This window comes from Chenopodium album, chromosome 19 (genome assembly GCF_948465745.1).
Source record: "Chenopodium album chromosome 19, dcCheAlbu1.1, whole genome shotgun sequence".
Classification (NCBI taxonomy): domain Eukaryota; kingdom Viridiplantae; phylum Streptophyta; class Magnoliopsida; order Caryophyllales; family Amaranthaceae; genus Chenopodium; species Chenopodium album.
The window spans coordinates 31,181,360-31,253,448 of NC_137852.1; the positions used below are offsets into that span (position 1 = coordinate 31,181,360).

The 72,089-nt window shown below is 36.9% G+C and overlaps 2 protein-coding genes and 1 non-coding gene across 3 annotated transcripts; 1 reads left to right on the forward strand and 2 right to left on the reverse strand.

The window, feature by feature from the left end:
• The first annotated feature begins 9,899 nt into the window (after positions 1-9,899).
• Positions 9,900-10,535, forward strand: LOC145594242 (uncharacterized). Its single transcript, XM_081650576.1, has one exon. The coding sequence runs from the start codon at positions 9,900-9,902 to the stop codon at positions 10,533-10,535; it is 636 nt and encodes a 211-aa protein (XP_081506702.1).
• Positions 10,536-15,027: 4,492 nt separating this feature from the next.
• Positions 15,028-28,505, reverse strand: LOC145593568 (uncharacterized). The gene is made up of 9 exons (XM_081649835.1): positions 28,287-28,505; positions 27,649-28,142; positions 25,501-25,582; positions 24,728-25,003; positions 20,681-20,757; positions 18,678-18,709; positions 16,544-16,611; positions 16,001-16,223; positions 15,028-15,509 (listed from the first exon to the last, which is right to left on the reverse strand). The coding sequence occupies exons 1-8, from the start codon at positions 28,314-28,316 to the stop codon at positions 16,011-16,013; spliced, it is 1,272 nt and encodes a 423-aa protein (XP_081505961.1). The 5' UTR covers positions 28,317-28,505; the 3' UTR covers positions 15,028-15,509; positions 16,001-16,010.
• Positions 28,506-37,655: 9,150 nt separating this feature from the next.
• On the reverse strand, positions 37,656-37,761 carry LOC145596381 (small nucleolar RNA R71). Its single transcript, XR_014103221.1, has one exon. It is a non-coding gene; the product is annotated as a small nucleolar RNA R71 (small nucleolar RNA).
• Between the last annotated feature and the right edge of the window lie 34,328 nt (positions 37,762-72,089).

Here is a 72,089-nt window from a genome sequence, read left to right on the forward strand (position 1 = left end):
ATACAAAGAAAACACGTTAAGGTTAACAGAATAATCACAAGAAAATAGGAAGACGACTGGAATTGTAGAAGAGTTAGGACTCTGGGGAATTAAAAAAAATCTACAATCCTGTATTATATGAGTTGACATGGATTAGAAGACTAAAAGAAGTAGAATATTGGCTAAGACAAGCGTGACACGAAAAGTCACAAAGAAAAATTTTTAAAAAAAAATGTTATACGCTAAAAAGACACCTAAACTGGATAGGTTGTAGTATTTCGGTTATAACTTTTGATTTATGACTCTGAATGGGACAAAACCAACGCCAAATGAAAGAAAAAACTCGGGGCTACAGATCCATATATTGCACGGCACATAACTCTTTATAGAACTTTAGGTATAACCAAAACAAGTTGACGCTTGTGCAGGATACGGGAATAGAAATCCGGGTTGACTCGAAAATTAAAAAAAATAAAAAAAAGGAGGGTTAGATAAGCAAAAAAAAAGAATTAAAAAAATATGCACACATAATCACATTGTCACGAATAATGCAATGAAGTTCGCAACCTAAAGTCAAGTTCTATGTTCCACTATGGTCAAGCTTATTTGGATGTCAAAGGGTACCATGGTTAAGAGTTTGGACACGTTAGCAAGGAAGCCTCCCTTGAGGGTGTATGCCAATGAGCGGCTCCACGAGTTCGTGATGAAATCGAACTTGACTCTATTGTTTGGGTGGATTTAAAAACTCGGATGAACCCTTATTGTCATGAACATTTTCGGGTTGATATAGCTTAAATCCCCCGAGCTAGCCACATGCGTAGAACACGTACTATTGTGGCAAATTAGGTAAGCTAAAATGCATATGCATATGTGACAATGACTATTAAATCTTAGGAATACAATTCAAGAATCTTTCAAGTCGCATCCACTCATCTCAATTAAATACCGATCACTCAAATCGATAAATAACCAAAAATCCTCCCCGGTGGAGTCGCCAAATTGTAGGTGTTGTTCGAAGCGCGCCTACGTTAAAGCATGTGGTGAATATGCTTGGCACACATGATACTAGCAACAAAAATAATAATAATAATAATAATAAGAGTAATAAGAGTAATTAAGTAAATTAATTGCTCACGTTGCGCGCTTCTTGAAATTGCAAATAACTTAAATAAAAGTAGAGTTGAATATTGATTTAAGCACTCTAAAAATTAAATACTCAACTTGACCAATAATGGCGGTGAAAGGATGTTCATCATTTGGTTTGGTTTTGGGGAGACATTTTTAGGTGTATACAGTCGTGCCACAGCATTATTGTCGTGGTAAAGTATATTTGTCTTGGCAAGGTAGTTAATTCTATCATTTCCGAAAGTCAAAACGCATTAACAGATAAAATTGAATCAAAAGAATTGACGTGTCATGGTAGGAATTGTCGTGGCACGGCATTTTTGTGTTCTGGAAACTTCCTTAAAATTCGTTTTTATTATGTTTTAAACAAAATATGGGATAACCACACGCCGTTTTAGCTATCTCAAACTGAATTTTTGGTTTTGGGTTTTATTATTTCTTAATTTGGCTTAATTAATTAATAAATAAAATGGATTAAAATTGGTTTGGGCTAAAATGAGGTTTGAACAAAGCTTGACTAAATACTTTGACTAAAAATCAGGACCGATTTATAAACTATGTTTAACTAAAAAAGAATTTTAAGCACTTCCGATATTAAATACTTGACCCGGCCAATAATGACGGTTAAAGGTTGTTCATCATTGGATTTGGTTTTGGGGAGTCATTTTTAGATGTCTATAATTATCACATTGCTCCCTATTATTCTCTTTTATATCCTCCATCAAACTCTTCACGATTTTCACATTTTCAGCGTAAATGTTGTTGATTAAGTGTCTGGTAGGAGGCTGGCCTTCGACTCTTTCCAAAACCGATTCATCTTGATTTTGTGTATAAGGCTCGCTCGAATGGTTCGCAAGAATGTGCCATGTGTTATGTTGGCAGTTGAATTTCTAGATCGAGTTGATCCACTAAAATAGTTTCAGGATTGCGTTTAGGTGAATCAACATCTTCCTAAGTGTTTTCTTCTTAACACTTAGGAGTCATGGGAAACAACTTCCAAATTAACAACGTTAAATGGACTCAGTTTAGTGTTCTCGCACTATGGTCGCCAAAAACATGTTGAGGTAAAGATTGTTTTTTACCAACAAGTTAAATACACTATCTTGTTCCAGAGTATTAGGGAGCTGCCCCTCAAGTTACCGATTTCAAATATTGATAACCTTGCTAACGTTAAAACAAAACAATAAGGAAGCTTTCTCATAAAAAGTAAAACAATTTAGATTGCTCAAAGAAAAAAATAGAAAAAAAATAAAAAAAAATTTAATTTTTATTAATTAAAGGATAGGGTCAGATGTACAATTTTAGAAGTTGAAGGAAAGATTTCCTCCATGATCATACACTTGGAAAAAACAAACGTTCTTCAATTCATGCTACATGATAAATCACACTACGAAAGCTAAGAAGAAGGCTTAAAATAAATGAAATGTTTGTTATTAAATGATTTGATGATTTCTTCTTTCGATCCTTGCACCTTTATTTATATTAACAAAATGGAGAGATTAAGGCTGACTCCAACAACTATTGTAGGGTTATACTTCTTGGCGCCAACACATCTTTGAAAATTATAATCAATCCATTAGCCTCATAATCTAGCCTATATGTTATTAGGTCTTTGGGCAACATTGTTCTTATGTTCGATCAGATTACCCCAAAGACCTTTTACTAACTTTAGAAACCTCTTTACTCGGTCAAAGTCAAGAAAGTAAAAAAAAAAAAAAAAAAAAAAAAAAAAATCAAATCTAATTTTTGGGTGTAACAGACCTCTAACTCTAATAATCTCCCCTCCTAAAAAAACCATCATCGATTGAGGGCAAGATCAACGCACACATCAATGTAGTTAAAGTCATATTTTTTGTTGGGTGGAGGCTAAACGCCTAATTTTTCCAAAACTCTAGGGCGAAACATTTATAATTTTCAAAAGTCCCTATAAGATTCGAAAATTCTTAGCGTCTCCACACTAAGAATTTTCCAGTTTTTTTGCGCTTTTTGTTAACATCATAACTTTTGATCCCGACTCAGATTAAAACAAATTCTTCCTCCGTTTTTTTTTTAGTTGACACCCTTGGGTTTGGCACACAATTTAAGGCAAGGAGAGAGAGTGTAAAAAGAGAGGAGTATTGCATGTCTTTTTAAGCTAATTGAATAAGTGAGTGGGGTTCCTTTTTAAGCTAATTGGAAAAGTCAGTGGGTTCCCTTTGTCATATTTTCTAGCGGTGATACTACTTTTTGAGAAAGGAGCTAAATTTTTTTAGTTTCCCTCCAAACTTTTTCATGAAAATTTAAATTTTCACATTTACTTTACAACTTTTTAATTCAAAATTGAGGGGATATTTTTAACTACTATAAAAGCAGTACAATAACATTAAATTTCCACCCCAAAAACTACTCCAAAAAAAATTACACAAACCCTTTGCAATTAATCACTACTTCACAGCAGCCCCGGCCCTGAGGGTAGGCGGGGAGTGCCGTGGCCTAGGGCCCATGCCAGTGGGGGGCCCAAAAAAATATATTACTCCAGTTTTCTTAAAATTTAAAAAAAAAAAAAAAAAAAAAAAAAAAAGAATTAAAAAAAAAAAGGAAAACTCTAATGCATGACAAATTGACAACACCCTGTAATTCTTTGCCATTAATTCTTTATACGCTTCGCTTCACTATAAAATTGTTGCAATTCCTGTTTTCCAATTCTCTGAGCATTAAATACAAGTAAAAAACTTCATTTCCCACCAAGCAAATTAATGGGTTCTTGCCTTTCACTCTTATAATTCCCCAAATATTTTGATATTCTAAATGAAATTATGAAAATGTTATAAGCACGTAACATATCCTTAAAATTATTACTCATTAGTTTCAATTATATTCGTGATTCTCGTATGTAGTACAGTACAGAGTATATTTTAATTATCTTACTATGAATGAAAATAACAAAATCATTGATTTAATCATCTCATCGAGTTTTTTTGCGTGTATGTGTGTCCACTAATTGTGTTTATTCTCTTTCACATTCAGGTAAAGTTTCTCTCTCCTTTCTCTGTTCTTATCCATGGATAAATATTGGGATTACTGATTAAATTTAGATACTCTAGTTTTAACTTTTAAATCAACAAACTTTATGATCAAGTCTTCAACTTTATTTTAAATCTTTGTAATTGAAGAATATTTGGGTTGTTGATACTCTTAAAATATACTACGTAGTATAGCAGTAGATCATACTATAAAGTTACAATGAAACATTGTTCTTATTTACTCTGTAGTACACGCACATGGAGTATGCAGTATATTGTATATTTTGTACTCCATACTAGATACAAAGTATATGTTATATTATTTTAGAATGTTTTTTTTTTCCTAAGGGCCCTTGATTATGATTTTTCCTAGGGCCCATAAAATGTCAGGAACGGTCCTGCTTCACAGGCACACACATGCACACATTCATGTCCAATCTTCGTGAAGATGTTGATACTACAAATGTCATAGGGGTTTCAATTGAATAACTGCAAGAACTTGAAGCTGCTACAAACTAGCCAGAAGGGGATGCTGATGCACATGAGTCCCAGAGTGATGATGATGATTGATGAGGTATGGTTTTGTAGTGAAGCTAAAACTAATAGTGATGATGATAATAATCTGAATACAAATGAAACAGAGTTGCATGTTAATGAAGGTAATCCCAACTTGGCTAATAAAAAACCAGAAATGGCCAACAAAAAAAGAACTCATTTAGCACAGAGACTTTTGGCATTATCTACTAATTGGGATATAAAAAGAGGTGGACTTAAGCAATGCCAAAATGAGTTCAATCTAAGTAGATCAACTGTATGTAGAATGTGGAGAGTTGGTAAAGAACAAGGAAAAAATGGTATTGACCTGATTAATGTTCAACATAAAAAAAAACTGGTAGAGTAGGTAAAAAACAAAGAGACTTTGATACTGAAATTTTAATTGCAATCAGCTAAAAACAAAGAACTACCCTTAGAAGCTTTGTTGTAGCATTAGAATGTTGTGTTTCCACTGTCTATAAGCTACTCAAAAAGGGGATAATCAGGTCACATACCAACTCTATTAGGCCTACTGTTTCAGCTGCACACAAAATACAGAGACTGTAATGGATATTGGGTCTCACTCTTCCTAGATCAGTCACTCAGCAATCAACATTTCATGCACGCGGATCAGTGGAAGGAGAAGTAGTATGCTCATCGCTGTCCCCTTTAATTGGGGTTTTAGGTGACTCAGAATTCATTAGATTGTTGATATACTCTGAATCAAGGTTCGAAACAGAATAAGGTAGGATCGAAATATTTTGGTACCAGGTTTCATTCTCCCAAGGTTCAGTCTCAGGCAGAAATTCAGCTAGTGAAGAAGCTGCAATTATCTTCTTCTGCTCCTTTGTAAGAGTATACTCCTTTACCTTCTTTGAAACAATAATCGCTTTCCCCTTTTCCATTACAGGGAAAATTTGATTTTTTTTAGTTTAATTTTGAAAGGAGAAAAAATTTGAGTTAGATTACCTCAAATTAAGGATAGATAATTAAAGAGAGTAAGAATTGCATATAGATTTGTGGGTTTTCATAGATATTTGAGGAGAGAGAAAGTGGTATGTTGGATTTAATGATTTTTATGATGACACAACCTTACTTACTTACATACTAATAAAGGCTTGATTGTTTGAGTGTGTGATCAGTGCAAAGACTAGGAGAATTAAGTGTCGAGCAAAGATACCTTGAGGAACAGGAAGGCCATAAACAAAGTTATCCAAAAAGAAGAGTTCCTTCACAGGAACTGGCGCTTCAGAAATGAAGACTTGAGAAGAGAAGGTTCCCTCAGGGAACGAAAGCTTCAGAGAAGAAGCATCACCAGAGAAGAGAAGTTCCTTCCAAGGAACAGAAGCCTCGGAGTAGAAGCTTCATCATAGAAACATGAAGACTAAATATTTTACATATTTTAGGATTTATGTAAGTATAAGATATTAAACGGCACTCGAAAAATCTGTGTGGAATTGGTCTAAGAAGATAAAATTGTGCATGCTAGTTTTTAGGAAAACGGTTGCTTTCTAAAACGTTTATCTTTAGAAAGGGATTTTATTTCTTTCTTAATTTCGAAAATATCTTGTGCAAAAAGATTTTATTTTATTTTCTTATTTTCGAAAATATCTTCTGAAAAAATAAAATCTTCCATGTTTTCCAAAACTTGCGGCCTACTCTCCCACGTTCTTCATCAAGTCGTGGTTCTGCAAAATTGAGGAGTTCATGGTTCCTTAAATTAAGGGACATGATCTTCTTAGTGGGCATGAGTAGTGGCGTAATGGGTTTGCAGCACAATGAAGTTTTTCCAAGGCGTTTTGTGATCTATAAATAGCTCTTGATTTCTGTTGGAAAAACTCGTCCTTGCTCACATAAGTTTTCAAGCTTTTAATTGAGTCAAGCGTCCAATTCCACATAAGTTGATTAGAGTGTTCTTAATGTTCTTATACTAGAGTTTGTTTTTCTTTCGAGTTGTAATTGGGGAATGGGGAAGTTCGAGTGAACATTTGTGTATGAGAAAGAGAAGAGAGAGAGAGAGAGAGAAGAGAAAGAGAAGAGAAAGAGAAGAGAAAGAGAAGAGAGAACAGAGAAGTGAGAAGAGAGAAAGAGAAGAGAAGAGTAACAAGTTGGGTGACTTGTTCCTCAGGGTCTCAAGTTCGTAGAAGAACTTGAGTTTGAGTCTTTAGCTTGTAATAGGATTATTTGCCCTATTCTAGTGAAGATTCTTTCCTAAAATCCCAAGTGGTCGTGGTTTTTCTCCTTGTTAGGGCCAAGGAGTTTTCCACGTATAATCTCTCTTGCATTCTTTAGTTCCTTCAGTTAATCTCTCAGTTCCTTTAGCTAACTTAATTTTAATTCTGCAAAAAGTTTGGCTAAACTTTCATACTACAATTCAACCCCCCCCCCCTTCTTGTAGTATTCATTGAAACAACATGGTAGAATTTTCTAAATGAACTTGAAGAACACAATTAAGAACTCTGGTAGGAGTTCCCTCAAACAAAAAAAAAGCTCTGGGAGGAAGACGTGGGTAAGTGGGTTTATTGCCTACAATCAAAGTGGAGTAGTTAGGTAGGTGGGGTGTCATAAAAGAGTAGGGAGTGATTAGTTATAATCAACAATTATATGTTTAGTAGGACCATTAGATAATGCTTTCTCTCTCTAGGAAAACTCTCTTTAAGAAATTCTCTAAGTAGTTAAAAAAATAAAAAATAATAATAATAATAATAATAATAATAATAATATTACACTTTCATTGTAAATCACTAGGGATTCTTTTCACACCCCGAGGTGTGGAGGCCTTGGGAGTTTGCTTTGATTAGGGTAATATTTTTCTAGTATTTCTAGTATTTATCCATACTACTACTTCCTTGATAAAAGTGAGTAATACTGTGCCTGCTAATGATATAGTGAATATATCAACAGTAGAGCCACCTTCTAATGATCATATGGATGTTTGTCAACCTATGGTTTCCAAAGTGGACGACTCACAACCTAAAATTCCTTCACCGGAAATTTCCTTTAGGGAAGCGGTAGCAGTTTCAACTCAATGGTTTAGTGAAGCCAGAAATATTGCTATTACATCTCTTGATTGGGATGACAAGGCAGAAGTGTTACCAGCATCTCCTTTAGTTGTGGGTTTCACACCTACAACATTAGCAAGATTAAGAGAGCCTTGGAAACTAACCCTAATGGGTAAATGTCTTGGTCTCACTATTCGACCTAGTTTTATGGCTTCTCGTGCACGAATTATGTGGAAGGTTTGTGGTACGCTTGAAACTATAGATGTTGGGAACAATGTCTATCTCTTTCGATTTTCAACTTTGGATGATTATGAAAGAGCTCTGTATGGGGGTCCTTGGTTTATACTAGATCACTATTTAGTATTATCCAAGTGAAAGCCAAATTTCAGATCTTCTTCTACCAATTTTGACATCATGTCAGTTTGGATTAGATTTCCGGAATTGCCTGTTGAGTACTATGATAAGGAAGCTTTGTTTGAGATTGCGAAGCGCATTGGCACCCCTATAAGAGTGGATTATGCTATGGATAAGTTATCAAGGGCCAGATATGCACGGGTTTGCATTGAGATTAGCATGTCCAATTCCCTAATCCCTAAGGTTTGGGTAGGAGGTGGATGGCAGCATGTCCAATACGAAAACATACATTCCCTATGCTTTACGTGTGGTAAAATTAGGCATCAATCCAAGGAATGTTCCCAGGTGTTGCATGGGAATTCTACTGTTGTTATGCAAGAAGATGGGGACCCACACAAGAATTTGGCACCGAATTTGGAACCCACCTCTTCTTTGAAAACTCAACCCTCAGCTTCATATTGGGTTGCTAGTACAAGTAAGGCCAAAGTAGGGGCCCACTCTGATTATTCCTATGAGAATACATATGGGTAAGGCCCATGAACTTTGGTAAGTGGATCAAAGAAACAAAAAGGCAAATCACAACCCATTGCTAAAAATAGCAATAGCAATCCAACTGGGAAAAATAAAAGACAAGGGAACAAAGTTCAAGTACAGAAGCAAATATTACCCAGCAATAAGTTAGCTCTAGGCTCGAGGCATTTATGGCATTTACTTGCTGAAAGCACCACAGAAGATGAAGAGACTCAAGTTGCTATTACTGGTAAATTAATGCCACCTAACTCCTTTCCTTGTCATGAAGACAGTACAAATGCTTCTTCTACTACTCCAAGTAAAGTTTGTGCTACTGATACACTTGAGCTAAGCAATACTTCTCAACATTTGGACACTGTGTCAGAGAACAATATTGATAAAGATCTTCACATTCAAGCTTTGCCAAATTTGCACTCTACCAATTCTCAAGTTTTTCCAAAAAAAAATATTTCTCCCATAGCATTAAATACTACTGCTTCTGATATTACTCTTCCTAGCCTTCTCTCATCTTCTGCAAATACCACTGTTCATTCATCTTCTTGTTTAGCTCTTTCTCAAGAAAATGGAAAAAGAAAAAGTGATCATCCCCTCCACCATGACCCTAACTCAACCACCAACATCATCCACCAACCCATCCATCCCTGTTTGGAGTCCTGTACCGACAAGGAAACGCCCCATTCCATCTCTACCAACTGTGTTGACCCCACCTCCATGCAGCTCAAACACGACCCCCAGCTTCCTCAACCTGAATTTTCCACCACCACAAACATCACCTCCACCATCAGTGGTTTACCAAATCCAGAATTCGGCCTTTACGAGGGAATGGACATACAAACCTCAATCACCTCCCCCATCAACACTACCTCTATTTCCCCTAGTCCCTCGCCCAATTTGCACAACATCTCAAATTCCCCCATCCCAATCTCTTCAGACAACATTAGCTATGATAGCTCTAGATGCTCTCAGAAGGAAGGAGGAGATAATGCCCCCCCATGCAAGGATGAGTCTATCTCTCAGCTGGCCGTCTCACGAGAGATTACTCTAATTCAGACGCATGCACGAAAAACAACCAATCATTCCCTTGCAATGCGCAACAGAAGGTCAAGACATGGCTCTTCAAGGTCTCCCTATGGCGATTTATCAGACACTAGGGGAAGTGTTAGGGATTCAAATGCAATTGTTCTGCTAGGAGGAGAACTACAGGATGCTTCCGGCTCTCAGGACTTACATATCACCGATCAAGGTGGAGGATGTGCACGGACTGGGACATTGGCAGCACTGGAGGGATTGGGAGGAATTCTTTCTACCAATCAATCATCATCCAGGTGACATTCCCAGGTTATCTCCTCAGAGACCTCTTCCTAACTTAAAAATGAAGTTGATAGTTTGGAATGTTAGAGGTGTTAATAATGATGATTTTATATCACATGCATGGGATTTAGTTAGGATGCATAGACCTGATATTCTGATTTTGCTTGAAACTAAGTGTGATGCTGGGAAAGCCTCTGATCTCATGAAGCAGTTAGGGTTTCCTGAAAAAAGGGTAATTCCTACTAGAGGATTGAAGGGTGGAATTTGCCTATTTTTCAAAGCAACTGTTGATCTGATCTTGTATGATAATGACCATCAAAAATTCCATTCTCTTTTCAAATTTCATGATCATACATCAAAGGTGCTTATTACTAGTATGCATGCCCCTAGTGTGGCTAGGGAGAGGCATGCTTTTTGGAATGAGCTACAAAGCAATATTCCTCCACCAGCCACTCCTTGGTTGGTTGTTGGAGATATGAATGAAGTTACTTCCCAAGGGGAGAAACAAGGGGGTAGGCCTTTCAGAACTACTCAGTATAAGGATTACACAAATTTCACAAATGAAGCTGGTTTGCTGGATCTTCATACAATTGGTAATCCATACACTTGGGAGAATGCAAGGCATGGAAGAGCCCTTATCAGAGAGAAGCTGGATAGAGCAATTGTGAATGCTGCCTTTATGAAAGTTTTTCCTTAGGTATCTGTTACTAATCTTGTTAAAACATATTCTGATCATTGCCCTATTCTGATTAGTCTATGCTCTCAAAGAAATAAAGGCCCTTTTCCTTTTAGGTGTAAAGAGGTTTGGCTTCAACATAAAGATTTTAAGGACTTTTTCACCTCAAATTGGACTTCTAATGACCAGAATTTTCCCTTTTTAGAAGGCAGATCCAATTTCCTTAAAAATGCCCCCATTTGGAATGAAAACATTTTTGGGAATTTGAATAAAAAGAAAAAGATTTTGTTGGCCAGAATTAATGGCATTCAACTTGCTTTATCAAAAAATTACTCTTCCTTTTTAGTCAACCTTGAGAAGTCTCTTCTTTTTTATTTAAATGGGATTTATAAAATGGAAAGAGTAATTTGGGCTCAGAAAGCAGGTATTAATTGGAGAAATTTTGGTGATTTTAATACCACATCCTTGCTAAAGTTAAGAAGAGTATAGGCAAAATTGTAGCTTTGACTAATTCTTCAGGTGATTTAATAGATGATCAAGTGCTTTAAAAGGAACTAGCTAGGAGTCATTTTATTTCTTTGTTTACTAGCTCCTTGACTAGCCAAGCTGCTCTCCCCTATATCTCTATCACTTCCTTGAATCTTTCAGATAAAGAGCTCCTTTCTGCTCCTCCTTCTTTGGATGAAATCAAATCTAATCTTTTTAAGATGGACCCCATTAAAAGCCCTGGTCCAGATGGTATTTAGCCCCTTTTCTATCAACATTTCTGGAGTGAGTTAGAATTTTCAATACATGAGTTTGTAGTCTCCATCTTTAGAGAGTCAGCCATTCCAGCAGATTTGAATCATTCCTATATTTCCCTCATCCCCAAAAAAGATCACCCCTGCACTATGAATGATTTTAGATCAATAGGTCTTTGCAATACCATCTATAAATTGGTCACTAAAATCATCTCCTCAAGACTGAAATCTATTTTGCATAGAGTGATTAGTCCTTTTCAATCTAGTTTCATTGAAAATATATGTATGGAGGATAACATCATCCTTATTAAGCATATTGCTCATATCTTCCATAAGAGTAAAAAGAATAAAAATATCATGGCTTTGAAACTAGATCTCGCTAAGGCTTATGATTGTCTTGAGTGGTCTTTCATTGCAGATACTCTTACATGCTTTCATCAAACTGATTATGCATTGTGTGTCTTCCACTAATATTTCTGTGTTATGGAATGGGGAGATTACAAAGAGTTTTAAACCCTCAAGAGGAATTAGGCAGGGAGATCCTCTCTCTTCCTATCTTTTTGTTTTATGTATGGAAAGACTTTCTTTACTCATTGAGGATAGGGTTAGAAGTGGTGAGTGGAAGCCCCTAAAAATCACAATGAAGTATAGTCTTTCCCATCTGTTCTATACTGATGATGTTTTCCTTTTTGGAACTGCTAATACTCAAAATCTATCTACCATGCTTTCCACTTTAGAGGATTTTGGTGCCTTCTCTGGTTTAAAAGTCAATGACTTGAAATCTAGCATTATCTTTCCAGCAAAAATGGATTACAATGTTAGACACCATCTTACTTCTATAAGTAATTTCAGATCTAGCTCTTCCTTTGGGAAATATCTAGGCATAAACATTAGCCCAAATAAACTGAAAAAAAAGAGATTATTGGGAGTTATTGTCTAAGTCTTTAGATAGGATAAGAGGGTGGCAAGCTAAGCTTTTGAATATGGCAGGAAGATGTACTCTTATCAAATCAGTTTTAAACTCCTATCCAGTTCATGCTATGCAAACCAGTCTGCTCCCTATTTCTATTCTCTTAGACCTAGAGAAGCAATGTAAAAGGTTTCTTTGGAATAGGACAAAAGCTGTTAGATACACCCCCAGAACCAAATGGGGAAATGTTACCATTCCTACAGCCTTGGGAGGGTTAGGTCTTAGATCTTTGAGGGATTGGAATTTGTCCTTTATGACAAAATTGGGTTGGATCTTTTTAACACAGCCAGACAAACTTTGGGTTAAGGTTTTGAAAGATAAGTATGTAAGAAGAAGCAATTTACATGATTGTATTCCCAACTCTTCTCAGTCTACCATTTGGAGGGATATTCTTAAGGGGAGGGGTCTTCTTTTTAAAGGTCTCATAATTAGAATATGTAATGGTGAGGATACATCTTTATGGTATCACCATTGGGTTGGTGAAGCTCCTCTTTATCAGCTAATTGAGTCGGATGTTCCACAGTCAAAATGTCACTGGAGAGTCTCCAATATCATTAGAAATGGAAAGTGGTACATTGATGATATCAAATATCTACTTCCTGCTGATTTAATCCCACTCATCTTAAGCACTCCTCTATCTATGATTGACCCTGATTCCTCTCCAGATCACATTAGGTGGAAATTCCATTCATCAGGGGTGTTTACAGTCAAGTCTGCTTATTTCACTTCCACTAACACACTCAAAATCCCTCTTTCTTTCAATTTCAATTGGAAATCTTTTTGGAAAATCAGAGTGCCATATAAATATAAAATGTTTATGTGGAATTGTGTTCTTTCAATCATCCCCACTGCTTCTCTTTTATCTTCTAGAATCCCAGGTTTTGATGCAATCTGTTTTAGATGTGAATGCTATGCTGAAACCTTTATTCATCTATTTAGAGATTGCACTTCTTCCATTATTCTATGGAAGATGATTCTTATGAAATTAAAACCCCCACCAGGCTTCAATTGTCATATTTCTATGAATAGTAATTGGGCAAATTGGATTGCTTACAATTTCAAACAAAGTCCAAAATGGAAATGCATTTTCATCATGGGCATGTGGCAAATCTGGAAGCTTCGAAATGGAGTCATTTTCAATGCAGAGATCTATAATTATAATTCTGTTTTTAACAGATTTATTATAGATTATCAGATTAACTCTTTTGTCTTACAAGGAGTTTGGAAAGGTAAAGAAAAGGTAGGAGATGCAGCAGGCCCTTCTGTGCCTACGATTGCTAGTTGGAAGCCACCTAAGCCAGGTTTTTTGAAGCTGAATACAGATGGTGCCTGGATTTCTACTGAGTTAGGTGGAGGAGGTGGTGTTTTCAGAACAGTAATAGGAGAATGGCATTTTGGATACTCCAGCAAGTATAATGCTCCAAATGCACTTGGTGCAGAACTTTATGCTTTGAGTTAGGGACTGAACTATGCTAGAGCTATGCCACTTCAATTTCTTGAGGTTGAATCTGATGCAGAAAGACTCAGAACCCTTCTTAATAGGGAGGGTGATCATATGAACAATGAGCTAGCTGCTGTTATTATTGATGTTGCTTGTCTTTTGAACAACAGGAAAATGACTGTCATTTTCAACACTATTCCAAGGGAGCTTAACTGTGTTGCTCATTATCTAGTAAAATATGCAATGCATATGAGCCTTGGATATATTGATCACTTTGTCCAGTTAGTGCAGCAGCAGCTTTTGATGCAGATCTCAAGGCTATTTCTCCAGCTACTTAGTGATATTAAGCTATGGTTGTATGTCTCTTGTGAAGTTTTAAAAAACAATGTTTGTATTAAGTTAGTATGGGCTAGTATAAAGACTTTGTTTAAAGACTGCATTTTGCATATGCGCAGTTCTTTAAATATAGGATGTAATGTTTTAATAGGGTAACCCCCAAGTAATGCATGCTACTGTTTTCATAAAAAAAAAAAAAAAAAAAAAAAAAAAAAAAAAAAAAAAACAATTACTTCCTCCGTTTTCTTTTACTTGCAACACTTCCCTAAAAAGGAAATGTCACAATACTTGCAACACACTATAAAAGGAAAGTTACTTTAGGAAAAAACTATACTATTTCCCTTATTCAAAGCACATGGCCACTAAATTACACTCTTAACAACCACTCATCCCATTTTAAAGTGTATTATATCATGTGAACCCCACATTTCTTAAATACCGTGAAAAAGTGTGTTGTTTCTAAAAGAAAACGGAGGAAGTATATGTTTAAACTAGGATGTTTAGGACATAATATGTTTTTTTATTAAGGGTAAAATAGGAAGTTCACCCTAAAAACTTACCCAAAAAGGAAGTGTGTCAACTAAATATAACCTTCCAAAAAAAAAAAAATAGGTGCCAACTTAAAAAAACGGAGAAAGTATTATATTGTTAGAAAGCTCTGAAAGTCTACAATCCAATCCAATTAGAATTTGATCAATATTTTTTTTTTAGATCTTAAGATATGACTAACATATACCAAGTTTGGTTCAAAACCAACACCCTCGCACAATATCGATGATATCTCAAGATATAAAAATGATATTGAGTTGATTCCAATTGGGTAGAAAAGTAGACTTTCATAGCTTCTTAATGATATATTATTTGTCATAACCCGAGTTTGGGATCAAATTTCATGAAAAAAAAAATAATAAATAAAAAAAAAATAGAAACAAAAAAACTTAAGGGGAAATGATAACCCATTATCTCAGTTCACCTCATTATCTACTTATCAGGTTCAATTATCTCAACAAGAAAGAGCAGGACGAATTACGGCCAATGATAACCCATATACATACGTCTTTTAAGTCATGAATCGGATACAGCATAACATAACGATAGGCTTACAACTCTGGGAGTCCAACGAGACCAAAAGTTAACGGGGTATAAAAGTCCAGCATTACCAACAGTACAACTGAAATCAAAAGAAACAACAAAGGATAGTTCATAGATAAGCAAGTTAAAGATTGCCGAGATTCCTGTGAAGGGCCTTCTAGGTGCTTGCTGGTAGTTTAGTTTACTTAGCACACCTACTTGATAATCCTCTTGACAATCCGAAGTAGAGGCGCATGAACTCTTGCTAATGTGAAAACACTACGCAATGATGACATCTGTGTGGTTTTAGACATCTGATTTTCCACTGACTTGACGATGTCAAGGTTAACAGCTAGCTGATTAGGAGATGGATGTGTTGGAGGAACTGACATTTGTAGCGAAAATTGAAACCCAGTACCAAATGCAGGCTTCTGCACCTAAAAAGATATTGCAACCCCAACAGATTAGTGTACAATACATAAACCTCCCATTTGAGGTGAAGTTATTTTCACCAACCAGTGAATAAGTGATGGGAAGAACATCAGACCACTAAAACAAAATTGAATTTCAAAAACATATTTACTAGAAGTTAAATTAATTAGTCCTTTAAAGGTTAGCAACATTGTGAGGTAAGCCATAAGCAGCAAGTGTTAAATTCAAAGAAAAGAGGAAAATCAACTAAATTCCCAAATACATAACCCAGGATGATAAGGAGTGATTTATTTTTAAAAAAAAAAAAAAAAAAAAAAAAAAAAAAAAAAAAAAAAAAAAAAACACCATGCTATTTGATGAGCCAATTTGGAATCTTTACCAACAGTACAACTAAAATCAAAAGAAACAACAAAGGAAAGTTATAGTAAGCAAGTCAACTAAGATGGCCGAGATTCCTATGAAAGGCCTTCTAGGTGCTTGCTGGTAACTTAGTTACCTTCCCACACCTACTTGATAATCCTCTTGACAATCCGAAGTAGAGGCGCATGAGCTCTTGCTAATGTGAAAACATTACGCGATGATGACTTCATCGGTGTGGTATTAGATTTCTGATTGACGATGTCATGGTAGATAGCTAGCCGATTAGGAGATGGATGTGTTGGAGGAACTGACATTTGTAGCGAAAATTGAAACCCAGTACCAAATGCAGGCTTCTGCACCTAAAAAGATATTGCAACCCCAACAGATTAGTGTAAAGTACATAAACATCCCAATTGAGGTGAAGTTATTTTCACCGACCTTCGAGTGATGGGAAGAACATCATCAGACCACTAAAACAAAATTGAATTTCAAAAACTTATTTACTAGAAGTTAAATTAATAAGTCCTTTAAAGGTTAGCCAAAAGCAGCAAGTGTGAAATTCAAAGAAAAAGGAAAATCAACTAAATTCCCAAATGCATAACCCAGGATGATAGGGGAGTGATTAAAAAAACAAACAAAAAAACCCATGCTATATAATGAACCAATTAGGAATCTTTACCCCAACATAAGAGTGTGAAGTTGATCCAGAAAGCATTTGCTTCTTAGAAAATATCTTCCTTGACAACACTGACAAAACAAAAGCTATTGCATTAGATGACATGTCAGTAACAACTACAGAAATACATTTGTTCATTTATTTATAAATCAATACTATTAGTGTAAAACAGGAAAGTTTAAAAGAAATCTAGAGTGCCACGTCATCCTTTTTGTTTTTGTTTTTGTTTTTTTTTTTTTTTTTTTGCTTTTCCTTTTTAATTTTCATTTTTTTTAATATGGCCTTCAAATTTCAGTGAAGCGTCTTTTCAAAAATATTATCCAAGTAAAACGTTCAATTATCCTTTCCCTTTTGGCTGTTACGGAGTATTTCTTTTCCTCTGTTATCTTCATTTGTTTCTTAAATGCGGAATGCTCAGTTTATAATTCCCATCTCCTATTAAGCCTAAATTCCCTAATCATTTTCGCATTTGCTCTACATATAAGGTTATAAATTTCACTCTTCTTTTTTTTAAATTCTTAAATGCGAAATTGTACTGTTTTTTTTTTTTTTTCAAGTAGTGGGTTTTTTTTATTATTTATTTATTTTAGGAACAGTTATCTTGCATAGCATAGATTATGGGGAGGTGTTCAATCACCAGAGACCAAATACTGAGTTTTTCTTAAAAAATTAGGGTTATCATGATATGTTTCGTCAAATTTCTAGCAATATTTCTACCAGTTTCAATTTTTTGTTTCAGATCTGAATTCGGGTTGCAGTTTGATTTCACTTATATAATTTGTGACAAAATCATCGCTTCACAATCTTGCTAGCCATGCCGTCTTTTCTTTAGCTTAGTCTTCTTTTGGGTCGAGGCTTTGCCGGTAATGGAAAAACCAGTTGTTCTTGACTAAAACCACACGTAAGTGTTAAATTTGTAATAAATTTCACTGACCGGATGTTTTTATTTAAAGTCTATAAATTTTTTTGGTCGTTTTTAAATTTTTAATTGGGTTTCTTACTTTTGAAGTGCTGAAGGTATTAAAACTGTGTTAGATTCTTACTTATAGGATTTTAAGGTTAAAGTTAGTCTTTTTTCCCCTTCTTTTCACAATTCAATTTCTCTTCCCCGTTGAAAAAATAGTTCTTTATCACAAATTGTTCTCATAAATTGATTGATTCCTCATTTTTTCAATCCTCTTTCATTCTCCTCGACATGATCTCTCTGATTTTTTAAAGGTTAGTTGTTATTTTCCGTATCTTTAATTTCTCAAATGTTAAGTAAATTTTAAATTCTAAATTTTGTCTAAATTTTAAAGTTTTAATGTTGATGGCGAATCGAATTTTCAATTTCTATGTTTATCTATACTAATTTTGTCATTTTTAAGTTGATGGTTCTTTTTTTGGTATTTGATATTTTGTAAATTTTATTCATTGGAACTAATTATTTCTCTTAATCTTCAATCAAATTTCCTCATGCAAGCGTTGATGTACTATTTCCAGATTGCCGATTATATTAGTAAAAGTTAGTAAGACTATAAATTCACAACCAATTTTTTAAAAAGTAAGGGTAATTTTATGATCTCACAAATATTAGTATTTTCGAGATTTTATTATTCTTTAATTTTGAGTGTTTTGTTTGGTGATGGGTTATGAATCTTATTATCTTTTAGTAAATAGGTTCTTCAAATCTAGAATACATTTGGGTGACATAGAATTTTGCTTTATAGTTTGATATTATTTTGTTTTGTTTTGGTTTTTTTTTTTGGATATTAAAGATTAAATGTTGTGGGCACTTGAATTTCCACGTATAAATACTACGAGTAATTGAATAATAATTCATGTGGATTATTTGTTTTCATTATTATGCTATACTTTAGGTCCTGCAATCCATACCTCTTAAAGGGTAAAATTTTAGTATTCTGATTCATCCATACCTCTCAATACTTTCTATACCAATTAAGGAGTAAACTGATAATGCCATATTTTGTGTGTTTCATAGTTGAGTAATAGGAGCAGGTTGATTGGGCTTTAGATTTTTAAATTAAAAAAATTACAATATAATAAACAGATCGCACGGGTTTAAGACTAGTTTTGTTTCATATCTCAACTTTTAATAAGTTGTTTGCAAAAAAGGTAGTGGACAAAGGGCACGTACCTTCAGACTCAGACGTGAGCTTGAGAAGCAAACTTGATCATTCCACAATGGAGCATCATATTCACACACAAAGTGCACAAATTACCCACTAAGTCAGATTGGCTCATCAAATTAAATTTAAACTACAGCAATATAAGCACGCAAAATCTAAATGATCAGGAATAGAAGATTTAATTGTAGTATTGCTCCCCATATACAGCTTATGTCCTAATTATATATATTTTGGATCAAAAGAGTGACTAAAATACTTTTGTTCTTGACAATTAGCATTATACGCGATTATAAAGAAATTGGGTCAAATTGAGGTAAATTGACATAAATTCAATCATTTAAGGCACAATTTAGTTAAAAAGGAATATTGTACATGTAGGGTAAAAAAATAGGCAAAAAGTAAAAGAGACATGAGAGAGAAAGTAATAATGAGTATTGAAAACCCATTAAAATATTATAAAAGGTACATTTACACATGAAAAGTGGAGGGCAATTGAGTATTTAAATTGTAAGCAATGGTAATTTTGTCTAAAATCAATGACTTAAAAAGGAAAGATCCTAATGTAATGAATTAATAGGAACACCATAAATAGAAACATAAAAAACAAATAGGAACAGAGAGAGTACCTTTTATTACCCAGGGTTGAACAGGACAACTACCATGTAAATAAGCAATATTTACAAGGGTAAGTTTCCCTCAAATTCAAATTCCTTTGTAGTAAGGCTAATGCAACTAAGTTTATCGAATAAAACAATTTTCATTTCGATGAGTAGTTGTTAGTCAAATGTGTGGAATGTAATATGGCAAAGAGAAACACACATGTCCAAAATTCAGAACCCCGTCCTAAAAGCAGTAAAGGGGTCATTAGGATCGAGTTTGGTTTGAGTTATGGCTCACATGAGTAATATTAGAGTTTTACAATTATGTATAAACTCCATAATATATCAAATAAGCTACATACTCCCTCTTATTTATTTACCCATTTATCTTAAACAATTAAGGGAAAATCGTTGGTTTGGACATGTAAGACAGAGACCCCAAGGGTGCACCGGTGCAAAGAGCGGAAGAGTAGGACCATGAAGGGATTAAACGAGGGAGAGGGAGACCAAAAATAACTTGGTTGGAAGGGGTTATGAAGGATATGAAGTGCATGGATTTACATGAGGATGAAGCTTTGGATCGTAAGGGATGGAGGAGAAAAATTTATGTTGATGACTATACGGAATAATCATTTTTGGTTCATGTTAGCCGACCCCACTTTTGGGATTAAGGCTTTGATTGATTGATTGACCTTAAACTACTACACCCACTGTCCCCCCCCCCCTTTTTTTTTTTGCACAATTGAGGTAGAGTTACTTTTATAAAATTTTTGTTTTAAGTAAAGTTGATAAGACAAAAGTGTTGGGAAAAATTGACTTTATGTGAGAGTAAAGTTTTGTTCCCAATAGGAAAGTAGAAACATTTAAAAAAAATACAGAAACATTAGTTAGTTGGTCATAATTGGTCAAAATAAAATACGAGAATATTAGTTAACTCATCAAATCAATTTTGAAAACATCGAGTTTGGGTTAGATATTTCAGAAAATTTAGTTTGGGTTACACAAACTGTTTTGATATTCACTACCATTATTCGACACCATTCAGTTCGCCTCATAGCTTCGGTGAGTTAAATCAGAGGATATCACCATGCTAGTCTGCTAGACAGTTGGATAAGACCCAACTGCCTTCGAGCCAGAACTTATCTTATCAGCTCTTGAGCTTAATTGCAATAGATAGGCAACTCCCATACCAGCTTTCAAGCAAGAGAGGGAGAAACGGGATATTGACAAAAGGGGGGCAAAATTTTCAAGCATTTTTGTATGATATGCCATGTTTCCGATTATGACTTTCACTAAAATAAAGGTTTTACTAGCTAAAACAACCAAACTATTTAAGGCAACCAAATAATAGCGAGGAATATATCAAAGACCATCAAAACTCAAAAACAATAATAATCAGAATCTCTCTTTACCAGTCTGTAATGTCACTGCTCACATCACAAGGTCCAGCATACGTAACATCATGTGGCGCCTCATGCTTCAACATACTCTGCAGAACAGGCATAAATGAAAAATATATAAAAATTTAGGTTGAGAATCCATTTGTATAAATAAAATATATATAACAGTTTCTACTAGACATAATTTCAAAATATAAATTTAAAGACATGTCAAGTACACATCTCTTTTTTAAAAGGAAAATCAAATACAGTACATATCACACAACTCAATTGCACGCACTACAAGAAAAAAGATCAAAGAGGGCGACATAAATGGATCAAGGAGGACGAGTTGTTTTTTGCCTTGTTAGTTTAAATCAAGGAGGGCGAAATTATAATCGCCCCTTTATTACAGAGAAAGAGGGCGACTTTTACTTTTGTCTTTCTATTTCAAAGCAAAGAGGGTGAATGAAATTTTCGCCCTCTATTTTAATAGCAAAGAGGGCGAATTCCAGTTTTGCCCTCCTTGGTCAATAGCAAAGAGGTCGAATTCCATTTTCGCCCTCGTTAGTCAATAAACATTGTAATAAAATAAAACAAAGGTAAAACAATTAAACGTTTTCCCTATAACAAATAAATAAATAAATAAATAAAAATCAACGTGCTCTCTTCTTATTCACCAGCAAAAATGTATGAACCCTAATTTTTTTCCCTACTCGAATTGCTACTCTAATTCTTCACTCTGACTCTCACAAATTGCTACTCTAATTCTTCGCTCCAAATAGACGTTCAGATTTCACACATTGTTGCTCCAAATCATTGCTCGAAGTCGGTCAAATCGCAAGTCGTTCAGGTATTAATTTTGTTAATTTTTTTCAATTCTACTAATTTTGTCTCAATATTATGTTATTAAGCTTTTGATTTTGTAAGAATTAGTTGATTCTCGAAATCCTTGCTCTAAATTTGTTGATTTTTTAATATTTTGTTGTTGCATGTTAGTATTGCTATATTTGCAAGTTTTTAGGAGTTTTTATTTATGCAAGTAATGTCAGATAGATTATGGATTTCCTACTGGTTGCTATCTCTAAATTTGTTGTTTTTTTTGTCCATTTGTTGCTGCATTGTCAGTATTACTACATGAGCAAGTTTCTAATGGAGTTTTTTATGATGAATTTTTAAAAAATCTGGTAGTGATTAGGATGAACAAGGAGCTGATGAATGAGCAGATCAAGGTAGCATTAGCATACTGTAGTTTTAAGTACTTTCAGAAATATATGTCTTAATTTTTTTCTTGAGTTGTCTGACAATATATAATCTAATTTTAAGTGATGGCTAATTTTGCAAAGCTTAATTCCAAATGACACTTGAATTATTATGTTGACCATGTATAACAATAAGCTTGAAATTGTCTAATTTGGATCGTTTTGAGTAACACCTACTATTAATTTAGGAAAGGAGTAAGAAGAATCGGGCAAGTGCTCTTGAAAGAAAGTCGCCATGTGGTGCAAAATCAATAGCTCGCATAATTTTTGATTTGGTGAGTATAAATGTTAAAATTAATTTCTAAATCCTTGGGGAAACTGATATGGGAGGCCATGCCTTCAGCCTTTTATTTTTAAGATATGATAACATTTTCTAATATCTGATGCTTTTAATCCCTGATGAAAATGTAATGAGGTCACTTCTAATCAAGGTGTACCATCCCCTGTCTGCTCATGCTTTGCTTTCCTCTATAACAAACTGTCTGCTCACTTCTAATCAAGGTAACTTCAGGCAGATTTCTTATTGATCTTTCTGAAATTAATAAGCGTATGTATGCAATTTGATAGGAACTTTAGGCACAAGCTTGTGAAAATGAGAATGAGGTCACTGAAATCAATGGTTCTAGTTCAAATGTAACCACCTCATCCCAAGCTAATGATGATCCCATGTATTTGAAGTTATGGGAGAAGTCAAAGAGGTACATTGAATATTTGTCTAATGCACGAACACTTTGTTTCTTTATTTTAAAATTCTGACTTTGTTTTATCTTGTAAGGCACAAAAATCTCCACTTTTGGGATTAAAGCTTTGATTAATTGATTGTAGGCACAAAAATGGGAAGTTTGACGATGAGGCCGAGGAGAAGTTCAAGGAATTTAGGGAATACCATGAGAAAGAAATTGGTGAAAAGGGGGTAGATAATCTTACTCGTGAAGAAGCTTATGTGAAGGTTCTTGGACATCGTTCAGGTTATGCCCGAGGTTTAGGCAAAGGGCACCCGGTGTTGTCTAAAGACGGAAAGATAGGAAGAGCTTATGTTGAACAACTACAAAATGAAAATAATATGATGCAAGCTGAATTAGAAGCGTCTAAGAAGAAACAAGAAGACCTAGAACAAAAGCTTCAGTTAGTCATGGAAAAGATTACCTTGATGCTTGATAGAGGTAATATTTTCTAGCTCACTCTTTGCAAAAAATTGCCTTGTGGATGCATTTTCAAGCCATGGTTATATTAGCTGGTTATGTTAGAGGAATCTTGGACAGGTTCCTATATAATTGAGTAGGTATAAGACATGGTGCTCACTGCTGAGGATTGAGTTTGCATGTTCTGTTGTTGAGTGTTTTGTTTATTATGCATTAATCTTGAACTCAGAACTGATGCTTTTCTGCATATGGTTATTTTGGCAGTAGCCCATCAGTCCATCAAACATTCCATTTTAGTCTCTTATTCTTGAACTTGACTTTTGTGAATTGTGACTTCCTGATCCTATATTCCCCGACACTAGGACTTGATCTATGCCTATCACTCTAAATACTGTATATCCTAAACAAGTAGGATTGATGATTTATCACCTTTTACCAGCCAAGCTGTGGCTATGTAATGACTATTCACCCAGAGATAGCTGCCACATTTTTTTGCAAGTTTTTATGCTTACTTTTTGCTGTTTCTTAATCTTAGGAGTAGTTTATATTTATGTTACTTATTCCAACTATACTAGAAGTATATATAACCCAAGTACAAATAAAATAAAAAGGTTAATAAAAGTAATATAGGAACCCAAAATTGGAGCAAACCAACCAACAATAGTGTCAGTTTGAGTAGGGATTGAAGCTGAAGGTAAATGCTATACTTTGTGATCTCCTTTCTCCAAATGACAAATTTAGAAGTTATGCCTATTAACACCTTTTCTTTTCCTAAAAGTAATCCCTCCTAGAGTTATTTTAAAAAAAATAAATAAATAAATAAATAAGCTAAAAATTGAAGAAAGAGGGCGACTTTGATTTGCCCTTAAAAATTTGATCAAGTAGGGCGAATTTTGAGCAAGGAGGGCGATATGAACGGACTTGATTGAGTTGTTCACAGAGGGCGAAAAAACTTATCGTCTTGCTTGATTCAATCAAAGAAGGCGAAAATTTGTGCTCTTTGATTTTGATCAAAAAGGGCGAAAAATTTTGCCCTCTTTGATATTTAACAAAGAGGGCGAAAGAATGTAGTTGCCCTTTGAAGCTCATAGGACGAAGCTAATAGGGCGACTTGTGGGTGATTTTAAAATGGCCCTCTTCGCCTATTAGGGCGAAATTTTAACCTTTTTGATCTAATATCTTGTTGTGACACTAACTTACTATTGACTACATGGGTCCCACACTCAAATAAATATGGACCATTCAACATTTTATCTTGGGCCAAACTTATGGAACTTTTTACAAATTGGCCAACCCAAACACTTGGAATATACACGTGCTAGATACAAGTATTTGAATCCAAAACATCATTACCCGTGTCAAACTATGTCTACAATTTAGTTGTTTCACTTCCTCAAGGCACGCTTATTAAGAATTATGGTCTAGTGGGTTATGGAGTGCTTTCGACTATGCTAATAACAAAGTCCCATTTATGTTAACCACCGGTTATTTACCCATCAACATTTCCCACTCACAAACCACCCTTGGTACCCACCACTATTTCACATCATTACCCGTGTCAAACGTACGTTGTTGGATTAGTCACAATGTATAACTTTTTTTTCAATAATTTTTAGTAATATACAATTACAGATATAAATGGTCAAAGCGCAAATGTGTCGGTTAAGAAGTTGTACCTGATGCCTTAAAATTCCAATGACATTGAATGCATTCACAAAATTCTCCTCATACATGTAAAGCTCTAAATGTGGTGCCCACTCCCTCAATATAAACTGCACAATTGGGGTATTCTCTACATCAGAAGACGGAACCAACAGCTTATCCCAAGAAACCGAGAGTAAGGCGCCTAGCTCAATGATATTTCCCATTTCAATATACTTTAGGCAAAGTTTAGATATCCTCAGTTGTTCAGTATGTGAAACCAACAATTTGATAACATCAAGGGGTTCTTCCTGCCAAAACAATTAACATAAAGCCGTTTTCAAAAGCCATTAAAATGTACAGTAGTGAGTAGAGCTGTTTAGAGTGCGGTCTAGACCACACCGAACCACAAAGGTTTGCACTTTGAAATTTGCGGTACGATTTCCAAAAATGACCAAACCGCTGTATTGCATTTTGGTGCGGTTTCCAAAAATATTTAGACCAAACCGCACCGCAAACCTTTAAACCATTTTTTTAAAAAAATGTATGAAATAATTTTAAAAATTAATGCAATCTTTGACTAATAAGTAATTAAAGGTTAAAAAAAGAGTTTTATATTCAAATTATAGGTTTATAATCAAAAAATAAAGTAAAAGTTTTCTTAAAATAAATATTTATAATTTTACAAAAATGTGGTTAATCCGCAAACCGCACGGTTTGGTGTGATTTAGTTACAAGTGCAATCGCGGTTTGGATCCAAACCGCACCACAATAGCCCTAGTAGTCAGTATGGGAAAATAATCATTACCAATTCCGGCAATCCCAATAATTCAATTAACTTGAAGTATGATTGTTGACGATCGATCCAACGTAAAACATAGTCATGAGATCTGGTGACAATGAAAGAAAAGAAAAAAGAGTTGATCACAAGCTATAACAATTTTCTAAAGTATTACCTCCCTTTCTTATTAGTTTTACATTTTGCGCTATGTACCCGTTTTAATTAATTGCTTATCGATGTAGTTAGCGTTATGTCATTAGTACTATATTTTTTTTTTTTTTTTGAGAAAAATGATATACATTTTTTTTAATATGTTTCAAAATATTAGACATCGGATATGTTTCAAATGTCATTAGTACTATATTTGAAACATATCCGATGTCTAATATTTTGAAACATATTAAAAAAATGTATATCATTGATAATAGAGCATATATGAATCATTATATAAATTATATAAATAAAGGGATGGGTCACATTTAAGATTAGTATTAGGTGGGTGAATGAATGTGTATATAACATTATTATATAAGTTTATCAAAAATTTGTGTAATAAAAAATCAAAAACTTATAGAAAAGATTTAAATAAGTCAATGCAGCCTCAGGCATATCTATCCAATAGTAAAACATTTAGAGTCATTAGGCATATCTATCCAATAGTAAAACATTTAGAGTCATTAAAATGTAGTGTGAATACTCCGAAAAATTATGACTAGACCATAAAATGCTTAAAAAAATATACTCATTTTGTTAATTTATTCGGTGGTATTCTTATTGAATTATATAAGAAGCTAGATGAAATGAAGCCCGTGCGATGCCCGGTTTGTTTGAATTTTTTTAAAAAAAAAAAATTTATGTATATGCTAAAATTTGTTACATATTTAGATAAAATTCCTTATATCAAAAGATAATAATTTATATTTAATTAGATTATACTTGAAAATCTCATTCATCAATTTTGCTTACGTGTCATTTGAATAATTTAATTCTAAAAGAAAATATTAATCTCTTATTTGATTGGCTACGATTAAAATTTATAATGCCTCAGGCATATCTATCCAATAGTAAAACATTTAGAGTCATTAGGCATATCTATCCAATAGTAAAACATTTAGAGTCATTAAAATGTAGTGTGAATACTCCGAAAAATTATGACTAGACCATAAAATGCTTAAAAAAATATACTCACTTTGTTAATTTATTCGGTGGTATTCTTATTGAATTATATAAGAAGCTAGATGAAGCCCGTGCGATGCCCGATTTGTTTGAATTTTTTTAAAAAATAAAATTTTATGTATATGCTAAAATTTGTTACATATTTAGATAAAATTCCTTATATCAAAAGATAATAATTTATATTTAATTAGATTATACTTGAAAATCTCATTCATCAATTTTGCTTACGTGTCATTTGAATAATTTAATTCTAAAAGAAAATATTAATCTCTTATTTGATTGGCTACGATTAAAATTTATAATGCCTCAGGCATATCTATCCAATAGTAAAACATTTAGAGTCATTAGGCATATCTATCCAACAGTAAAACATTTAGAGTCATTAAAATGTAGTGTGAATACTCCGAAAAATTATGACTAAACCATAAAATGCTTAAAAAAATATACTCACTTTGTTAATTTATTCGGTGGTATTCTTATTGAATTATATAACAAACTAGATGAAACCCATGCGATGCACTATTTGTTTGAATTTTTTTTTAAAAAAAAAATTTATGTATATGCTAACATTTGTTACATATTTAGATAAAATTCCTTATATCAAAAGATAATAATTTATATTTAATTAGATTAAACTTAAAAATCTCATTCATCAATTTTGCTTACGTGTCATTTGAATAATTTAATTCTAAAATAAAATATTAATCTCTTATTTGATTGGCTACAATTAAAATTTATAATCCAACATGGCGCTAAGAAAATTAAATCTTACGTGGCTCTCTATAAACTTGGGAAATATATATATATATATATATATATTAGATTTGTATGCATCCAATTTAATTTTAGTTTTTTTTTTTTGACGGAAATTTAATTTTAGTTGATAACTGATATTTAAACAAATTTCTGATTTATAAAGATAACATCAAACTCATAATTATAAATTCTTTCAACAAAAAAAAAATAAATAAATAAATAAAAAATAAAAAAACTCATTACCTAAAAGAGCACAGTGCTTCCTCGAGCATTTTGTCGTTGGGGATAGCTCCGCGGCATATAAGAAGGTGAGTAAGGCTATAAGATAACCCACGAGCAGCGTGTTCCAATGGCAGGTGTTCCGGCGACTTATGATAATGATAGTCATTTAAATCAACATAAATGCGGAGTTGAGAATCAAGAAATGCAGCAACACAAGCAGTAGCACAATTTTTGCAAAGGCGCGCCAACACTTCGGATGCATTGAAAGCCTTAAGTTTGTAATAATTTTGAACGATGAAAGATGCAAATTGATCCTTGTCATTAATTTCAATTTGCTTAGAAATTTGTTTGGAGAGAGAGTCGTATTCGGCAAGGTAAGCAGTCTCTTCTGATTCAAGTAATTCAGTAAGACAGCCAGCAGATCTAGCCCACTTTAAAGCAAAACCTGGTTCAATGATGTCAGATTCTCTCTTTAAGGTTGATAAAGTACTAGCCTTGTGCTTATCAGCATCCATCTGTAACACACAAACAAACACCATACCATTAATGATCGAAATCCTTCCATTCTTATTCAGATTTAAGCCCAATGCCAAATTTCCGCAAATTGTTAATTCAAATAATCAAGACAACATAAAGTTATATCCAGATCTGGAACATACCTTGTCCCAGTAAACATCATCTTCCGCCATAAATTACAAAATAAGATTAATCTCTTTTTTTTTTTTTGAAAGACAAATAAGAATAATCTCTTAAAATATCGAAACTAAGCAGATATGTCAAACTTTACTTGCTAGAGAATTAAGAGGTAGGAGATTAAAGAGAGAGAAAAAGTACTTTTAAAGAGGGTAAGAGTGAGGATGAGGGTGGCGTAAGAATGAAAGGTTAGAGAGAGGCTGAGAATTTTAGGTTTAGTTTGATGACGGGTTGAGACCTGATCAAATGTCGGGCCGAGCCGGGTTCGGACCGGGCCACGTAGTCGGGCTGATCCGGGTCGGGCCAGGCATTGGGCCAAAACTTGTTGCCCAAACCCGTCCCATTTGGACTTGTCGGGCTTCTTCGGGTTATTTCGGGCTTTAATAGTAATAGTTGTTACAACAATATAATATAAAAATAAAAGTCATATCATATCATATAACTAATATATAAAGCTAAACCTTTAGTCAGGCGACGAGACAGCGACACTTGACGTTCTAACTTTTCGCCAAGTGTCGCGCCACGTAGGATAGAGTTATATAGAATTAAATTTGTAGGAAAAAAAGGTTAGTTTAAAATTCTATTTTCAATCAAATTTGGATAGAGTTTTAAGATGAAATTGTTAATTTAAAGTTTTATTTTAGATAAAGTACCAATATTTCATATGTACAAATTGAATTATAATTTTATTCAAAAAAAAATTAGATTTTAACTCTCACAAATTATCATATAAATTTATTTTTTGTATCATAATATTTTTTTGGAGCGAAAGAATCAGTTCAAAATGTACCACATCTATCATTTATAATATATTATAATCAATTAAAATAATATACTTCACAATCTAATGGGAAGCCCTAGAAAAAAGTCTTATTTATGTTACACGTACCAACTCTTCTTGTATTTTATTACTGTGTGTAGACCTGTCAATCGGGTCGGGTCACAAGTCATTTCGAACATGGTCATTATTTCAAGTTACGGTATTATTATTAGTCCTACTACATTACACATCAATTCTTAAGTACTTTGTATCAATGATATGTTTTAAAATTTGACATATAGATTAAAAATTTATCTTAAAATTCAATAAACAACCCGGGCATCGCACGGGCACAAAACTGGTAACTAATACATAAAGCTAAATTTTTAGCCATATTACGAGGCAGCGACACTTGGCTTTCCAACTTTTCGTCAATTGTCGCGCCACGTTGGATGGAATTAAATAGACTTCATAAATTAAAAAAGTTAGTTTAAAATTCTATTTGGATAGAATTTTAGGATAAAATTGTCGGTTTTGTTTCAGGGTTTTTTGGAATCCCTCGGGATACTGTTTACTAGACCTGGCAATCCTGACCCAGACCCGATGACCCGACCCGAATGACCCGACCCATGACCCAAAATCGACCTGAAATCAGTGACCCGAAATTGACCCAAAACCCGAATCAACCCGACCCGACCCATACCCGACCCGAAGTTGACCCGAGACCCGAAACGACCCGACCCGAAGTTGACCCGACCTTTAACTTGAATTAATTGACCCAAATAGACTCGAAACCCAGAATGACATAAACCAAAATTATCTTATACCTGAAATGACCAGAATCTATTTAAGTTAAAGACTTGACCTTAGCAAACCGAAATAGAAAAAAACCGTAATTAAATTGAATTAATTGACCCAAATCTATTTAAGCTAAAGGATTTTTTTATCTTCCTATTTTTTTACTTTTATTTTTGTTTTTCTATATTTTAGAATTTAGTCACTTTACCTTTTACTTATGGAAATTTGGAGGGAGTATTCCCGCTCATAATTTACCTCTTGTCCTCATCATGAAATTCTTTTGGAGTTTTAGCCATTAGGGGGAAGAATTTCCCACAATTTTAACCAAGTTAAAAGTTTTATTTTGTTTCCCTCTTGAATTTTCACTTTTAAGTTGTAACTTTGTTAAAATGGAAATTTTGAAAATTTTTAATTGATCAACAAGTGTATCCGTAATCTTACATCTGAGTATGAGAATATTTCCCAATGCACTGACCCGACTCGAAGTTGACCCGACCCGAAGTTGACCCAAAAATTAACCCGACCCAAAAGTTGACCCGACCCGAACTGACCCGACCCAAACTTGACCCGACCCAAACTTGACCCGATACCCGACCCGACCCGATTTTCAGTCGACCCGAAATCAACCCGAAACCCGAAATGAAGTGACCCGACCCGAACATGACCCGATAACTTTTTGACCCGAACTTGACCCGACCCATACCCGACCAGAATGACCCATTTGCCAGGTCTACTGTTTACGCTCTGCCGGTAATGAGACTTGGACACCTGCAAAACAACGAAACTCCGTTGATCGGAGATCCGCCTCCGACGATCAAGTTAGTGATCGAAAAACAGAATAAATGTAGAGAGAGAAGTTGGAGCTATTTAGTGCTATTTTTAAGGTTATGTCACAATCCACCCCTTCCATCAACAATGATTGGGGTATTTATAGGGGTGGGGATTTGTGCCCCTTAGGGTAAGTGACCTAGGATTTAGTGCTCTGATTGGTTGCGCAATCAAGAGAGGGCACGTGTCCCCTTGGGGGAGCCGGTTTTGCGGCATTTTAGGATCTTGAGCCTCCCAATGTAAGGAGGCCTTCACTCTCTTTATTTCAGGGGCTCTCTTGCTCTTTTAATTCGTGTCATCTTCCTACAGCGAAACATTTCACCTCTTGATTGGGCCACGTGTCATCGTGGGATTGGTCCATGCATTTAGGGTAGTTTTTACCCTAAACATTTGCCCCTCAAAGGGGAGGGCTCATCCCAATCGGGCCGCCTGCTCTAATTTCACACGTCCGATACGCAAGGCGTGTTTTGAGCAATTAGAGATGTTTTCAGGAGTCGAACAAAATCATCCGTCCGCTTTATTGGGCTGAATGCCTTGTACAAACAGTCTGACGTCTTTGAGGAACTTAGCCCGGTCATTAGTCGGACAGGATGGGCCGAATGGCCTATGTTTGGGCTGGGTGCTTTGATTGACTCGTCTGACGTCTTCAAGGAACTTAGCCTAATCGTCAGTTGGACATAATAGGCCGAATGGCTTTTGGTTGGCAACCAGCTATTCTCCATTTTTCGAAGAGAATGGTTCAACTTCTGAGGCGGATGTCGAACTTGACGGGCAATTACGACGCCCGTTCGGATTCCGCCTTAAATGCTTTGTCATTAGCACTAGTAGAAAAAACTATATGGGAAGCCCCAATTGGCAAGCGGTTTTTAAAATCCGCTTCGAAAGACCCAATTTTTTTAAAAAAAAACTCTTTTTTGGAATGGTAAGCGGTTTTGGCGCGAACCGCTTGCCTTATATGTAATGGCAAGCGGTTTGCACCAAAACCGCTTGCCATTTGTTATAATGGTAAGTGGTTTAACCCCGAACCACTTGCCAATTCAAAAAAAAATGCAGGATCTCAATTCTCATACACTTAGTCGAATTTTTAGGCAAAAATTTTCAATCCCGCGTTCACAACCACTCCCCTCTCTTTCTCACTCCTTACTTCCCTTTCCACTCTCAGGCATACTCCACCACCGCCGCCGCCGCCACCACTCCTTTCACTCTCTTTTCTCTCTCTTTTTTTTTAATTTTCGTGGGTTTGTAGCTGCTCCTGTGCGAGGGTAGTTCAGTTCGTGTGGGTTGCTGCGTTTGTGGGGAGGTGTTGCTCGTGGGTCGCTGGTGGCTGTTCGTGGCTGCTGCTGCTGTTTTCGTGGGTTGCGGCTGCTCGTGGGTGGCTGGTGGTGTTCGTGTGTTCTGAATTTTCGCCCCACCCCACACCTTTCTCTCTCCCTGCCTAATTTAAGCTACCTTATTCAAAGGCACCCCACCTCTAACTCTCACCCAACAATCCTTCTCTTTCTCACTCTCAAATGAGGTTGAGCTCTTGCTAAACTTTACTTCAATATGTATTAATTGTTTGTTTATTCTAAACTTTAAAGTTAGGGTTTCAAATTTACTTAACACATTTATCTTAATTATTTTATTAATTGTTTGTTTATTCCATAATGTTAATTGTTACTTTAATTGTATAAATGTTATATATATATATATATTGTTTGAATTTGAGTAGCTTTAAAGTGAATTTTTTGAAGAGAATATTTATTAGTTAACATGATAGTTTGTTAAATTTGGTTAGTGTGGATACCAAATTGTGTCTCCCCAAACCAAACCCAGTGATAAATGCCTTTCACGTCGAACCACAATCGAATGAGGTGAAAGTGTGAAAGGTCTAGTGTTGCGGTTAGTTTTTATTAAAATAATCTTTCTTTCTGTTTTAGAAAACCTACTTTATTTTATGAAAACGTCCAATCCAGTTTAGTTTGGTCCATGATAAGGGTCCAATAATAGTGTAGTTGGATGGGGCTCGAAAAGACCTTTCCGACGATATATTATAAGCCCAATTCCGATGAATAATGAGGAAGTTATGGCCAAATTACTAAACTGGGCCCAAACCGGATTTTACCTACGACCCAATGATCATGTGGAGGGTCCAAAGGTTTAATCCTATTCCTAAACTAATTAGTATTGATTAGAATCTTCTATAAGTTTCTAAAATATCTTAATTATCCTTTTTTGAAAAGATAAGATTAAGGAATTTGATTTAAATATAAACTTTCCTTCTTTAAAACTTTCCTTTTTTTAAGTCCTAGTTCTATTCGAATTTAAACATGTTCAAAGACAGTCAGATTTTATTTTCGTGCCTCATATTTTTTATCCAAATTTTATATGGTTGGATAGATCTTGAAATTATCTTTCCAATGATATATGATAATAATAATAATTTCGAGCTATAACGAAAAAGATATGAAAGAAATACGAAACTCTATCCAAAACTGACACCTTCTACTATTTCGGCCATATCTTTTATCTACAAAAGATTTTAATCTGATTCTAATTGCATTGGAAAGTAGACTTCAAGAGCTTTCCAACGACATATTATATGACTTATTTGGACTTTTGGATCAAAAGATATGATCAAAACAAAATCCGCAAAACTTGTCTTTGTCGCCTGGCGACAGACCCTGTCGCCTGGCGACAAGATGAATTTCTGGCGACAAGGTCGGTTTATTAGCGACAGCGTGGAGTTTTATTCCTTATCAAATTCTATGCTTTTCCGGACTGTTTTCTTACAAATAGGGTCCTCGATCTTCCTTTTTCAAAAACAATCTATCATCAATTCTCATCAACAATCAATTAACAATCACTTAATTCTCTCTATTCTCTCTCTCTCTTTCTAAACCAACCTTTCAAACACAATTTCGCATACACAAAACTTAGAAACACCTAGCCAAGTTTGAAGTTGCCTTCGCCCTAGACGTGAAAGGTTTATACTTTTCTGAGGGTTTGGTCCTAAATCTAGTCTAAACTTTTTAACTCTTTCCTTCAATTATTTAATTTAATTCTTTAATTATTATTTTCATTGAAGTTCACTAACTTGTGTATATTGTTATTAGAAAGAGGTACGAGGCATCAAAGTATGTAATCTTATTACTCTCTTTCAATGTAGAAAGCATGCTTATATTATTTATTAATTCCTAATATCATGTTAGGATATTATTAATGCTTTCTAGAATCATGTTTAGGTTGCCTTTTACTCTTTCTAATAGCATGTTAGTACCATGTTAGGTTTAAAGCTTTGATCTTTATTGCTTAGTGACATGCTAGGGTTTGTTATTAATCTTGTTAGTATCATGCCTAGGATCTTGCTATTATATTTAAGCTTTATTATTAACATGATTATTATCGTTATTATGTTGCTTGATATTTACATATATTGTTATTGCTTGATCACGCCTTTTATGCATGTTTAAAGGGAATTCGTACTTAAAATCACGCTTAATAAGATAATTAATAACTTTGGTTTAGGCTAATGTGATTTTAATTCAAGTGATCGCCAATAATAGCTTTATTTGTGCATTAATATTCAACCAACATAGATAAACAGTTTAGGGTAAATATAATGTTTGCATGTTAGTCAAAAAGCGCACATGAATACGAGTAGAACAAAGTAGAGGCCTATTTTATAGGGCGGGTGCTTTCTTTTGTAGATTGGATTCGTACCCTCATCCCTGAACCCTATTGATGAGTGACATTTATGACACTCATTTGATCTCTTTTTGGATGAATTTCATTTCATTTTATAACTCTTTCTTTAGTTTTCTTTAGTTTTACTCTTGATTTCTTCATTTTGTGCTTTTCTTAGTTAGTTTCTCTATTTTGTGCATTTTCTAGTTTATTTGTTGTTTTTCCCTTTTATTTGCTTTTTCTCTTTTATTTGTAGGTTATGATCGATTGTCCAAGAATTCCCGAGCTTTCTTTCAATGGTTTTTATCGCTTTTGACGCCTTATGCTAGTGCAAAGTGCTCCAAGTCAAGAGGGGCCCGAAGAGCAAGCTTCAAGACCTTGGTTGTGCACCTTTCATGCCTTGTGTTCATCAAAATTTCCAAGGAAAGTTGCTGCCTACTTCGTTCCCCATCACCATCAACATGCCTTGTGTGCACCGGATGAGCTAGGACGAAGAAGGAAGGGAAGCTCACCCGCGAAGGTGCGGGTGCACACAGGGGATGTGCGGCAGCACAGGTGTCGCGTGCGGCCGCACATCAGGCGCGTGCGGGCGCACCTGTGTGGGTGTTTTCCGTGCGCGCCTTTCTCTCTCCTACGAGCGGCCGCACCGGCGTGGGTCTATTTTTGGACGTCAAAACTATCTTCTCCTTTGTATATATAGTTATTTACTTCTATTTTTAGGGAGAGAATTAGATCTTCATTAGCTAGAATTAGATTACATTAGATCTTAGAGAGAGAAAAACACTTGTTCTTAGATTTCTAGAGAGAGAAAATGTGGGTTTGATGATTGATGATTGATGATTGAAGATTGCTACATTTGATTGGATTTCTATCAAGTTTGTAAGGATTCTTTACTCTTTAATGCAATTTCATGTTTGATTTCATTAGTATTGTTGTTTGATTTAGTTTATTAATAGTTTGATTGATTTGGTTTGAATTTATTGATTTCAATTGATGAATATGGGTTTGATGATTAGTTTAGCTTTGATCTTGATGTTTTTCATGGATTGTGAGTAGTTTGATTGCTAGGGTAAAGGTGAAGCATGTATTAGTGATGAATGATGAGTGACATTTTTGGCACTCATTTGGTTCCTTTTTGGATGATTTTTATTCCATTTTATCTCTCCTTTCTTTCGTTTTCCTTAGTTTTATTCTTGTTTTCTTCATTTTATGCTTTTTGTAGTTAGTTTCTCTATTTTGTGCTTTTTCTTGTTTATTTGTTATTTTTCCCTTTTATTTGCTTTTTCTCCTTTGTTTGTAGGTTGTGATTGATTGTCCAAGGATTCTCGGGCTTCCTTTCCATGGTTTTCCATTGATTTTCATGCTTAAAGCTTGTGCAAAAAGTTTCAAGTCAATGTGGGGTTCAAGGAGCATGCTTCAAGGTCTTGATTATGCCTTCTTCATGGCTCATTTTCTTCAAGAAATTCAAGGAAGTTGCTACCTATCTTGTCCTCCATCATCATCATCTAGGATGCGTGCACCTCGTTAGCAAGGGCAAAGAAGAAAGGAGGATGCTACAGCTGTGTGCGGGCGCACAAGAGAGATGTGCGGCCGCACATCTGTCGTGTGCGGCCGCACATCAGGTGTGTGCGGGCGCACATCCCTGGGTGTGCTCCCGTGCACACCATTCTCTCTCCTCCGAGCGCCCGCACCAACGTGGGTCTATTTTTGGACGTCTTTCCCAACTTCCTTTTGTTTTTGATAGTTATTTCTTTCCTTATTTAGAGAGAGAAGGAGATCTTGAATTGGATTGAATTAGATTAGATTAGATTTTTAGAGAGAGAAAACATTAGTTCTTAGCATTTTTAGAGAGAGAAAGTGTGGGTTTGATGATTGATGATTGAAGATTGCTTCATTTGATTGGATTTCTATCAAGTTTGTAAGGATTCTTTACTCTTTAATGCAATTCAAAGTTTGATTTCATTAGTATTGTTGTTTGATTTGGTTAATTGATAGTTTAATTGATTTGATTGAATTTGTTGATTTCAATTTGATTTCAATTGTTGAATTTGGGAATGATGATTAGTTTAGTTTTGATTTTGATGTTCTTTATGGATTGTGAGTAGTTTAATTGCTAGGGTGGTGGTGAAGCATGTATTGATGATGAATTGAGATTAATTTGGGGGAAATTGATTGAGTTGATAATGTGATTAAATTGGTTGATTGATTTTGTGCATGTGTGTGCTTGATTAGGCTTGATCACCCTTGTTATTCACACTAGATTGCATTGTAGGTTCACATTGATACGGACCATTGATTTGTGGCTTACATTTACTCGATTGAGATATCTTGTGATGTTTCCTAGCTAGAGTTTGATGTAGTTGACGCTAATTAGACCTCTAGGAGAATAGCTTGATGTACTCTCTTGGTTGCAATTTCGGTTTTCCCTCACATTGTTTGACTTAATCGGTTAATTCCCCAAGTTGATTGAACTTCATCGTTGATGCATGTGGATCCATTCCCCTAGTGTCTTAGCATTCATTTAATACTAGCATTTTTCTTTGCCTAGCCTATTCTTAGTGTCTACCATATACCCCTACTAGATTCCGGAATAGCTTAATATTGGCACCATGCATTCATTCTCCATTCTCTAGGGTTCGACCTTGACTTGTCGCTAGACTATTAGGGGTTGGTTAAGCTATAAATATTGTTTGATAGGGCGGGGTGGTAGCCCAACGACCTACCATTCTTAGCCACATCAAAATGGCGCCGTTGCCGGGGAATGGTGTTATGTATGCATGTTGTTTTTGAGTCTATTCCACTCTATTTGAAAAATACAAAAAGATTTTACACTTAGGCTACACTTGTAGCCGTGCTACTAATTTTGTCTTTGAGTTTTGTGTGTGTAGATCCTAAGTCAAGGGAGGTAGTTCAAGGGTTACCTTGAAGGAGCTTTTAGTTCCCGGGGCTTATAGGCATGAGAGCGCGATAGCTCCACCTATATCACCGGAGAATGACTTTGAAATAAAGCCGGCAATGATCACTCTTATTGAGAGGAGACAATATGGTGGGGCAAAGAACGAGAGCCCATTGAACCATCTTAAGGAGTTTGAAAAATATTGTAACACAATCAAGATCAATGGAGTTCCTCAAGAATTCATCCGCCTTAAGTTGTTCCCTTTCTCCCTCATAGGAAGATCTTTGGAATGGCTAGATAAAGAGATGAAGCCCAATTCCTTGAAAACTTGGGATGATGTCACCAAAGCTTTCTTATTCCGTTTCTACCCTCAAAAGAAAACGGCGGAAGCAAGAGCTTTGATTCAAAGGTTCAAGCAAAAGCCTGATGAGAGCCTTTATGAAGCATGGGAAAGGTTTAAGGATTATCAAAGGGAGTGTCCACACCATGGGATTCCTACCTACCAAATCATACATATCTTTTATGGTGGGTTGAGTGCTCATGGGAGAGCAAGTTTGGATGCCGGAGCCGGAGGCCCAATCATGAACAAGACGGAAGAAGAAGTGGTTGATGCTATTGATGAAGTAGCTCGTCATTATATGAATTGGCAAGAAGTGGAAAGAGAACCAACAAGCAAGGGTTACTCGATCGAACAACTTAGTGTCATTAATGATTTGACCACTTTGATTGAGGATTTAGGGAAAGAAGTTAAGTCCCTCAAGGAAAAGCTTGAGAAGCCTCTTTCCCAAGCTCCAATTCTTCCCTCCCAAATTAAGGGGAGAGGTACATCTTCTCACTCTAATTCAAATCTTTCTACTTGTTGCATGATTGTGGAATGTTGGCCATGTCAATTATGTGGAATGAATGATCATAATGCTTCTATGTGCCCAAATGTTTCTTGTAGTGAATGTGATGGAAGTGAAATGGAACACATGAATTATGTCAATAATCATGCTTGTGAACCTAGAAATGATGTTCAAAGGAATATTGGAAATAGGAATTATCATTTGAATTATCATGATTATAACCAAAATGGAGGTTATAGAAATCATGAATGCCAAGAGATTCATGGTAACTATAACCATCATGGTTGTAATGGTCATGGTCATGGCTATAGACATGGGGATCATAACCAAAGTTATGATAACTATGGTCAACAAAGGAGCCAAAATGAAACAAGGGGTAATTGGAATAATCAATCTAGGGGATATTTTCAAGAAAGTTTTCAAGATGATTCCCCAATTGATTTAGTTCCAAATGCTCAAGGTTTAAATGATAATTCCCGTGACCAATCATTTTCTTCTAGAGAATTTTTGGAAAGTGTCATTGAGAAGCAAGCCAAGACTATGGAAATGTGTATGGTTTTGAATGAAGAGAAATTTAATTACATGTTGGCTTATAACAAAGATTTGAGTGAAAAACTTTCTCAATTGACTAGTATATTCAAGGAATATGCAAACTCTTCTTCTTCTTTGACTCCACCTAGCCTAGATTCTAGGAACCCTATGGATGCCATTGTTACTAGAAGTGGTAGGGTCCTTGAGGGAGGTGTGCCTAAGAAGAGTGTTGCCAATGAGAGAACTAGTAAGAATTCCATTGAAATTGAAGGTGATGAATGCCCTTTGAGCGAAAATGTTGGTGAGGAACAAGTAGAGAAGGTGATAGAGAAAGAGAGAGAGGTTTGCAAACAAAGGCTCCCCTATCCTCAAAGATATAATAGATATAAGTTGGATGAGCAATTTGGGAAGTTTGTAGAGATGCTTAAGCAACTTCATTTAACTCTTCCTTTCACCGATGTTGTTGAACAAATGCCAAATTATGCTAAGTTCCTCAAGGAAATTTTGAGTGGAAAAAGGACTTGTGATGTGGCGGAGACCATTAGCCTTACCGAGCATTGTAGTGCAATCATCATGAATAAGATGCCTCCTAAGTTGAAGGATCCCGGAAATTTTTCCATCCCTTGTGCTATCAACAAGACCCAAATTGATAATGCCTTATGTGATTTAGGAGCTAGTGTTAGCCTTATGCCATATTCGGTTTATCAAAGGTTAGGTCTAGGAGAACTTCTACCTTCAAAGATTACCTTGCAATTAGCCGATAGATCAATCAAGATTCCTAAGGGAAAGGTAGAAGATGTACCTTTGAGGGTTGGAAAATTTGTTATTCCGGTTGATTTTGTAGTATTGGACATGGATGAAGATGCTACAATACCTATCATCTTAGGTAGACCTTTCCTTGCTACATCGGGGGCTATGATAGATGTGAAAAGTGCTAAGATATCTCTTAAGATAGGGGAGGAAGAAATTGAATTTGATTTGAATGAAGGAATGAAATATCCTTCCTCTTCTTTAGAAAATTGCATGAGAGTTGAAGTGCTTGATAATATTGTGAATTCCATGCATGAGCACTTGCTCACATCTAACGATCCTCTTGAGTGTGTTTTATTGAACAAGGAAAAGATAGGTATCTCAACCAAGGAAGAGCAATTGTATGAAAATTTGCTTAATGAAGGCGATATAGGGAGTGGAGAAGAAACTTGCATGGGGATATCAAGTCAAGATGCTTTGCAAGTGGCCTCAACCAAAGAAGGTAAAGGTGTTCCCATGGTAGAGCTAAAACCTCTACCATCACACCTTAGGTATGAATTCTTAGGCCCTAATTCTACATATCCCGTTATTGTTAGTGCATCCTTGAGTGAGAGCCAAGCTCAAGCGTTATGTGGTGTTTTGAGAAAGCACCAAGGTGCTTTGGGGTACACAATTGATGATCTTAAAGGCATAAGCCCCGCCTTGTGTACACATCACATAACACTTGAGGAAGGCACCCTTCCTTCTATTGAACGACAAAGGAAACTACATCCCCAAATGGGAGAAGTAGTTAAGAAAGAGATCACCAAGCTTTTGGATGCGGGAATTATATTCCCCATTTCAAGCTCAAGGTGGGTCTCCCCCGTGCATGTCGTTCCTAAGAAGGGGGGTATGACCGTAGTTGAGAATGAGAAAGGTGAGCTCATCCCAACTCGAACGGTCACCGGTTGGAGGATGTGTATAGACTATAGACGTCCAAACACATCAACCAAAAAGGATCATTTCCCTCTCCCTTTTATTGACCAAATGCTTGAAAGGTTGACTAGGCACAAATTTTATTGCTTTCTTGATAGATATTCGGGATTCTTTCAAATTCCTATTCACCCCGAGGATCAAGAAAAGACAACCTTCACATGCCCATATGGTACTTTTGCTTATAGAAGAATGCCCTTTGGGTTGTGTAATGCTCCGGCGACCTTTCAAAGGTGCATGATGAGCATTTTTGGGGACATGCTTGAAGAGGAAATGGAAGTTTTCATGGATGATTTTTCCGTGGGAGGTGTTTCATTTGAGGATTGCCTCAAAAATCTTGAAAGATGCTTAGAGAGATGTGAAAAAGTCAACTTGGTGCTTAATTGGGAAAAATGCCACTTCATGGTGGAAGAAGGGATTGTTCTAGGTCATAAAATTTCCAATAAAGGCATCGAGGTTGACAAGGCTAAGATTGAGGTGATTGAGAAGTTGCCTCCTCCGGTCAATGTGAAAGGGGTACGATCATTTTTGGGTCATGCCGGATTTTATAGAAGGTTTATCAAAGACTTTTCTCTTATTGCTAAGCCCTTAAATGATCTCCTCCAAAAAGATGTTGATTTTGTCTTTAATGATGCTTGCTTGGAAGCTTTTAATAAATTGAAGAAAGCTTTGACTTCTACTCCTATTGTCCAAGCCCCTAGATGGGATTTGCCATTTGAGCTCATGTGTGATGCAAGTGATACGGCTATAGGAGGTGTGTTGGGTCAAAGAATTGACAAAAAGCTCCATGTCATCTATTATATGTCAAAGACTCTTAATGGTGCTCAAATAAACTACACAACAACGGAAAAGGAATTCTTGGCTATTGTTCATTCTTTTGAGAAATTCCGTTGTTACTTGTTGGGGTCTAAGACTATAGTTTTCACCGATCATGCGGCTTTGAAGTATCTCTTTGGGAAAAAAGAATCCAAACCGAGGTTAATTCGTTGGGTCCTTGAGCTACAATCTTTTGATCTTGAGATCCGAGATAAAAAAGGTGCTGAAAATGTTGTTGCGGATCATTTGTCTAGACTTGAAGATTTTCAAGTTCAAGACGATGTGTCTCCTATAGAGGACCGAATGTTGGATGATTCTTTGTATGTTATCAATATGAAGGAGCTCCCATGGTTTGCCGATTTGGTGAATTTTCTTGCTTGTGGGGAGTTTCCTCTTTCCTTTTCCAACAATCAAAAGAGAAAGCTTAAGAGAGAAGCAAGGCACTATGTATGGGATGAGCCAATCTTGTACAAAAGAGGTGTGGATGGATTGTTGCGCCGATGTGTGCCAAATGAGGAGATACCAAATGTTTTGAAGATGTGCCACTCGGATCCTAGTGGTGGTCATATGGGTGTTTCAAGAACGGCCTCTAAGGTGCTTCAATGTGGATTATGGTGGCCTAACCTCTTTGAGAATGCTTGGGAGTATGTCAAAAGTTGTGATCAATGTCAACGGACCGGGAATATTTCAAGGAGGAATGAGATGCCCCAACAACCAATACTTGAATTGGAGATATTTGATGTTTGGGGTATAGATTTTATGGGTCCTTTTCCATCTTCTTATGGGAATCAATATATCCTTGTTGCCGTTGATTATGTGTCAAAGTGGGTGGAAGCCATTGCTTCTCCCACTAATGACCATAAAGTGGTAATGAAATTGTTCAAAAAGATAATATTCCCTAGGTTTGGCATCCCCAAAGCGGTTATAAATGACAATGGCTCACACTTTGTGCACTATGCTTTCCGGAAGATGTTGAAGAAGCATGGAGTGAACCAACGATTTGGTCTTCCTTATCATCCTCAAACTAATGGGCAAGTTGAGGTATCCAATCGTCAAATTAAGTTAATTCTTGAGAAGACGGTTGCTAGGAGTAGGAAAGATTGGGCAAACAAGCTTGATGATGCTCTTTGGGCATATAGAACAGCTTTCAAAACTCCTATTGGTACCACTCCTTATCGCTTGGTTTATGGTAAATCTTGTCACCTTCCGGTTGAACTCGAGCACCGCACTCATTGGGCTATTAAAAAGATCAACTTTGATTTGGCTAGTGCGGGTGAGCAACGTTGGTTAGATCTTCATGAGTTAGAAGAGCTTCGATTGGATGCTTATGATTGTGCTAGCTTGTATAAAGCTAGAACTAAGGAGGTGCATGATAAGCTCATTGAGAAGAAAGAGTTTGTTCCGGGGGATAAGGTGCTTCTTTTCAATTCCAAAATGAGACTTTTTCCCGGAAAATTGATGTCTCGTTGGACCGGCCCTTTTGTTATTCAAGAGGTGTTTTCAAATGGTTCTATCGAAATTTCTCCTTTGGATTTTTCAAGAACTTTTAAGGTTAACGGACATAGACTAAAGAGATATTATGATGGAGTGTTCGTGGGGGTCATTCATGACATGACTCTCTATGATCCGCCTTGAAAGAGGTGGAGGATGTCTAGCTTAAGACTCTAAATTAAGCGCTTCACGGGAGGCAACTCGTGTTTTCTAACTCTTTCTTCCTTTTTCTTTTGGTTTTTCTTTTGGTTTTGATGATGATTTTGAGATCTAATTTTGTTGTGTTTGATGTTGTAGGATGGTTTGAGTTTAATTCCAACAATTTTGATGCCAATATTGAGGTAAACTTGTCCCAATTCTTAAGTTGGAAAGGTGGGTAAGTGTGGAGAATGGTGAATACTTGTGTTTATTTTCATGATTTTCATGTTTTTCTTTCTCCAATATGAAGTGTAGCTACTGCCCATATGGTTCCTCATCACCATCATGGGGTGTGCGCACATCATGAGGGAGGAAGGAAATCGGGATAAAAATCCCAGGTTTTGTGCGCCCGCACAAAAGCTTTGTGCGGCCGCACACGAGCCCTGTGCGGGCGCACACCCCTCTTGTGCGGCCGCACACTGCTGGGTCTTCGGGGGAACGTTTTTCCTCCTCTCTTAACCCGATTCTCCATTCTCTCTCTCCTATTTCATTCTCCTTCCTCCTTAGGTATTGTGGTTGCTCATAGTTGCTCTCCATTCTCCTCATAATATTTTTCATAAACCCTCATCAAATTTTCCATAATTCTCATTACTTTGCTCCCCAAGTCTTCATTCTACATCCTTTAAGGTAATTTTCTCACTCCTAGTTTGAAAATTTTGGGTACTTGTTAATTGAAACTTGTTGGTATGATTGTTGGAGATGTTTATGTGTAGTAGTGTTTTTCTTGCTTAATTGTTGTGATTTTCAATCAATTGAAAGTATAATTGCATGTTTTATATGCTAAAGTTTTAATTTTCATATTTGAGCATGACTAGTACTACCCTCATACTCTCCACCATTACTACCTCTTGTTTTTATGATGATGAATGTGGAATTGTTGATGATGGTTTTGTGAAATCTATTTATGATGTTGATTCTACTTGAGCATTTACAAATTTTGGCATGAACCTTGTTGGATTTACATATGTTTAAGTTCTAGGGTGTTTTGTTGATGTTGATGGTGATAATGGAGAAAATGGTTGTTGGTAGTATGGAGTTTAGTTGCTTTTGTTAATTGTGATTTGGGGTAATACTTGTGTCAATTGTGATGCCTTGATTATGCATTTTTCACCTCTATTGAAATTTTGCTTAAACTCATGTCATATTGTCCTTTTATTTTTCCCCATGTTCATGATTAATTTTAGCACACCATTCCTACTATTGAAATCATTTTCTTGGTGCATTATCTTATAGATGGGTGGTTCAAGACAAGCCAAGCGTGCAAAAGTTACAAAATCAAGGAACACAATTGATCCACCTTCTTCCATCAAAGAAACCTTTGGCATCAAATTCACGGTCCAAGAGCATTGGGCTAGATTTGAAAGTCTTTCTTCAAGGAAATTGTATTCCACAAGATTCTATGATAGAGACACTACTACTCTTCTTGGGATAGATGATGATGTGAGGATGTTAGCTCGGAATTTGGGACTTGAGCATTTCATTGATCTTAATGCTCCCACATATGCAAGGCTCACTTATGAGTTCCTTTCTTCACTCGAGGTGCATGAGGATGGTGATGACAACGAATGCCCAACACTTACCTTCCAAGTATTCAATGAGGACTATTCCATCCCTCTTTCATTCCTAAATAAGATGTTCAACTTTCCGGAGCCTATTGATGGAAGGCCTTTGATCTATCCGGCTTATGAAGCTCTCCATCGCGACCATAGGTATGATGAGAACGATTGGTGGGATGATATTTCTATTGAAGATACCTATTGTGCCCAAACTTCCAAATCGGCCTCAATTGTCCATGGAGCGATGCGCTATTTTAGCCGCATGCTAACTTATGCATTTTTCTCCAAGGAATCTCTTGGAGCTATTTCTCAAGAGCAATTAAGTTGGCTATGGTTGGCTCATCGATATAGGGATGATATGTTGGAGGACTTTGATGTGATTGATTTTGCTAGGCATTTGCTTGACCGCTTCATCGATATTCGTGACGGTTTCTTCCTCTCGGGAAGCATTCAAATTGGGGGTATGATAACCCTCATCGTGCTATCACTTAACAAGAAATATGCTTCCATGATTGGAGATCTTGTGGAGATTAAAGATCCTAGAGAGAAGTCTCCGTCTTGTTTGTTGGGTACATTTGCCTTAATCAATCAAAAATTCATCGAGCGCACTATTATGGACGATTTGTTTATTTGGAAGGTGTCTCGAACAACCGATTGGTGCCTCATTCCCTATGAAGGGTCGATGGTGAGAGACAAGAGTTCGCCCTATCCTTGGAAGCCGCCCAAGAGAGACATTTCGGTTTCTTTTCGTCGGGGATCCGTGCCTTCTTCGGGTAATGTTCTTCCAAAGTCTAAGGCCTCTTCATCTAAGAAAGGTACCCCTCGACCTTCTTCTCCTACTCCTCTTCCTCTTCCGTCCCCTCCCTTGCATGATTTATCTAGCTTGCATGCCAAGATTGATGCCCTTTCTATTGCATTATCTTCTTCTTCTTCTATGGGGAATTCTTGCTTTGTGGATGGTTATGATTATCATGCTAGGAGGGTGTATGACTTTCATGTTTCAAGGGGGGATATTGAGCCTTATGTGAATTATCCTCATCTCCCGGTCCAAGAGGGCCCTGTCCCACAGTGGGAGCCTTTTGACAAGGCGGTGGGGCCCCGTCTTTGTTATCCCTACTGGGAGGGCCCGCATATGGCACATAGTGCCATTCGTGGGACCTCTAAGGGGGATTATGATTACAGGAGGCCGGGAGGATGTGACTGGACTTATGATCCAGCAAACCCTGCTCCTTTCCCTTCCCCTGAGACAGAGGGGAGATGGGGTCGTTCATGGCCCCCTGTCTTTGATGATTGGTCTGAATATTTTGCTGCAGATGCCCTTAGAAGGTTGGGTAGGGCTAAGGGGAAAGAAGTTGTTTCATCAGGTGGGGGGAGTACTAGTTCTACCCCCTACTTTAGTGCCGAGTGAGCCATTTTGGCTACCCCTCTCCGTATGCATGCTTTTTGATTATGTTTTGTGTTTGCCCTATGGTTGGGTTTAGCTTGGGGGAGGGGTGGCTCATTTATAGCTTGGGGGAGTTTTTTTAGGTTGGTTATGGTTTGCACGGTTCTCCTCCTTGCTAGTGGTTTACTTTGCATTCTTCTTCCTTAGCCTCTTTGTCCTCTGTCTGCTCTAGTGTCTCTGTGATGTTTTATCTGCTGTTTCTTTGATGATGACTTGCTATATTCTTTATCTATCTGCTCTGCTATTGTTCCGATGATTCTTGTTGCTGATGATGTTTCCATGTCTCTGATATATATTTTTCATTTCCTGTCGTTATGCTGCCGAATTTTCGGCTGGTTTCATTTGGAAGTTACTAACAATTTTCTTTGTATATAGATTCTTTTATTCTCTTTTTCTCACTTGGTCTTTAGTAGAAGCTTTTGGTTAAGGAATGCAACGAGGTGGTTTCTACTTACTTCGTTTATTTTTGCTAAGCTTGGAGCCGGTGAGATCTTTCTTATTTTTCTCTTTATTTTCCTTGGTTGCATAGATTAGGATTAGCTTAGGAGAAGTTGAATGGTTCGAGGATGGATGCTTGTTAACACGTAATGTGTTTGGGATCGGTAACTTTATTGTCTATCGATCACTTGTTTGTCGATTGGGATTTTTATGTGTTTAACATGCTTTCTAGACCTTTACATGATTTTTCTCCTTTGTTTTCCTTTCCTATGTCTCCATTTTGTTTTCTTTTACTTTCTTTTATTTTACCTTTTTCTCTTATTTTCTTTTATTTTTCTTTTTATTTTTGATGTGATTTTGAGGCTTTGTTTCTCATTTCTTTTCTTTTGAGATGATCATTGTACATTGGACTTGTCTTTTGCATGACTTTCTTCCTAGGTTGTAAAGGTATGCACGGTTTGAGATTATGTTTGGTTGACTCTAGGATAGTGTATGCTAGGGTAGTTGGTTTGAACTAGGAGGATCATGAAGCCGAATTCTACTTGTTTGTGGTATGTTGGTAGTTGCTTCCTATAGTTGATTTGACACCATTGGTGAGTTTTTGCCACGACCTTGTGAGGTTACTTGCTTTTCTAGCCTTCAACATTCCTTGTATGAGTGGCGTGGATCCTTGCCTATGCAAACCTAATCTAATAAAGCTTGATGTATGCTTCTCAAACACGAGACCGAACTATCTAGGAAGGACAAAGGCACATTTTTCGGGGTGGTATTTTCATTTTTGTTATATTTTGTTATTTTCTTTATTTTTGGGTTTACATTTGCCTTCTTGCGAACATTTGAGCCTTATCCCTTCTTTTCAAGCCACATCTTTAGATCTTTGGCCTTTTGTTTCATTTTCTTTCTTTTCTTGGTTTTTGTGAAGCAATTGATCATTCTTGATGGAGTTTGTGGTGGAGAAGTTAAATGTTTGTCTCTTATGAAAGCAAGTTTGTGTTCTATCTTCTTTGTGAATAATGGCAAATGAGTTTGAGTAAAAGTCGTCCTACATTACAAAAGGCATGGACAAATAAGTGCAAATTCGAAAAAGTCGTCCAAAGTTAAAAGAGGCGAGGACAAAGCACTATTAAAAAGAAAAAAAAGTGAAAAATGAAAACTTCAAAATATTTTGATGTGAGCTTTTCTCCCTTTTTGAGCATTGAGGACAATGCTCAATTTAAGCTTGGGGGGAAGCGTTCTCACGCTTTTTGTGTATATGTTTGTGGTTTATAGCTTTGAATAAGCTTGGGGGTGTGAGTATTTTTGTTTGGATTGGTGATTACTTGATTGTGTTTCTAAAGAAAGGCGCCCTCTTTGCTTCACTTTTAGGAAAACCACCAAATTTCAAATTTTTAGCCTACCTTCACCCTTATTGCCTTACGTTACAACCTTTGGGAAAGACCTTTTGACCTAGATAGTTGAGTCACTATTCGAGGGAGGGCATCATGGGTCATTGCCTAAGGAAAGGGGATGCATAGTCAAGATGTCGAGTAGCCTTCAAATATTTCTTTTCCGGTTCCTTCGAGGAATCATTGGGACACTCACTAAAGGGAGATTTGAGACTAGTGGGAAGAACGCGGTAAGATTGTTTGGGATGAAAGTGAATTGTGATAACTAGTTCCTATGCCTAGCATACCCTATGTTTCAATCAACCTTAGATATCTTGAAACGTGCATACCTTAACTACTTGAGAAAGATTGTCATTCATTTGCTTTATAGTCTTTATGTTGATTCATTTCGTAAAGGTTTGTTTTTCTTTCATTTTTTCTTTCTTTTAATCCTTTGGTTTGCCTCATTGATGTTTGGTTGAGAGTTATGGGTCAAACTCTTAGGATACCCTTACGAGACCTCACTCGTCCTCATAGGCGACTTTGGGGTTTAAAGGGCTTGTTGTAGCTAAAAACAACCGTGATTCCTACGACAATGAGTTTTTGTGTATATTCTTATCTTGAGTCTTTCTTTTTCGTTTTCAATAAAATTTTCATCCTCTCTCTTTCTTGCTTTGTTTTGCTCGAGGACGAGCAAAAGTTTAGCTTGGGGGAATTTGATGAGTGACATTTTTGGCACTCATTTGGTTCCTTTTTGGATGATTTTTATTCCATTTTATCTCTCCTTTCTTTCGTTTTCCTTAGTTTTATTCTTGTTTTCTTCATTTTATGCTTTTTGTAGTTAGTTTCTCTATTTTGTGCTTTTTCTTGTTTATTTGTTATTTTTCCCTTTTATTTGCTTTTTCTCCTTTGTTTGTAGGTTGTGATTGATTGTCCAAGGATTCCCGGGCTTCCTTTCCATGGTTTTCCATTGATTTTCATGCTTAAAGCTTGTGCAAGAAGTTTCAAGTCAATGTGGGGTTCAAGGAGCATGCTTCAAGGTCTTGATTATGCCTTCTTCATGGCTCATTTTCTTCAAGAAATTCAAGGAAGTTGCTGCCTATCTTGTCCTCCATCATCATCATCTAGGATGCGTGCACCTCGTGAGCAAGGGCAAAGAAGAAAGGAGGATGCTACAGCTGTGTGCGGGCGCACAAGAGTGATGTGCGGCCGCACATCTGTCGTGTGCGGCCGCACATCAGGTGTGTGCGGGCGCACATCCCTGGGTGTGCTCCCGTGCACACCATTCTCTCTCCTCCGAGCGCCCGCACCAACGTGGGTCTATTTTTGGACGTCTTTCCCAACTTCCTTTTGTTTTTGATAGTTATTTCTTTCCTTATTTAGAGAGAGAAGGAGATCTTGAATTGGATTGAATTAGATTAGATTAGATTTTTAGAGAGAGAAAACATTAGTTCTTAGCATTTTTAGAGAGAGAAAGTGTGGGTTTGATGATTGATGATTGAAGATTGCTTCATTTGATTGGATTTCTATCAAGTTTGTAAGGATTCTTTACTCTTTAATGCAATTCAAAGTTTGATTTCATTAGTATTGTTGTTTGATTTGGTTAATTGATAGTTTAATTGATTTGATTGAATTTGTTGATTTCAATTTGATTTCAATTGTTGAATTTGGGAATGATGATTAGTTTAGTTTTGATTTTGATGTTCTTTATGGATTGTGAGTAGTTTAATTGCTAGGGTGGTGGTGAAGCATGTATTGATGATGAATTGAGATTAATTTGGGGGAAATTGATTGAGTTGATAATGTGATTAAATTGGTTGATTGATTTTGTGCATGTGTGTGCTTGATTAGGCTTGATCACCCTTGTTATTCACACTAGATTGCATTGTAGGTTCACATTGATACGGACCATTGATTTGTGGCTTACATTTACTCGATTGAGATATCTTGTGATGTTTCCTAGCTAGAGTTTGATGTAGTTGACGCTAATTAGACCTCTAGGAGAATAGCTTGATGTACTCTCTTGGTTGCAATTTCGGTTTTCCCTCACATTGTTTGACTTAATCGGTTAATTCCCCAAGTTGATTGAACTTCATCGTTGATGCATGTGGATCCATTCCCCTAGTGTCTTAGCATTCATTTAATACTAGCATTTTTCTTTGCCTAGCCTATTCTTAGTGTCTACCATATACCCCTACTAGATTCCGGAATAGCTTAATATTGGCACCATGCATTCATTCTCCATTCTCTAGGGTTCGACCTTGACTTGTCGCTAGACTATTAGGGGTTGGTTAAGCTATAAATATTGTTTGATAGGGCGGGGTGGTAGCCCAACGACCTACCATTCTTAGCCACATCAAAATGGCGCCGTTGCCGGGGAATGGTGTTATGTATGCATGTTGTTTTTGAGTCTATTCCACTCTATTTGAAAAATACAAAAAGATTTTACACTTAGGCTACACTTGTAGCCGTGCTACTAATTTTGTCTTTGAGTTTTGTGTGTGTAGATCCCAAGTCATGGGAGGTAGTTCAAGGGTTACCTTGAAGGAGCTTGGAGTTCCCAGGGCTGTCAGCGATGGCTGCGAATAATCGCTAAGCTTACGAGGTGGAGGTGGTGTACCCATCTCTAGTTCTGAATCAGAAGAATGCTCCGAATCACTAGAGGTAGGTAATAGATTTCCAGGAATATTACTACTCCCGGAACCTGCTAAGATCTGCCTGTAAAGATTCTTTTGTCTATGAAACGAGCGTTCGATCTCAAGATCGAATGGAATGTAACCTGATCTGGAACACCTGGGCATAAACAAAGAACTAAAAAAAAAAAAAAACAGATATTAGTACTACCTCAAAGAACTAATGTCCCTTGAGGCAAAAGAGAAAAATAATCTAAACTATAAAAACAAATAGAAATAAAAATAAAACCGTTTCCCCGGCAACGGCGCCAAATTTTGACAGGCTAAAGTCGTATCACCTAATCAAAAGAATTACCTAAATCCTCTAACTAAAGTAGATAGGGAAGTAGGGTCGAATCCACAGGGAAACTGGTCTTTCTACTCCTAAATAATTAATATAGTCTAAATTATCAAGGTAACCAATTTGTTGTATTTAATATGAAACTATGCTATGGAGATATAGTTTAGGGAGAAAATCAAATATAAGAAGGCCTAGGGTCACAGGTTCACCAATAATTAATACTCCGGGATAAAGCATACAATCAATCAATCAACATTGCACAAATAACATGATTAACAGGCTCTCGCAATTTATTAACCAACATAGATCTAACAGGCTCTCGCAATTTACTAGATCTAAGTTCCTATTGAAAATAGCCTTTAATATTAAATTAACATCTGCTCGATTCATCAATTCAATATTGCTAAACATTCACAATCAAATTACATCTGTTCGATTCATAATCCAATTGCAAAGAATTAAAACAATTCAATAAGAAATTATCATGCAAAGTCAATAATCAATAATAATAAATTACCCCTTCATATTAATTATGGATCCCCATAAACCCTAGAATTAAACTACTCAGACATAATCAAAACTAAACAAAACATAATAATTAAATAAGACATAAAAGAAATTGGAAATAATAAAATACTGAGATTAATTAAGGAAGAAATCGTACCAAGACGGCGGAATTACAATAGTGTTGAGGAATAAGAAAGAAAATAAAATCTAGAGAGAGAAAGTTAAGTAGAGAGAAGAAAGAGAAAAGCTAAAACTAGAGTAATAATAATGAAGAGATAGTCTAATCTTGCCTAATAGAATTACATTAATACTAAGCAAGAGTTAACGCTAAAACAAAACAAAACGGAAAACCAATCGTCTCTGAGGAACGACACGCGCCCGGTCGGGCAAGGGCTCGCCCGACCGGGCCCGCCTTTTCCTCTCATAGATCCTCTCGCGCCCGGCCGGGCGCGCCTCCGGGCGCGCCTCCGGGCGGAGCTTTGGGCGAAGCTTTGGGCCTCTAATCTTCAACTCTTGGGCCTCCGAACTTGGATCTTCATAACCGAGCCCTTAATCACCGATTTGATCCCTCCAATCGGCCTTGGGCTATCGAACGCGGTCGCGGTCTTCCAATACTTGTAGATGCTCCTCGAAAAGCCCGGGAAATTTCTCCAAGTACACAAATTCCTACAAAACTCAAGCAAAACTACCAAAGCACTGGAAAACACAAATTAGTAACAAAAGTGGCTCGGAAGAGCCAAAAACACTACTAATTACGACCAAGGGACGGGGATAAATATATATATAAAATGAACACATTAAACTCCCCCAAGCCAAACCTTTGCTTGTCCCTAAGCAAAGAGCTCCTCAATGAACAAATAAAACATGCCTCACCCCAATATAAAAATCAAGCACAAACGATTCAAGGCAAATCAAGTGAACATGCTTCAAAATTAACCAATCCTATCCATCTAATCACCCTTCATCCCCAACAATTGTCAAGTAGAGCAAACCACAAGAGCATATAGAATTCAAGACTAGTGCTCACACACTCAACTCTCATTTATGTGGCGAGTAAAAAATGTACTCGATCGCTCTCCATCCCAACCCCTTTAACGTGAACAATGCCCTCCCAAACTCACAACACTCGTGTGTTTAAAAAGACATACACTCAACCTAATAGTCGACTCGGAATATGTCAAATCATAACTTGCATTGATAAACAACACTTTCATATTTACACAACTCTATGCACAAGGTCAAAAGGTCTTTTAAAGCTTGTAATGTAAGGCTAGGGAAAAGGGTAGGATAAATTTGGGAATATGTGAGAGAAAAGCTATGCATAAAGGGAGCCATATCCTAATAAACCCATGACCAAAAATAATGGTCATAATCATCTCCAACAAAACTAACTCCAACATAAATCACCAAATGTACTCCAATCATAAAAAATCAATCCCAAAACTTACAATTTCACTCATAAAAATATAATAATATGGAACAAGAGTGAATAAACAAACCTTGAACTCAACTCAAATATTTACAATGAAACTCAAAATTTTTTCCTTTTCGATAAACCTTCACTTAGACAATTTGAACATGAAACACTTTTTTTTCTTTTTGCTCTTTTTTTCATTTTTTTTTTCTTTTCTTTTTTTCTAGAAGTTCCCTTTTTTTTTTTTTTTTTTTTTTTTTTATTTTCTCACCCTTTTTTTTTTGAACTCCTCTTTTTTTCTTTTTCATCACACTTTTATTTTTCAAATATATACACAATAAAACTCATCAAAACAAAAATATGATCAAGAACAAATAACTTCTCAAACCCACCCAAATTGTGCAATTAATGTGCACACTACAAACTCCCTCACCTCACTCACTAATAGCTCCCCCAAGCCAAGCTTGGGACTAGTAACCAATGGGGCAAAATAGGCTTGTAATGTGGCTAATAAACAACAAAAAGTCAAGGCAACAACATGGGTAGCAAGAAGGTAACAAATGTATCTAAATAAATCTGAAGGCCACCTAAAAGAACAAATGCCTTTATCCTCCACATGTGCATAATATTGAGTTATGAAACACTACTCATAGTTGCAAACCAATACTCAAATTCATTGACATACCAGGAACTAATCACACATTCCTAACCAAATCAACTAGTCAAGCACTATATTCACAAGTAGTTGGGCAAAATTGACGCATGTTTAGGAATCCAAATAATTAAACTTCAAATCATGATCAACAAATTCACAATGCTCAAAATCAAATACCAAGAATCAAAACAATTTTTCTCAAGTATGGGGCACAGGGAAGCATGATTTACAGTTCATTGGTTCGTATTTTTTATTTTTTTTTTGATATTTCAATTTTTTTGTATTTTTCAAATAAGGAAAGCAATAAACTAATCTAAAAAGCAATAAATCTAAACTAACAAAACACACCAAAAATAAACAAAAATAAAGAAAAAGGAAAGAGAAAAGTATATACCAAATCCAAAATCCTCCCCCAAGCCAAGATCGGACAATGTCCTCATTGGCTCGAAAGTAGCCCAGCTGGCTACTCATCCTCATCCTGGTCCATATGAGAGGACCCACCTGCTCCACCACTGGAACCGGCACCATCTGCACCGAAAGAGCCACTACCAAAATAGTTAGCATGAAAAGTCCCCCCCCGGCGGTCCCCCAAAAGGAATGTCCTGTCCGTACCCATGGAACGAGGAATAGTCTATGTAAATGCCATGGGCAGTGGGATCCCTATCGTATCCCTGGGGTGGGGGCTGAAACCAGTCTGGGTAAACCGCATCGTCAGGAATGTTGCCCCGACGAGCGTAATCATCATACATAGGGTAGAGCCCCCTACCCTGGTTCCTCTCTAGGTAGCCTAACCTAAGGTCGACAGAGCCTATCATCTGTCTGAACTCGGTCTGGGTCTGCTCTATGCGACCTATGGCCTGGCCAATACTTTGTAAATCCCAAACTGGGTTAGAGTCACCGTGAGGGATAGAATAGGACTGTCGGGGTGGTGATGGTGGCTGTGGAATGGGCTGTACAGGAGGTGGCTGGGCCTGTGGATCCTCACCCCTAGCATGGGCAACTAACAGGGCATAGGTATAGGACTCTTTCCCTGGGGGAAAGGCGGTCAGGTCAGGGTTGGGCAAAGCAAAAATAGGCAAGGGTTGTTCAGTCCCTGTCCTAATGCACCAATGGGTGACCTGGTTCTCGTCTACCCTCAACCACCCTAGCTCCTCAAGGTACCTAGCGGTCATATAGGTGTCAGGTCCCATGTTAGTCATCCGGTGAGGTCCACTCTCTACAAAACCGGCCTTCTTGATGGCTATCCTAGTGATAAGGCCACCAAGGCGGATAGGGGTAGTGTGGTGGTTGCTGGCCGTAGCGTGCCTACCTAGGTGGTGAATGATGTACCGGGCGATGTTCAGTTTTTCATACCCAAACATGTAATGGCCAATTACAGCTAGTTCATTGGTCTGACAGTTATGGGGTTCATTTCTACCTAGGAAACATACACCGGCAAATCTTTGCCACAATTTGGGGATGGGGTGATGAATAGGCCTAGCACTAGCATGTTGAGCGTTAACATGTGAAATACCAGTTAAAGCTAAATAAACATCCTCCATTTTAAATTCAGCATTCCATTGGCGGTTTAATTCCGGTTCCAGTTCAAACAATTTACAAAATTCCGCAAAAGAAAGAGTGATGTTTTTATTGTTAAGCCTAAAAATTAATTTTGGACCACTTTTATGATTTTGAATAACAAGAGAAGATAAAAATTCACAGGTCAATTCACGGTATGTTGAATAATGCATATCTACAAATTTTCTCATACCAATATCATTCATGAATCTCCTAACAAAACCAAAAATTCCTAAAGCTTCTAAAGTAGGGCGGTGTAACCACCGTGAAGGGATTACCTCGCGTCCGTAGAGTACCTCGAGTTTTTCCCGTTGCTCCGCCGTTGCGATTTTGATCGTCGGCCACTGAGGGAGTTGGAGCGCCGGGTCGTACTGTTGGGAGCTGGAGCTACCTCCGAGTATACTTCTTGCTCTTTTAGCCGCCATTTGGGTAGTGGTCAAAAATTAACTTTGTGGAATTTGGAAATTTTTGATGTAAGAACGTAGAGAATGAAAAGAGGAGTAAGAATATGTAAAAAGGTTTGGATTTGGGTAAGAGAATAAGGAGAAATCTTAGAGAGAAGTCAGAGGAAATTTAGAGTTTAGAGAGATAAAGTGGAGGAAGAAGGAAAGATGAATGAAGAAAGAAGAAGAAAAGAAGGAGGAAGAAAAAGAGGGGACGGTTGGGGCTCGCGCCCGGCGGGGCGCCGCACCGCCCGGTCGGGCGATCTATACGCGCTGGCATTTTTCTTCTCGCGCCCGGCCGGGCGGTCATGGGCACGGTCGGGCGATCTATCTGCCTTCCAAATTTCTTTTCTCGCGCCCGGCCGGGCGGTCATGGGCCCGGTCGGGCGATCTTGTCCCTCTCTAATTTCCGTCTCTCGCGCCCGATCGGGCGTGTGCTTGCCCGATCGGGCGATTTTTCTTCAATTCTGAGATTTCTTCTCGCGCCCGGTCGGGCGTAATTCTGCCCGGTCGGGCCAATTTAAAGTCCGTATACGTCAACTCTCGCGCCCGGTCGGGCGAAGATCCGCCCGGCCGGGCCCGAGAACAAGTTTTGACGATTTTTTTTCTTCCTTCAAATTTGGCTAACTCTTTTCCTGTAAACTGTACCAAAAACTCATAAAGCTCATTAAATTCCCTCCTCTCTCCTCTCATAAGAAAAAGAAGAAAAACAAAAATAAAAACACACAAAGTACGGGTTGCCTCCCGCAAAGCGCTGGTTTATCTAGGTCCCGCACGACCTTCTTACCTCCTTTGAGCTCATTTAGGAAGTGGAGTTAGGAGAGTCTCCTCCACATCCCTGATAGTAGCACCATCATGATACACTTTTAATCTTTGGCCATTGACCTTGAACTCTTCACCTTTGTTATTCACCAACTCCACCGAACCAAATTTGTTCACCTTTGTGACAGTGAAGGGACCGGACCACCTAGATTTCAACTTTCCTGGAAATTTTTTTAATCTAGAGTTAAAGAGAAGAACCTTATCACCCGGTGTAAACTCTTTTGGTAGGATCCTCTTGTCATGCCACTTCTTGGTCTTCTCCTTGTAGATGCGTGCATTGTCATATGACGACAATCTAAACTCATCCAACTCATTGAGTTGGAGAAGTCTCTTCTTGCCCGCGGCCTTAGAATCCATGTTAAGCTCCTTGATTGCCCAAAAAGCTTTGTACTCCAATTCTACGGGAAGATGACATGCCTTACCATAAACTAGCCTATAAGGTGAAGTACCAATCGGTGTCTTGAATGTCGTTCGGTATGCCCAAAGTGTGTCATCTAACTTCATACTCCAATCCTTCCTAGACTTGGCTACTACCTTCTCTAAAATCGCCTTGATTTCTCTATTAGAGACCTCAACTTGACCGCTATTTTGGGGATGGTAACTAAGCCCGGTTCTATGATACACACCATACTTCTTAAGTAAGTTGTCCAACTGTCTCTCGTGGAAGTGGGAACCCCCATCACTAATAATGGCTCGTGGGACACCAAACCTGGGAAATATGATTTTCTTGAATAGCTTGATGACTACCTTGGAGTCATTTGTTGGTGATGCTATGGCTTCGACCCATTTGGACACATAATCTACGGCTACAAGTATGTAACAATTCCCATTGGAAGATGAGAACGACCCCATATAATCGATACCCCAAACGTCAAATATTTCAACTTCAAGTATCCCAGTTTGGGGCATCTCATGCCTCCGCGAAATGTTGCCAGTCCTCTGGCAAGAGTCACAAGCCTGCACAAAAGTGTTAGCGTCTTTAAACATGGTAGGCCAAAAGAAGCCTGACTCGTTAATCTTGGCCACCGTTCTAGAGGGGCCGTGATGTCCACCATAGGGTGAAGTGTGGCAACTAGTAAGGACACCGTGAACTTCCCATTCGGGAACACACCTGCGAAATAATCCATCTGCACACTCACGAAACAAAAAAGGATCATCCCAAAAATAATGTTTAACATCAGAAAGGAATTTCTTTTTCTGTTGGTAGGACAAGTCAGGAGGTAGAGTACCACCCACCAAATAATTAGCAAAATCTGCATACCAAGGGTGATTCTCTACTACTGCATACAGGTTGTCATCGGGGAACGAATCATCTATAGGAAGAAAATCCTTACCCTCATCATACCTGATACGTGACAAGTGATCTGCCACTACGTTCTCTGCTCCCTTTTTGTCTCTTATCTCTATATTGAAATCTTGGAGCAAAAGAACCCACCGGAGTAGCCTTGGCTTGGATTCCGCCTTAGCTATTAGATATTTCAAAGCTGCATGGTCAGTAAAAACAATGACTTTAGAACCAACAAGATATGATCTAAATTTTTCCAAAGCATATATAACAGCAAGAAACTCCTTTTCCGTGGTGGCATAGTTGACTTGGGCTTCATCTAAAGTTTTGCTTGCATAATAAATAGCGTGCAAAACTTTATCCTTCCTTTGTCCAAGCACGGCTCCTAGAGCATAGTCACTTGCATCACACATAATCTCGAATGGAAGGTTCCAATCGGGAGCACATATGATGGGTGCCGATATCAAAGCCTGCTTAATCCTGTCAAAAGCCTCAAGAAACTCGTCAGTAAAAACAAAAGGGGCATCCTTAAGCAAAAGCTGAGTTAGTGGTTTAGCAATTTTTGAAAAATCTTTGATAAAACGGCGATAAAACCCCGCATGACCCAAGAAACTCCTAACTCCCTTAACATTAACTGGGGGAGGTAATTGCTCAATCACTGAAATCTTAGCTTTGTCCACCTGTATGCCCTTATCAGATACAATATGACCCAAGACTACTCCCTCCGTCACCATAAAGTGACATTTCTCCCAATTTAAGACCAAATTGCATTCTTCACATCTTTTCAGGATTTTAGCTAGGTTAATTAGACATGCATCAAATGAGGAACCATAAACACTAAAATCATCCATAAAGACTTCAATGATAGACTCTATGAAATCTGAAAAAATGCTCATCATGCAACGTTGAAAAGTAGCAGGCGCATTACACAAACCAAAAGGCATTCTACGATATGCAAAAGTGCCATAGGGGCATGTAAATGTTGTCTTTTCCCGATCTTCAGGGTGGATCGGAATTTGGAAAAATCCCGAATACCCATATAAATAGCAAAAGAACTTATGATTCGCTAACCTCTCAAGCATTTGATCAATGAAGGGGAGAGGGAAATGGTCCTTTTTAGTGGCGACATTTAATCTACGATAATTAATGCACATACGCCACCCTGTAACAGTTCTAGTGGGAATTAATTCATTTTTATCGTTTTTAACAACAGTCATCCCACCCTTCTTAGGAACCACCTGTACAGGACTTACCCATTTGGAGTCAGAAATAGGATAGATGATACCTGCATCAAGTAACTTCATAACCTCTTTCTTGACTACCTCTTGCATATTAGGATTCAACCTCCTCTGGGGTTGAACGCAGGGCTTGTAATTGTCCTCTAAGTGTATCCTATGCATACAAAAATCAGGGCTTATACCCTTGAGATCATTAATACTGTACCCTATTGCCCTTTTGTGGGTTCGGAGAACCTCTAGAAGTTGGGAAATTTGTGGGTCATCCAGTGCAGTAATAATGATCACAGGGTACAATTCCTGCTCATCAAGGAAAACATATTTTAAATGGGAAGGGAGAGGTTTTAGTTCAGGTTTCTTCACCTCTGCAGGTTTTGATTCCTGAACCAAATTTACTACCTTCACACAATCATTAAGATCAAATTCCTCGGTGGCAAGAGCTCTTTCTATATCATCCACCTCCTTGCTCCATACGCTCATGTCACCTGCAGACAAATTTCTACAAAGAATTTCCTCCAAGGGGTCCCTTGCAAGAACCTGTGGTAAGCTTTCCTCACAAATATCATCCATTATATCAAGCACATCAATCAAATAACAATTTTCTTCAAGCATTGGACCTTTTAAAACTTTCCCTAAATTAAACGTGATATTATCGTCGCCTACAGAAAGGGTTAGTTTACCATTTTTGACATCAATAATGGCTCCTGCAGTATGGAGAAAAGGTCTACCTAATATAATGGGAATTTGTGTGTCCTCAGCCATGTCTAGAACAACAAAATCAACGGGGATAAAAAATTTACCGACTCTAACAGGTACATCCTCTAAAATACCTAAGGGGTATTTAACAGAACGGTCTGCCATTTGCAATGTTATATTAGTAACTTTTAAATCACCCATATTTAATTTAGCACAAACAGACGATGGCATTACACTAACAGAAGCACCTAGATCACATAATGCTTTATCAATGAAGACATTACCAATATGACAGGGGATAGAAAAACTACCGGGATCCTTTAATTTAGGAGGGGATTTATTCTGTAGAAGTGCACTACATTCCTTAGTGAATGCTACGGTTTCTACCTCATTAAAGGCCCTTTTCCTAGTCAGAATATCTTTCATAAATTTAGCATATGCAGGAACCTGAGTAATAAGTTCTGTGAAAGGAACTGTTACCTGCAATTTTTTAACAACCTCCAAAAACTTACCAAACTGTTTATCCAACTTAGTCTTCAAGTGACGGTTGGGAAAAGGTAGCTTGATAACTGGTGGTACTTCCCTACTCTTCTCCTAGGGTGCATCATTCCCTGGGGTTGTACCCTGCAATGAATCATCAAAAATATTAGCATCAGGAATTTTACCCTGCAGCCCTGCAGGGGAAATTGGTACAACGGAATCAGGATTAGCAATGTCAGATAATTCAGGTCCATCCTCTTTGGGCATTTGGGGCCCATCGTAGTGTGAACCACTCCTTAGGGTGATTGCATTTGCATGATCCGTAGGTTGCATTCCCTGCGCTGGTAAAGCTCCCTGCTGACGAGATTGAAGGGTAGAGGACAATTGGGCAATTTGGGTGTCCATGACTTTATTATGGCCTATAATAGAGTCAATCTGTTGGTCTCTACTCTCCATATGTTTTTGCATATTAGTCAGCATTGCCCTAATTTCTGATAAACCAGGGTCAGAAGATGTAATAGGGGGTTGTGATGGGGGTTTCTGATTAGCATGAGGATGGTAATATTTCTGCTGTGGAGGGGGTGCTTGTTGTGGTTGTTGAGGAGGTGGCGGATTTTGAACATTAGTGCTACGGTAAGATAGGTAGGGATGGTTCCGGTAGCCAGGATTGTAGGAATTGGAGTAAGGGTTATTTTGCTTGTAAGTTTGGAAAGCATTAACCTGCTCCATTGAACTCCTGCAATCTTGTTCATAATGACCTACACTTCCACAATTTTCACAAAAAGCATCGTTAGCATTATTAGCAACAGCAGAAACATTAGCAACAGAATTGGAATTGTTAGTGGTAAGATTATCTGGTTTCTGACAAATAGAAGTAAGCTGGGCTTGCAATAGAGTGACTGAATCAACATGATGCTTGCCCTTGTTAGCAAAACCTCTAGCATTCCCATATTGGGAATTATGGATTGCCATATCTTCAATAACCTGACCTGCGTCATCAACATTTAAATTCATAAATCTACCGCTAGCTGCGGAATCTAAAATTGTCCTAGATGCATTTCCTAATCCATTGTAAAAAGCTTGAATCAGTTGCCACTTAGCCAAATTGTGGTGAGGACACTCCCTCTGCAGATCTTTGAATCTTTCCCAAGCTTCATATAATGCTTCATCTGTCTCCTGGGCAAAGTTCTGGATGGCGCTTCTTAATAAAGCTGTTTTCTCTGCAGGGTAATATTTGTTATAAAAATTCAACGCAAGAGTTTCCCAGTTAGTAATACCAAGTGCAGCTCTATTCAAACCATTAAACCATAATTTAGCTTTTCCACATAAAGAAAAGAGAAAAAGAATCTCCCTGATTTGATCCTGCGTTACCCCATTCTGCCTAATAGTATTGCAGTATTGACAGAAATCTGCAATGCGAAGATTAGGATCTTCACCCTTTGCTCCACTGAATTGCTTCCTTTCTATCATCGTTATGAACTGGGGCTTAATCTCGAACTGGACTCCCTCGAGATCGGGCGTAGGAGAAAGATGCGGAAAATCTGTCAGCGATGGCTGCGAATAATCGCTAAGCTTACGAGGTGGAGGTGGTGTACCCATCTCTAGTTCTGAATCAGAAGAATGCTCCGAATCACTAGAGGTAGGTAATAGATTTCCAGGAATATTACTACTCCCGGAACCTGCAAAGATCTGCCTGTAAAGATTCTTTTTGTCGTCAATTCGCTCACAGGGGATGAATATCATTGTTAATTTGTTAAAAAAGCTAAGAAAACAAATGAAGTAATTGAGGTTTTAGTAGTTTAATAGGGGAATTCGAAGGGGAAACACAACAGGGATGAGAGAGGAAGAAGAAAAAGTTAACGATGTAACATTTTTTTTTCCAGAAAATCTCTCGTTTTTTTCTCTCTCTTAGCTTCTTCTGCCATGGCGAAGAAGAAGAAGGGAAACGCGGGCTTGAAGAAGGGGGAAAGTGCGTCGGAAGTGTGTAAGATTGCTATGGATTCTTGTAGCCCAATAGCTGGTGGTCAGAAAACTAGGTCGAAAGGAGATGTGGGTCAAATTCCGCCATTAGAGCTTGATCTTGAGGAAGAAATGGAGAGATGCATGTTATCTCCTGAACAATCTTTGGAGGAATTGATCACTCGATCGCGTGAGAAATCTCGATTATCGGATTGGATGTCCGAAATTCAGCAGCATGAAGTTGATTTTCTGGGTTTGAAAAACAGAGCATTGTCAAATGCGAATCAGGTATCTTCGATTCCTACTGAAATTCCTTTGATTCAGCCTGCTTTGCAATTAACTTTTGATGATATTGCTGGAGAATTGGATTATTGGAAGCTGGGGGTAGTTGCTTTTACAATTTGTGCTAATCCTCATGTGAAAACTTTTGAGGGGTTTTGCGCTAGGATTTGGGGTAAATCGAACATTGATAAAATCATTCCATTGAAAAAGGGGGTTTTCTTGATTAGATTTCTCAATGTTGAAACCAGAGATAAGGCTTTAGCTAGCACAAATGTTCTTCTGGATAGGAAACCAGTGTGTTTTAAACAGTGGGAAGATGGGATAGAATTACAAGTTACTAATGCTAGAGTTCCTGTTTGGGTTCAGCTTCCTGGGCTGCCTTTGAAATATTGGGGGAAAAATTGCTTGGAAAAGATTGTGGGTTTGATTGGGGTTCCTATTAAACCTGATGCTGCCACTCAAGCTAGGGATAGGGTGTCTTATGTTCGATATCTTGTTGAGATGGATTTAAAGCAACATTTCCCAAATAAGATTAGCTTCTTGGATGAGAAAGGTTACTTGTTTGAACAAGAAGTGAAATGGGACTGGAAGCCTCAATGGTGTGAGGTTTGTCATGAGATGGGACACATGGATGGAGCATGTCAGAAGAAAAAACCACAGATGATTTGGAGACCTAAAGCTGTTCAAAAAATGAATCAAGTTGCCATGGATAAGGGGGTTCAAAATAAGGAACAGGAAGGAAATGAATTACATGCTTCTGATCCTGTTTTTATTCCTGTTAGGAGAAATGGTATTAGTCCAATTAAGGCTAATACTAAAGGTAGGAGTAATAATGACATTGGAGTGTCCAATTCTTTTGATGTTCTATCTGAGAGTGATATACAAAAGGACCCTGGTGTTGTTTTTGGTTCTGTTTCTGTAAATGAAGGAGTTGTTGGAGATCAAGTTCCTGTAAAGGAACATGGATAGGGTTGCAATATGGAATATAAGGGGTTTAAATAGCCCCACAAAGCAGATAGAGATCAAAAACATTATGAGAAGCCAGAATATTGGTCTCTGCTGTCTGTTAGAAAATAAGATAAAATTGGCAAATTTTCCTACAATGTACCAAAGGTTATTTACTGGTTGGTGCATTTCTACAAATTTCAATAATGTCAAGGGAGGGAGAATTCTGGTAGCTTGGCTACAGGATTTCTTTCAGGTTGATATCTTATGCATTACCTCTCAATTAATTCATGCTAGGGTAGTGAATAAGACTTTCCAGAAAGTGTTTTTTTGCACTTTTGTTTATGGCTTTAATGATGCTCAGCAAAGGGGCCTGCTTTGGGATCAATTAAGGACTATTTCTAGTGGTGTGGATGGTCCTTGGATGGTTTCTGGGGATTTTAATTGCCCTTTAAACCAGGATGATAGAATTGGGAGGATGATTAGTAGTGGAGAGATGGCTCCTTTTAAAGAGTGTATCAGTTTCTGTGATCTGCAAGACATGGTGAATGCAGGTGCTAGATACACTTGGACGAATAAACAGTTTGGAGAAGCAAGAGTATATAGCAAGATTGACAGGACTCTTGTAAATCCTAGCTGGGTTAATGCTTTCCCTGGTTCTTTTGTTCATTATGACTCTGAGCTATGGTATGATCATTGTCCTGCTTTTGTTCATTTTGAAGAGAGAGCAAGTCCTAGTGCTAGAGCTTTTAAATTTTTCGATATGTGGGGTACTCATCCAACTTTTGATGACTTGGTGAAGACTGCTTGGCATATTCCTGTTCATGGTAAAGCAATGTTTCAGGTTGTGAAAAAGCTGAAAGAAGTTAAGAAAGTCATGAAGAAGCTGAATAAAAGTGAATACTCTGAAATAGGTGGCAGATTTCTGAGCATTAAAGAGGAGCTCCAGAATCTTCAAAAAGAGATTCAAAATGATTATGGTAATGTGGATTTGTGTGACAAAGAGAAGATATTGTTGGGTAATTTTGCAGAAGTTAGGAAGGATTACCATAGCTTTTTGCAGCAGAAAGCAAAGCTTAATTGGCTCAAGTTAGGGGATGATAATACAACCTTTTTTCATAAAAGCATCAAAATGAATGCTTATAAGAAAAGGGTGGTTTCTATTGAGGATATGAATGGAAATAGTTGTGAGGGCAGACAGCAGGTTGCTAAAGCTTTTGTCTCATATTATGAAAGGCTTCTGGGTTCAGAGCAGACATGTGAGATCAAAGTGGATCAGAACATTGTGAATGTAGGTCCAATTCTTACAGATGATCAGAGTGCTTTGCTTAACACTTCTTTTACTAAGGAAGACATAAGGAAGGTGATGAATTCTATCCCTGGAGTTAAGGCCCCAGGCCCTGATGGGTTTAATAGTAGTTTTTTCAAGATGACTTGGAGTACAGTTGGGGATGATATATGTAATGCTGTGATGGATTTTTTTGAGAATGGTAAGCTGCTAAGAGAGATTAATTGTACCAATCTTGTGTTGCTCCCTAAAGTTGATCAACCTAAGTCTGTTACAGATTTTAGACCCATTGCTTGCTGTAATGTGGTTTATAAGGTGATCACAAAATTGCTGTGTTTGAGATTAAATCAGGTGTTGCCTCATATTATTTCTCCAAATCAATATGGCTTTGTAAAGGGTAGGAGAATATGTCATAACATCTGTATTGTTCAAGATTTGGTAGGGAGGTATCAAAGGAAAAATTCTCCTCCTGGTTGCTTGTTTAAAGTTGACATCAGGAAGGCATATGACTCTGTGAATTGGGGTTTTTTGAGAGATATGCTCAATGCTTTACATTTTCCTGCCCACTTTGTACACTTGATTATGGAATGTGTCACCTCTCCTAGCTTTTCTATGGTGATAAATGGGGATGTTCATGGCTTCTTTCCTGGGAAAAAGGGACTGAGACAAGGGGATCCTCTATCTCCTTTATTGTTTGTGATTTGTATGGAATACCTGACTAGGATCTTTCAAAAGATTGGGTTGCATAAGGATTTTAAGTTTCATCCCAGATGCAGTGGGGTAAAACTTAATCATCTTATTTTTGCTGATGATCTAATAGTCATGAGCAGAGGTGAGTCCAAGTCCACTTCTTTACTTATGAGAGGCCTTGCAACTTTTGCTGCAACTTCTGGTCTTATTGCTAATGAAGGGAAGTCAAATGTTTATTTTTGCAATGTGGATCAATATGAAAAGGATGACATCAAGAGTAATTCTGGGTTTACAGAAGGTGACCTTTCTTTTAAATACCTTGGGGTTAAAATTAATGCTAAAAAGATGTCCCAGGATGATTGCAGTACCTTGATTGACAAAATAGTTGCTAGAATTAGATCTTGGGGTGGGAGAACAATGTCTTATGCAACTAGAGTGACTTTGGTGAATGCTGTGCTCATGTCTTTGCATACTTATTGGGCTTCTCTTTTTATTTTGCCTAAAAAAGTTCTGGAAGGTGTGATTGTAATATGCAGGAATTTTTTATGGGATGGGAAAGCTATTTCTGGTAGATCCCCTCCTATCTCTTGGGATATCATCTGTAGACCCAAAAAGCAAGGTGGTTTGGGTGTGCAGGACTGCATTACTTGGAATATTGCTGCTATGGGGAAATATATTTGGGATATTGCTAACAAGAATGATAGCCTTTGGCTTAGATGGGTTAATCACCATTACATCAAAGGCAAAAATTGGAAGAGAATGGGCTGCCCACCTCAGGCTAGTTGGCAATGGAAGCAAATTTGGAGAGTTAAAGAACAGATCAAAACAGGTTTTACAGGCAATACCTGGAAACATAATGCTATTGGGTACTCTGTGAAATCAGCTTATAAATGGCTGCAAAAGGTTAACCTTGAAGTCAATTGGTGCAATTGGGTTTGGAACAGGTATAACATTCCTAAACATAGATTTACTCTCTGGATGTCTATGTGGGGAAGGCTTAGAACAAGAAACAAGCTCCTGCAGTATGGGGTTATCAGTGATGATGCCTGTCCTTTATGTGGTGATGCTTCAGAAACTAGTGAGCACTTATTTTTTGAATGTGACTACAGTAAGAAGCTGATTAAGATGATACAGGATAAAATTCAAATGACAATGGATTTTGGGAACCTGATTACTTGTAATGAGTGGTGCTGGAAGACAAAGAACAGGTTTCAGAAACAGGTTCTACAGAGCATAAGTTGTGCTCTGGTGTACAACATTTGGCAGCAACGGAATGGGGCTGTTTGGGAAGGAAAGATAGATAGACATGATATTGTTGTCAATAGAGTTTGTATAAATGTGTATCATAGAATTTGTAGTGTTCTTTCTTGTAAAGTTAAGGCTAAGGATGTAGCTTGGTTACGAGGCTTATGCCTAGGGGTTTAGTAACCTCTGTGTATCTTTTTTTGTGATTAATAAATTTTCTCGCCTTTTCTCAAAAAAAAAAAAAGATTCTTTTGTCTATGAAACGAGCGTTCGATCTCAAGATCGAATGGAATGTAACCTGATCTGGAACACCTGGGCATAAACAAAGAACTAAACAAAAAAACAGATATTAGTACTACCTCAAAGAACTAATGTCCCTTGAGGCAAAAGAGAAAAATAATCTAAACTATAAAAACAAATAGAAATAAAAATAAAACCGTTTCCCCGGCAACGGCGCCAAATTTTGACAGGCTAAAGTCGTATCACCTAATCAAAAGAATTACCTAAATCCTCTAACTAAAGTAGATAGGGAAGTAGGGTTGAATCCACAGGGAAACTGGTCTTTCTACTCCTAAATAATTAATATAGTCTAAATTATCAAGGTAACCAATTTGTTGTATTTAATATGAAACTATGCTATGGAGATATAGTTTAGGGAGAAAATCAAATATAAGAAGGCCTAGGGTCACAGGTTCACCAATAATTAATACTCCGGGATAAAGCATACAATCAATCAATCAACATTGCACAAATAACATGATTAACAGGCTCTCGCAATTTATTAACCAACATAGATCTAACAGGCTCTCGCAATTTACTAGATCTAAGTTCCTATTGAAAATAGCCTTTAATATTAAATTAACATCTGCTCGATTCAACAATTCAATATTGCTAAACATTCACAATCAAATTACATCTGCTCGATTCATAATCCAATTGCAAAGAATTAAAACAATTCAATAAGAAATTATCATGCAAAGTCAATAATCAATAATAATAAATTACCCCTTCATATTAATTATGGATCCCCATAAACCCTAGAATTAAACTACTCAGACATAATCAAAACTAAACAAAACATAATAATTAAATAAGACATAAAAGAAATTGGAAAGAATAAATTACTGAGATTAATTAAGGAAGAAATCGTACCAAGACGGCGGAATTACAATAGTGTTGAGGAATAAGAAAGAAAATAAAATCTAGAGAGAGAAAGTTAAGTAGAGAGAAGAAAGAGAAAAGCTAAAACTAGAGTAATAATAATGAAGAGATAGTCTAATCTTGCCTAATAGAATTACATTAATACTAAGCAAGAGTTAACGCTAAAACAAAACAAAACGGAAAACCAATCGTCTCTGAGGAACGACACGCGCCCGGTCGGGCAAGGGCTCGCCCGACCGGGCCCGCCTTTTCCTCTCATAGATCCTCTCGCGCCCGGCCGGGCGCGTGCCCGGCCGGGCGCGCCTCCGGGCGGAGCTTTGGGCGAAGCTTTGGGCCTCTAATCTTCAACTCTTGGGCCTCCGAACTTGGGTCTTCATAACCGAGCCCTTAATCACCGATTTGATCCCTCCAATCGGCCTTCGGCTATCGAACGCGGTCGCGGTCTTCCAATACTTGTAGATGCTCCTCGAAAAGCCCGGGAAATTGCTCCAAGTACACAAATTCCTACAAAACTCAAGCAAAACTACCAAAGCACTGGAAAACACAAATTAGTAACAAAAGTGGCTCGGAAGAGCCAAAAACACTACTAATTACGACCAAGGGACGGGGATAAATATATATATAAAATGAACACATCAATGGTCATCTTCCGCAATCTCAAGCACAATGAAATCAACGGGAATGGTGAACTCTCCTATCTTGAGAGGAACATCCTCAACTCTCCCCTTTGGAAACTTAATAGACCGATCGGCCAATTGAAGGGTCATGTTGGATGGAAGGAGTTCACCTAGCTTAAGTTTCTTAAAAATGGAATAAGGCATGATACTAACACTAGCACCAAGATCACAAGGAGCATTTTGGAACAATTTTCCTTTGATTTTGCAAGGTACGGAGAAATTTCCGGGATCTTTCAACTTTTGGGGTAAGTCATTTTGAATAAAGGCACTAAAATACTCCCCTAAATTCACCGGTTCCACCATATTACAATCTCTCTTACCGCTCAAAATTTCCTTAAGAAACTTAGCATAGTTTGGCATTTGTTCTACAACATCGGTAAAAGGAAGAGTAAGATGAAGTTGCTTAAGCATCTCGATGAATTTTCCAAATTGCTCATCCAATTTATGCCTATTATGCTTTTGTGGGTAAGGAAGTCTAGGTTTGTAAACCTCGTCTTGCTTCCGCTCTTTCTCCTTAGGCTTATCATTGGAATCCTCACTCATCTTGCTAGGCTCTTCATTCTTATTCCCTTCACTTGAATCATTCTCCTTTTCACTCTCCTTACTCTTCATAGGAACACTCTCCTTAAGGACCTTACCACTCCTAGTGGTCATAGCACACATCGGTTCCCTAGAGTCAACTTCTTGTGAGGGTAAAGAAGATGGACTAGCAGAATCTTTCAAAGGTTGGCTAGTTGAACAATTTGGTTCTCAAGCATCTTTCCATGAGTAAATAGGACCTCAAACATTTTATTACAAGACAATGTGAATTCATTTAACATCTTGGATTGATCCATCATTAAATTTTCTAGCCTATTCAATTGGGATTGTTGAGTAAAGAAATCATCACCTTGGTTTTGAATCTTTGGAGTAATTTGGGGTGGGGTATCTCTTTGAACATCATTTTGAAAATTTCCCCTACTTTGATTACTCCAATTACCCCTACCATGATTTTGGCCGGAATTTTGATTATGGTTACCATAACCTTGGTTATGATCCCCATATTCTTGGCCATGGCTTTGATCATTACAACAAATTATGGACAATAAATTAGTTGTCATTTGAGGTCTTTAAGTTGGATAATAGGGGTGAAAAAGGTCTATGATGGATTTTCAAGGATAATAGACAAGTGAATGTATTAATGGAGAGTAATAGAAAGTTTATGGGGAATATAAATGTAAAATAAATTTTGTTAGAAACATGATTATTTGAATGAAGTTTAAAGTTTGAGATAGACTCTCACACACAAGGATTTAATTATGTAGCAAAGGAATGATTGGAGTTGATAAGGGAATATGGGTGAGGCATTCAATGTTATGAAAGGGAAGGTAATGTGGTGGATTGATACAAAGTAGGAAAGAAGGAAATTAACCCCCTCAAAAGTGTTGGAAAAGAAAGTAAAGAAAATGTTGGGATAACTAGAGTTTGAGATTGACGATATTCGAGGAAATACAGGAAAATCAAGAAGAGAATGTAAATTTGGGTCAAATTCGTAGGAGGATGTGCTATTTTATTGGTCATGGAAATAAGCTTAAATATGCATTTAAGAGTAAGAAGTTGAAGTGAAATATAATGGAAGGAAGGTGAAATACACCCAGGAAAGGACAAGTTGTAAAAGGATTCGATAAAGGTGTATTAATGATTAAGGGTGATTGTTTCATTTAAATTGTGGTGGATAGATTGTCTAAGTCCACAATGTGTGAAACTGATGAAGGAGACTTGGAGAAAGGAGCAACTTGAAAAGGCTTAAATCAAATTTGTTGTGAGATTACATGGAGTTCCTAAAGATATCATTTTAGATTGAGATTATTACTACAACCATCAAATAATAATGGACAAACAAAAGGAATATTTGACGTTGGAAGTTATTAAGGAGCATGAAGCATTGGAGAGGAAACAAATGAAAAATAACTATGCAAGCCGCATTAGCATGGCAACATTTCGAGATTGGTATAGAAAGAACCATGAAAGTTCACTATGTAGGGGAACGTTAGTGAGAAGATCGTCTTAGGACTTCAAACGAGTAAAGTCATGGAGAAGCGAGAAAAGTATATATCCATGAATGGATTAAGTGGTGCAATTTTACTTTGAGCCTCACTAGACAAGTGTTATTGAATAAAGAGAATGAGAATATGGAAAGAATAAAGAGAATGAGCCAAGGAATATAGAAAAATATGAATTTGCATAGAATTGGTAAAGTGGCAAGTAACTTGGCATATTATTGGACCTTGGTAAGGTATAAGACATTTTTTTTTTTTCATGAGTTATTGTGAAAGAACATTGACTAAAGGTATGATTTACAAAGGAAACTATTGAGGGTAACCAATTTAATCAAAAGAAAGCTAGACAAAATCAAGGTTTTGAATAGCAAAGTTCTTGCATTCTTTTACTAGTGGATTGGTAAAAGATGGTATAGATGGGAATTGTTTATTTTGGTACTAACAACAAGGAATGAATATAAAGAAGTATAATGATTTTACAAAGGATGGAAAGAGAATGAGAACTGTATAACTCTAAAGTTGAATTAAGCGGAGTTACGGGGGCGTAACTCGTTTTCTTTAAGGGGGGTAGAGTGCGATAGAATTGCGCACTTTTCCCTTAATTTTGGCATTTTAAGTGCTTTTTCGGTCAGTTTTACACCAATTTTTGTTATTTAGTTTGTTAGCCTTACACACAAGAATGTGTAAGTTTATTACCAAAGTTGAATCTTACACTAATAGTAGTGTGAGTTTGTTAGATAGTCTAATAGTTTACACATTATTTTGTGTAAGTTTGTTAGTAAAGTTGTTATCTTATACACTAGTTTGTGTAAGTTGGTTAGTAAGTTAGTTACTTTACACACTAGTTTGTATATGAATGAATAGATGAGGAAAAAGTAAGTATCACAAAAGTACATCAACTAAAAATATTAAGGAAATTTTCAGAATTTACAAGCACTTATTCATTTTCAAGCGATCTTTTTCTGGTTTTCGCACCTAAGTTTCGGGGACGAAACTTCTTTTAAGGGGGGTAGACTGTAATACCCCATATTTTTATGTATTTTATAAATTATTTATTTATAATATATATATATATATATATTGGGCCAATTTATTTTTAAATTAAGGGATTTAAACAGATTGAGTTTTAAATTCAATTAATCCTCACTCTACCAAATTACATATATACAACAAGCCCAATCATTCTTTCATTTATTGGGCCAATTATCTCTCCCTTGTATTATCTCATATAAGCCCAAATGTCAATAATTTACCCTACATTATAAATAGCTCTTGAATCCCCAAAATTTAACCACCCAAAAAGGTCAAATGGTCAAAGGTACTACTTTTCTTTCTTAATTTTTCCTTTTCCTTCCTTTCTTTTCCTTATTTTTCTTTCCCTTCCTTCCCGTAGCTTTCCATTAACATGGAGTTTTGGTGGGTTATGAATGGAAGTACCTCAAGGCTGCCACCGCCGGAAGCAACCGGTCGGCCGTTCGGCCACCTGCCGGCGACCATGGTCAGCCACGACCTTCCCCCTATTCCTCTCTTCTTTCCCCTTCCTTGCGTGACTGCTCTGCTGCTGCTCTTCCGCCAGCCGAAAACCACCGCCGCCCAGCCGTCCACCTGCCGCCGGCTGTGGGCTGTCCACCACCCCTCACCACCGTCATCATCATCATCATCATATTACACCTCTCTCATCTCTCTCCTCTTTTGATTTAAATTCTTTAACTTGCATAATTATATTAGTAGTGGTTTTGGATTTTTATTATTGAACTTATTTAATTAGTATCAAAATTGTGTTTTCAAGGATTTAAAAGTATAATTTCAGTTATCAATTGGGTTTTTATTTTCAGATTTCATAAATTTATGAGTTAGGGTTTTAATTTATCAAGACTTGATTTTTAGGGCTCTAATATCAATAAATTTGTGGCTTTTGCATACTTAGAGTTTCTAATTGATAATTGAGTATAAAAGTATTTGATGAGGTTTTAAGGGACTTTTAATTAGTTTATAAAGCTGAAAATTGACTTTAAGTGTTGGTTTCGTGATTTTAATAAAAGGGATTAATTACCCATAAAAGA

Coding starts and splice junctions, on each gene's coding strand:
- LOC145593568 (XM_081649835.1), bottom strand. CDS start 28,316: ATGGCGGAAGATGATGTTTACTGGGACAAG. Junction 25,583..27,648: donor GAAGCACTGTGCTCTTTTAG/GTAATGAGTTTT, acceptor CATTGTCACCAG/ATCTCATGACTATGTTTTAC. Junction 16,612..18,677: donor GCTCACGTCTGAGTCTGAAG/GTACGTGCCCTT, acceptor TTGTTTTGTCAG/TGTTGTCAAGGAAGATATTT.
- LOC145594242 (XM_081650576.1), top strand. CDS start 9,900: ATGAAGTTGATAGTTTGGAATGTTAGAGGTGTTAATAATGATGATTTT.